Below are 68,081 nucleotides of genomic sequence, written 5' to 3' on the forward strand. Positions count from 1 at the left end.
TAGAGAAATTTGTTTTGGAGGTACATTTTTAGAATGTGATCTACACCCAGATTTAGGATATTATATGCATTTTTTTTAATAATATGAAATATTACTGAATTGTATGAGCGTTTGTTGAATTGATGCTAAAGAAGTAGAGGGATTAGTTAGCATTAAAATGATGTCATCCTCAAAGAGTGTTATTTTGATGATGGTTTTTACCTATATAGAAGCCATGTATATCTGGATTGTTTCTCATAGTTTAAGCAAGAGGTTCAATTATTAGGTTAAAGATTAGTGGCGACAGTGGACATCTTTGTCTGTTACCATTCGTAATTAAGAATGGTTTGGATAACATGTTAGACTTGGGCGGAAGGATTTGAATAAAGTGCTGAAATAGCATTAATAATTGTTCCTGAAAATCCAAATTTAAAGAGTACTTGGGACATGTATGTCCAGTATATCCTATCAAAAGCCTTTTCAGCATCCAGAGCAAGTAATAAGGAGGAAGTCTGCATAATGAATTATGTTGATTAGTCTCCGGGTTGTGTTAGCTGTTTGTCTACCTTTAGCAAAGCCTAACTGATCAGGCTTGATCAAATCTGGGAGTATATTGGCCAGTCTGCATTCTATAATTTTAGCAAAGATCTTAACCTCCCTGGCAGTCTGATTATTTCAGATTTTTGGTGCTGAAAGCGGTATCATTATTTTGCATGGAAATTTGGCGTTTTATATTGTAGGCCTGTAATTCTTAGTAATAACTCACTGAAATCTGTCCGAACAAGAGTCTAGTAAACAGGATAAAATTTGAAACACAAAATCATAAATTATAATTTAATAAATAATCATAAAAAATAATATAATAATAAATTTAATTCAATAATATAATCAAACCAAAAACACTAAAATTTTAAATAGAGAGCCAAGTTCGCACATCGCTGAGCAAAGTCGCAAAATCGTTTTTAGTGTCTGATGATGAATTTCCCCACGAATCATTATCACTCAATTCTGCAAGTGGTTCTGATTTACTATCGCTGTTCTCTAGCTGGTCTAAAACCGATTTTGACATAAAAGGACGCTTTTTGGATGCATTGGACATTTCTCAGTTTCCAGGCAGAAAGAACGGTAAAAATGCAGGCAGGGCGCCGGACAAAGCACTCGGGACAAAATGTATGTGAAATGGTTTGATACAGTAATGTTTTACTATGTGATTTTAGTGTATTTAGTGAATGTCACTTTTTGTCATTTTCAAATTTCCCGCCAGTTCCGTCCCCCGTACGTCCCGACGTAGCAGGGAACGGAACCCAGAAGACAGATGCCGGCATCCGCCGGAGGACATTACAGGGGACACTGCAGGAGGGACATCGTGGGAGCGCAGGACAAGGTAAGTGATACTGGAATCCCGGAGCAACGCTGCATGGTAAGCCCGAGTGTAGCTCGGGGTTACCGCTTGTGGTAATGAAACTTTACCCCGAGCTACACTCGGGAATACCGCCAGGGAGGCTACTATCAGTATTTAATAAAGAAATAGGTCTGAAATTGTGTGGGTTGTCTGGATCTTTTCCTTATTTGGGGATTGTTATGATTAATGCTCGTAGCATTTCAGAAGGTAAGGAAACGGAAGAAAATGCGTCAGTAAATAGTTGATTTAGATGAGGTATTATTGAAAATTTTATAGTATTCGCTGGAAAATCCATCTGGTCCCAGACTTTTGCCATTGGGTAGTTTTTCTATTTTTCTGTTTATTTAATTTATTATGATAGGGGAGTTTAAGCTTTATTTTGCATTTCTACTTTGCGAATATTCTGTAGTAAGTCATTAAGCTGTTTATTTCTTTGCTTTTTAGCTTTAGCGTACATTTGTAATATTATACCACGTATATACAGTATGTTTAGTGAGCAGTCCAAAGGGTGCCAGAGTTTGATATAGATTGTGAATTTATATGGAAGAACTCCTCAATGTTTTTCAAGTATCAAGTTCTTGTTGGAGATTTTTATAATGGACGAATTTATGCGCCAGAGATTGTGTGGTTTCAATAAGTGGTTATCCGAAATAGTAATTGAAACAGGCTCATGTCATTGTATGCGAGGGGGAGGTTATTGTATTGGGGGGGGGTGATTGTATGTGAAGGGGCTCATTGTATTTGAGGGGGGTGTGACTGTTTATGGGGGAGTTATTGTATGTGTATGTGGGGAGGAGTCACTGTATGTGTGTGGGAGGAGTCATTGTGTATGGGGGGGTCATATGTGAAGGGTTATTGATTATGGGGGGGTCATTGTAAGTGAATGGGAGAAGTCATTGTATATGGGGGATCATTGTATGTGCGGTGGAGTCATTGTATGTGATGGGTATCCTCTCTATAGATGGGACAAATCTTGGCGGGCTGAGCAGGGAAGGGCGGAGATGGGATCTGTCTATGGACAGGCTGGTTGTAGTGTAGCTGATCCATTCATCCATCGATTTCAGTACAAACAGACTGTTGGATTTTTTTTTACATGCAATCACTGCCAATGGCCATTATATTCTGCTGGTGGGGAAGGCGGCGGAGGTAGTGTCCCAGCGGAGGTAGCATCTCGGCAGAGGTAGTGTCTCAGTAGGTTCTGCATTGGAGCTGGTTGACTCTCATGAAGATAGGGAGGTGGGCAGACGTTGGATCGGCTGTTCTTGCACCATCACATGCTGGTGTCCTCCTCGGACAAGATGGTTAGGAAGCTTTGTTGGTTCCCAGAGTTCCTGGGGTCATCTGGGGCAAAATCTCTGCTGTCACTGGGTGTAGGACATAATGGTGATGGCCAATTCTAAAACTAGTGATACACCAAAATTAAAAATTCCAATGCCGAAACTGAAAATTCAGGATTCACTTGGCCGAAAACCAAAACTGCCATTTTTTTTTGTTTAAAAATGTTTACATTTAATTAATGTGGCTAGCGTTTTTGCATTAAGGTAAATGGGACACATTTTTTGCATTGAAGTCTATGAGACGTGGTTTTTGCATTGAAGTCTTAGATGACGCTATTTTTGCAATGACGTCTAAGGGACACGAGTTTTGCATTAAAGTCTATAAGACGCAGCATGCCATTGTCATCACCTTTGTTTTTTATGTTGGCAAAATGCTGATAACCCTATTTTTGGACGATAATTTTTTTGGGGGCTGATATACCGGTGCATGCTTAGTAAAAACCCTTTCAACTTCAGAACCACTTGTCACTTTCAGGAGCAGATATTCAGGGACAGCTGGGTTATATTGCTGCATACAGGCAAGTCATACACTGGCAAACAAAAAAGTGTCAGTAAGGCAAGGTAACCCCTCCCACTCCTAGCATGCCTCAGTTTTTTGCTAGCGACTTGTTATCTCTTCTCCTTTGGAGCAAAGAATCACTATTGCACTTTATTATGAAGACATTTTTCTACTAGCAAGATTCTTTGTTTATTGCAGAGCCAAGAGTGTTCATGGATTTAGTTTCTGGATCGTCCGATCTTTGGCCTTCAAAGCTGTACCTGGACTCCTCTGTGAGTAAGACGCAGGCCTGACCTGTAATGTGCCCTGATCCTTGAACCTTTCTTTTGAAGGGTCACCCGGCCTGAAGCCAATCAGATTTTGGCTGAGGGGAGGAAATATCTTGTTCTTACCTCATGTGCCATACACCATCCAAGCGTGGTCAGTTGGCTGGAGATTTTCCTGGTTGTTAGTGTCTGGACTCCGGAGAGTGGTCTCTTCACCCAGAGGCATTTCAAGACCTCCATTGCAGGTGGGGAACTCCAGATGTTGCTCCTTATTTGTCAAAGTATAACAGCAAACTGAGAAAGTTTGTTTCCAGAGGCAGAGATAATCTGGCACTGGCAGTAGATTCTCCAGTAATTTCATGGGATTAATTCAACATGATCTGCGCTTTTTCTTCTTTGAAGTTCCTCCCTCAGTAGAATCGAGAGGGAGGGCATCCCAGTGGTCCTTGTTGCATCCGTCTGGCTCAGGAGACTGTATTACTTGGGCCTCATCATATTCCTGTCAGACTTTCCGTGAGCTCACCCAGATTGCCCTAACCTTCTGCCCCAAGGACTGGTTTACCAACCTACCTCACAGTCGCTGGTTTTGGTGGATTGGCTGTTCAGGGCTAAGGAAATGTGGATCTTTATACAATTCTATAGGCTAGGAAATTCCCCTCTAGCAAGGTGTACCATCATACATGGAAACTTTACATGGTGTGAGGCAAGGAGACCGAATCCTAAGAGGTACTCTATGGGATGTGGTTTGACGTTCTCCTAATCTGGTCCAAAATCTTAACTACTGTCGTAGGCCAGATCTCAGCCCTAGTGATCCCATCCAGCGGCTGGTTGCTTCTCATTCTTTGATGAAGGCATTTGTTTAGGGAGTTGCTCACATAGTTCCCCCTGTATGCACACCTGTGAGACCTCAACCTGGTACTGTTGGCAACCTAAAGACTGCCATTTGAACCAATCAAGGGTTCCCCCTTTCTACTCTTGCCCACCCAGTGATCTTCCTCATTGCGGTCACTTCTGTGAGGGATGCCTCTGGGTTGGAAGCCTTCTCCTATAAGGAACTTTTCTTGTTCTACATAAGGGTAGGGTTGTCTTAAGGTCTAGGGCATCCCTTATTCCAAGTTCGCTGTCACTCCAAACAACCACTCTCGTCGCACACAAATCCCTCAATGGGTCAGCACTCCACTATTGGCTCCTCTCCAGGTAAGATCAAGTAACGTTAGTGACGCACTTCCGGCGTAGCGGCCATCTTGGTACACCTGTTGTACACCCATACATATTCACCTCATCCGAAAGCATGGGGTTGGAGCTATGACTGCTACTATTCAAATGTGAGTGCGCATTTTTTTACTGTTACTGTCCCTTTATCAGTAATAAATATACTACACCATGGGAGCATGTGTTTTATGTTCCAAATGAGATACTGGCGCTATACTTGATCTTACCTGGAGAGGAGCCAATAGTGGAGTGCTGACCCATTGAGGGATTTGTGTGCGATGAGAGTGGTTGTTTGGAGTGACAGCGAACTTGGAGGATCTGTGAGGAGGATCCCGTAAAGGGTCGAAGTTATAAGGTGAGAGGCTTATCCAGCCGGTGGTCGGATTGTCTTCTGTCAGCTACCATATCCACGTGCACACAAATACCAGCACGAGTGCTTTTCATCTTAGGGTTATCATCAGCATATATTGGACTTTAAGAGCACTGATTAGTTTTGTGGTTGCACTGTATTATGTTCACTATATGCACATTTGATTTTATATATTTTTTTCACTGAATGGGGTATCTATAGAGATATATATGTGTGTATCTTTACACAGTTTGGTCTGTATTTTTATGTATCCTTTTTTGAGGGTTGCATTTATTAAGCATTAGTAGTAATTAATATTTATCACCATCACGGTTGGAGTGTTTATGATTGAGTTCACATTCAATAATGTCCTAAAGATTTTTGCATGATATCACTTTGTTATTACTTTTACCCCCTTCCTGCCCAGGCCATTTTTCAGGTTTCAGCGCTCTCACACTTTGAATGACAATTGCGCAGTCATACAACACTGTAGCCAAACTAAAATTTTATCATTTTCTTCACACAACTAGAGCTTTCTTTTGGTGGTATTTAATCACCACTGGGGTTTTTATTTTTTGCTAAATTAACATAAAAAGACAGAAAGTTTTGAAAAAAACCCACGTTTTTCTTTGTTTCTGTTATAAAAGTTTGCAAATAAATAAATGTTCTTCATAAATTTAGGTCAAGATGTATTCTACTACATGTCTTTGGTGAAAATAACCCAAATTAGGATGTATTTTTTAGTTTGTAGGAAAGTTATATAGTTCACAAATTATGGTATAGATCTGAATATTGATCAATCCTGAAGTACTGACGGCCAATCTAATTTCTTGAGGTCCAAAAATGTCAGAACAGTACAGATATCCCCCAAATGACCCCTTTTTGCAGAGTAGACAGTCCAACGTACTTCATAAGAGGCATGGCGAGTTTTTGAAGTTGTAATTTTTTTAATTTTTCGGAAAATGAAAGAATTAAAAAAATTATTTTCACTATTTTTTTTTTACATACTGTCACCAGTGCAGTACAGCGTCATCATATAACTGGCATGGCGGTGACTGGTGACAGTATGAAAAAAAATATATATATATAATTTTTTTTTTATTTTTTGTATTATGTTTTATTTTTTATTACATTTCTTTCTTTTTTTAAGATTTTTTTTTCATATTTCACTATGACCAAAGTAGTACAATGTTACCATAGTAACATTGTACTACTTTGGGGAAGTGATCAGTATTTTTATTTTTTTTACACAATTTGCTTATAGCAAAGAATTACTTTGCTAAAAGCAAGCATTTACCTGAATGACATCGGTTCATTCAGGTTTTTTTTTTGTGCTTAGCTGTGATTTGGCCACAGCTAATCACATGACATGTGCATGTGATCGCTGTGACCATTCACAGCTAGACACTAGTATACAATGGATGGCATGAATGAAGCCATCCATTGTATACAACTGTCATGTGACCTGCTGTGATTGGTCACAACAGGTCACATGGTACCGGCAACGGCGCCGGTACTCAGATCTGTCATTGGCCGTGTCCGAGGTACACAGCTGGTGACAGATCGTGCCGCTGCATGGCTCTGCAGGCGCGCAAACTGCGCATGCCTGGGAGGACGCCATATGGCGTCCACCCGGAATGCTAAGGGGTTTTGCTGGCCGCCATTCGGCCATTGGCCGGGCAGCTAATGGTTAATGACTGGCATTATACCACTGGATTGGTATAAGGCCAATGAGGTGCCTATATTTAAAAAGGGGTCAAAATCTTTACCAAGTAATTATAGACTTGTTAGTTTTACTTCTACAGTTGGGGAGATACTGGAGAGTTTAATAAAAGACCACATAGATGAGTTCTCGCTGGAAAAAAATATTTTAAGCAACAGACAGCATGGATTCATGAAAGACAGAAGTTGTCAAACAAATTTTATTTCTTTTTATGAGGAGGTGAGCAAAACCTTGGACAGAGGGGTGGCGGTGGACGTGGTACACTTGGACAGAGGGGTGGTTGTGGACGTGGTATACTTGGAATTTGCAAAAGCGGTTGACTCAGTTTCCCACACACTGCTTATGTATAAGGTAAAGTCTACAGGCTTGGAAAAATCTGTATGTAAATGGATAGAAAACTGGCTAAAAGATCATATTCAGAGAGTAGTGGTTAATGATTCATACTCTGAATGGTCTGGGGTCATCAGTGGTGTACCCCAAGGTTCAGTGTTGGGACCCTTACTTTTTAATATATTTATAAACGATATAGGGTCTGAGATTAAAAATCCAATTTCAGTCTTTGCAGATGACACCAAGCTAAGAATATGCATGCATCATACATACTAGGGGATGGGGGTACAACTGGGGGAATCTATGGTGGAGAAGGATTTGGGGGTTCTGGTAGATCACAAGCTTAATAAAAATAAAAGAGGTATAGACTCCAGAGAGAGAGATATCATATTACCCCGGTACAAATCATTAGTAAAACCTCATCTGGAATATGCAATTCAGTTTTGGGCACCAATTCACAAAAAGAACATTGGGGAACTTGGGAAAGTACAGAGAAGGGCAACCAAACCAAACTGATAAGAGGCATGGAGGAGCTCAGCTATGAGGAAAGATTAGAGTAACTGAATTTATTCTCTCTTGAAAAGAGGAGATTACGGGGGGATATGATCAACATGTATAAATACATCAGTGGTTCATATAGTGAACTCGGTGTAAAGCTATTCACCCTGAGGTCATCACAGAGGACAAGGGGGCACTCTTTACGCCTGGAGGAAAAGAAATGTAATCTCCAAATATGGAAAGGTTTCTTCATAGTAAGAGCTGTCAAAATGTGGAATAGACTCCCTCAAGAGTTGTTTCTGGCCAGCTCAGTGGATTGCTTTTAAAAAGGGCCTGGATTCTTTCTTGGATACACATAATATAACTGGATACTAACATTTATAGGTAAAGTTGATCCAGGGAATATCCAATTACCTCTCGGGGTATCAAGAAGGATTTTTTTCCCCTGCAGGAGCAAAAATGGTTCATCCTTTGCTGGGGTTTTTTTGCCTTCCTGTGGATCAACTGTTCCTCTGGATCAATTTTCATGTGCACAACTAGGCCCCAATGCTAGCCAGTTACGGTTGCTACACAGAGACCTTCACCAATTGCTTCTGCAAAGAGGTGCATCTCAGGGGACATTGCATAATATCCTAGCCACTCTCGCAAAGTGCACTCTAGACTAGTTATAATACTATTATTCATATCGCAATTATGGGTTAAATGCATTGTTTATTGCTGACTTTGCCGATTATTGAGTTAATTCCAATCTAGTGGTACAGAACTCTATTCTGAGTTACCTTGGCGTAGTGATTATACTGTCCAGCGCAGCTGTTGTGAAACTACAAGTCCCATCATACCCCAGCCTTTGGGAGTCATGCTTGTAACTTTCAGTCTTGCAATGCCTCATGGGACTTGTAGTTTGGCAACAGCTGGAGGGCCGCCAGTTTGACACCCGTGGTCTAGCAGATTGTGCCTGAACCTACCTACAGTATGTGCTCATTTATGCTCAAACCACCATTTTTTCTAACCCGTACCAATGCATTGAGTTCATTTACCACTAAACAATCTTGTGTCTATTTCCTGGTGCTAATTCACAGCCAAGTTAAAGGTACCTGTACTTGTGTTCTTATAAGTGCTTGCAGTAACTTTCAATCAAAAAGTGTGTCAGAGGGGCTGAGGTTGTTCTTGGAATCAAGGTGCACAACAGACAACCCAAATTACCAAGCGGCACCTGTGGGAGTAGCGCTACACATGCGAGGAATTTTCTCACACAGACTTAAGTCTTAATGGAATGCTCACGTAAAGTAATGTCATTGTATATACCGCATGTGGTTAAGAAGAATGACGAATGTTTTCTCTACCAGATTTTATTTAGCATATTAATAATAATATTGAATGCATATATTTCAATTTGCTAAGTTGAAACTTTATAATGCATCCATTTTTTTTTCATGCAAAGAATTCTGTTCTTCTTGGTGTGTTTAAAAACTGAACACCTATTTATTGTTTTCAAGATTATTATTATTATACAGGATTTATGGAGCACCAAAAGTTTGCTCAGTGCTAAAGGAAGGGGGAGATGATACAAAAGTTGATTGCTGCGTGGGATGATCAGTGGTAGTTGATTCATAACAATCAGAAGTATATGAGCTCAAGTTTTGTCCTTTGCAATGTTTAGTCCAGCCATACCTGCAAGTCAGAAATACATATAAATTATGGACGTATCCAACATTCTTTAATCATTCTAGATTTTGTTACCATCTCATTTACATTTCTTTTCTTATTGCCAGAATCTGTTTAAAGAGAACCAGTCACCAATGGGTATTGGTAATACTTTTAATTTTCACTCTTGAGGTGCTACAGAAATCCAGGCCTATCTATATAAGGACTTGGAAAAAAAATTAATAACAACACACAAACCGTACCAGAAAGGTAAAAATTATTGTAACTTATACGAAAAATAATATAAAAGGCTGATTCTGATTTTAAAAAATCTGACTATGTTTGATTAAAAAATGAGTTTTGTATATTGGATTTTGTAATCCCTCCTTTAGTTATTATTCCAATATTGTCCCTGCCTTCTGGTTCCAGTGACATGTCTTCTATGGATTTCGCAGACAACAAAAATTAATCAAAATAACTCTGATGGGGGTCACAGACAGAATATACACCGATCAACCATAATATTATAACCACCCACCATAACATCATATCTAGAGATGAGCGAATCGAAGTAGGCGAAGTGGAATTCGTTTCGAATATTAGGAAAATTTCGATTCGCGTCGAATCCGAAAATAAGCAGACTTCGGATGCGCGAATCAAAATTTTTCCTAAAATGGTGGCGACATGTGCGGTGACGGAGCGGGGATGTCTGGGAAGGCGCGCAGACAAGGCGCGCTGACCCATAATGCATTCATTCATGACATGTGATCGCATTAGCCAATCAGCAGCCAGCCAGCCAGCACAGTGTAATGGTCGAGCTATAAATGGCGGCCATTTTAGAATTCTCCATTTGCCTCCAGTCATTCAACAGAGGCAGACCTGGCTGTATGCAGGGAGAGAGTTAGGGACAGAGAAGCGTTACTTAGGGACAAAGAAACGTTAGTTAGGGCCACAGAATCGTTACTTAGGGCCATAGAAACGTTACATAGGGCCACAGAAACGTTTACTTAGGGCCACAGAATCGTTAGTTAGGGCCACAGAAACGTTACTTAGGGACACCGAATTGTTACTCAGGGACAGACAGAATTGTTACTGAGGGATACAGAATTGTTACTGAGGGCCACAGAATCGTTACTTAGGGCCACAGAAACGTTACTTAGGGCCACAGAATTGTTACTTAGGGACAGACACAGAATTGTTACTGAGGGACACAGATTTGTTACTGAGGGCCACAGAATCGTTACTTAGGGCCACAGAAACGTTACTTAGGGCCACAGAATTGTTACTTAGGGACAGACACAGAATTGTTATTGAGGGACACAGAATTGTTAGTGAGGGCCACAGAACCGTTACTTAGGGCCACAGAAACATTACTTAGGGCCACAGAATTGTTACTTAGGGACAGACACAGAATTGTTACTGAGGGACACAGATTTGTTACTGAGGGCCACAGAAACGTTAATTAGGGCCACAGAAACGTTACTTAGGGCCACAGAATCGTTAGTTAGGGCCACAGAAACGTTACTTAGGGCCACAGAAACATTACTTAGGGCCACAGAATCGTTACTTAGGGCCACAGAAACGTTACTTAGGGCCACAGAAACGTTACTTAGGGCCACAGAATTGTTACTTAGGGACAGACACAGAATTGTTACTGAGGGATACAGAATTGTTACTGAGGGACACAGAACCGTTACTTAGGGCCACAGAAACGTTACTTAGGGCCACAGAAACGTTACTTAGGGCCACAGAATTGTTACTCAGGGACAGACACAGAATTCTTACTCAGGGACAGACACAGAATTGTTACTGAGGGACACAGAATTGTTACTGAGGGACACAGAATTGTTACTGAGGGACACAGAATTGTTACTGAGGGACACAGAATTGTTACTCAGGGACACAGAATTGTTACTGAGGGACACAGAATTGTTACTCAGGGACAGACACAGAATTTTTACTCAGGGACAGACACAGAATTGTTACTGAGGGACACAGAATTGTTACTGAGGGCCACAGAACTGTTACTTAGGGCCACAGAAACGTTACTCAGGGACACAGAATTGTTACTCAGGGACAGACACAGAATTGTTACTCAGGAACAGACACAGAATTGTTACTGAGGGACACAGAATTGTTACTGAGGGACACAGAATTGTTACTGAGGGACACAGAACTGTTACTTAGGGCCACAGAAACGTTACTCAGGGACACAGAATTGTTAATCAGGAACAGACACAGAATTCTTACTCAGGGACAGACACAGAATTGTTACTCAGGGACACAGAATTGTTACTGAGGGACACAGAATTGTTACTGAGGGCCACAGAATCGTTACTTAGGGCCACAGAAACGTTACTTAGGGCCACAGAAACGTTACTTAGGGCAACAGAAACGTTACTTAGGGACACAGAATTGTTACTCAGGGACAGACACAGAATTCTTACTCAGGGACAGACACAGAATTGTTACTCAGGGACACAGAATTGTTACTCAGGGACACAGAATTGTTACTGAGGGACACAGAATTGTTACTGAGGGACACAGAATTGTTACTGAGGGACACAGAATTGTTACTCAGGGACAGACACAGAATTGTTACTGAGGGACACAGAATTGTTACTGAGGGACACAGAATTATTACTGAGGGCCACAGAACTGTTACTTAGGGCCACAGAAACGTTACTCAGGGACACAGAATTGTTACTCAGGGACAGACACAGAATTGTTACTCAGGGACACAGAATCGTTGAATTAAAGAGTATGTCAGACAACATGCAGAGGAGTGGCAGAGGAGGCAATGTTTTAGGAGCGAGCAGACGTGGCAGCAGAGGAAGGGGTCGAGGCAGCACTATTCGCAGCCAGAGGCCAGTGCTCCCGGTGTCATCCAGTACAGTGAGGAAGAGCTAACAGAGGGCGGTCAGGAACGGGGGGAGACATCCGCCTCTTCAGCAGCCAGGCGAAGAAGTAGTGGCGAGGAGAGTGGCGAGGTAGCCGGTCTAGAGACAGGTCTGTCTCCTGACCCACACGCAGCCGAGGGGGCTAGTAGTGAGGCAGAGACCCTAATTGATGATGATGAGGCTGATCGCACTTGGCAGCCTCGTCGTCATCAGGCTATTGCTTCCGCATCATCAGGAGAAGAGGGTGGCAGCTTGGCAGCGAGCAAAACAGTCGGTGGGTTGTCTCCATCGCCACACTCTGCCATGTGCCACTTTCAGGTCTCCTCACACACTGCTGGTGTGTTCCATTTTTTGTCATAGGGTGCTGGCAGATTACGGGCCTCCCATAGCTGCTGCCAGGCCCCTAATCTGCCATGGGCCCCTGTACCGCCTCCTCATGCTGCTGCCAGGTCCACAGTGTCTCATGCCATGTGCCACTTTCAGGTCTCCTCACACTGCTGGTGTGTTCAATTTTTTGTCATAGGGTGCTGGCAGATTACGGGCCTCCCATAGCTGCTGCCAGGCCCCTAATCTGCCACGGGCCCCTATACCGCCTCCTCATGCTGCTGCGAAGTCCAGAGTCTCTCATGGGTCCCTGTACGGCCTCCCATTGCTGCTGTCTCCATCGCCACACTCTGCCATGTGCCACTTTCAGGTCTCCTCACACACTGCTGGTGTGTTCCATTTTTTGACATAGGGTGCTGGCAGATTACGGGCCTCCCATTGCTGCTGCCAGGCCCCTAATCTGCCATGGGCCCCAGTACCGCCTCCTCATGCTGCTGCCAGGTCCAGAGTGTCTCATGGGTCCTGTACGGCCTCCCATTGCTGCTGTCTCCATCGCCACACTCTGCCATGTGCCACTTTCAGGTCTCCTCACACACTGCTGGTGTGTTCCATTTTTTGACATAGGGTGCTGGCAGATTACGGGCCTCCCATTGCTGCTGCCAGGCCCATAATCTGCCATGGGCCCCTATAGCGCCTCCTCATGCTGCTGCCAGGTCCAGAGTGTCTCATGGGTCCTGTACGGCCTCCCATTGCTGCTGTCTTCATCGCCACACTCTGCCATGTGCCACTTTCAGGTCTCCTCACACTGCTGGTGTGTTCCATTTTTTGTCATAGGGTGCTGGCAGATTACGGGCCTCCCATAGCTGCTGCCAGGCCCCTAATCTGCCATGGGCCCCAGTACCGCCTCCTCATGCTGCTGCCAGGTCCAGAGTCTCTCATGGGTCCCTGTACAGCCTCCCATTGCTGCTGTCTCCATCGCCACACTCTGCCATTTGCCACTTTCAGGTCTCCTCACACACTGCTGGTGTGTTCCATTTTTTGTCATAGGGTGCTGGCAGATTACGGGCCTCCCATTGCTGCTGCCAGGCCCGTAATCTGCCATGGGCCCCAGTACCGCCTCCTCATGCTGCTGCCAGGTCCACAGTGTCTCATGGGTCCCTGTACGGCCTCCCATTGCTGCTGTCTCCATTGCCACACTCTGCCATGTGCCACTTTCAGGTCTCCTCACACTGCTGGTGTGTTCCATTTTTTGTCATAGGGTGCTGGCAGATTACGGGCCTCCCATAGCTGCTGCCAGGCCCCTAATCTGCCATGGGCCCCTATACCGCCTCCTCATGCTGCTGCCAGGTACAGAGTGTCTCATGGGTCCCTGTACGGCCTCCCATTGCTGCTGTCTCCATCGCCACACTCTGCCATGTGCCACTTTCAGGTCTCCTCACACTGCTGGTGTGTTCCATTTTTTGTCATAGGGTGCTGGCAGATTACGGGCCTCCCATAGCTGCTGCCAGGCCCCTAATCTGCCATGGGCCCCTGTACCGCCTCCTCATGCTGCTGCCAGGTCCACAGTGTCTCATGCCATGTGCCACTTTCAGGTCTCCTAACACTGCTGGTGTGTTCCATTTTTTTTCATAGGGTGCTGGCAGATTACGGGCCTCCCATAGCTGCTGCCAGGCCCCTAATCTGCCATGGGCCCCTATACCGCCTCCTCATGCTGCTGCGAAGTCCAGAGTCTCTCATGGGTCCCTGTACGGCCTCCCATTGCTGCTGTCTCCATCGCCACACTCTGCCATGTGCCACTTTCAGGTCTCCTCACACACTGCTGGTGTGTTCCATTTTTTGACATAGGGTGCTGGCAGATTACGGGCCTCCCATTGCTGCTGCCAGGCCCCTAATCTGCCATGGGCCCCAGTACCACCTCCTCATGCTGCTGCCAGGTCCACAGTGTCTCATGGGTCCCTGTACGGCCTCCCATTGCTGCTGTCTCCATCGCCACACTCTGCCATGTGCCACTTTCAGGTCTCCTCACACACTGCTGGTGTGTTCCATTTTTTGTCATAGGGTGCTGGCAGATTACGGGCCTCCCATTGCTGCTGCCAGGCCCCTAATCTGCCATGGGCCCCAGTACCGCCTCCTCATGCTGCTGCCAGGTCCACAGTGTCTCATGGGTCCCTGTACGGCCTCCCATTGCTGCTGTCTCCATCGCCACACTCTGCCATGTGCCACTTTCAGGTCTCCTCACACTGCTGGTGTGTTCCATTTTTTGTCATAGGGTGCTGGCAGATTACGGGCCTCCCATAGCTGCTGCCAGGCCCCTAATCTGCCATGGGCCCCTATACCGCCTCCTCATGCTGCTGCCAGGTACAGAGTGTCTCATGGGTCCCTGTACGGCCTCCCATTGCTGCTGTCTCCATCGCCACACTCTGCCATGTGCCACTTTCAGGTCTCCTCACACTGCTGGTGTGTTCCATTTTTTGTCATAGGGTGCTGGCAGATTACGGGCCTCCCATAGCTGCTGCCAGGCCCCTAATCTGCCATGGGCCCCTGTACCGCCTCCTCATGCTGCTGCCAGGTCCACAGTGTCTCATGCCATGTGCCACTTTCAGGTCTCCTCACACTGCTGGTGTGTTCCATTTTTTTTCATAGGGTGCTGGCAGATTACGGGCCTCCCATAGCTGCTGCCAGGCCCCTAATCTGCCATGGGCCCCTATACCGCCTCCTCATGCTGCTGCGAAGTCCAGAGTCTCTCATGGGTCCCTGTACGGCCTCCCATTGCTGCTGTCTCCATCGCCACACTCTGCCATGTGCCACTTTCAGGTCTCCTCACACACTGCTGGTGTGTTCAATTTTTTTGACATAGGGTGCTGGCAGATTACGGGCCTCCCATAGCTGCTGCCAGGCCCCTAATCTGCCATGGGCCCCTATACCGCCTCCTCATGCTGCTGCGAAGTCCAGAGTCTCTCATGGGTCCCTGTACGGCCTCCCATTGCTGCTGTCTCCATCGCCACACTCTGCCATGTGCCACTTTCAGGTCTCCTCACACACTGCTGGTGTGTTCCATTTTTTGACATAGGGTGCTGGCAGATTACGGGCCTCCCGTAGCTGCTGCCAGGCCCCTAATCTGCCATGGGCCCCTATAGCGCCTCCTCATGCTGCTGCCAGGTCCAGAGTGTCTCATGGGTCCCTGTACGGCCTCCCATTGCTGCTGTCTCCATCGCCACACTCTGCCATGTGCCACTTTCAGGTCTCCTCACACACTGCTGGTGTGTTCCATTTTTTGTCATAGGGTGCTGGCAGATTACGGGCCTCCCATTGCTGCTGCCAGGCCCCTAATCTGCCATGGGCCCCAGTACCGCCTCCTCATGCTGCTGCCAGGTCCACAGTGTCTCATGGGTCCCTGTACGGCCTCCCATTGCTGCTGTCTCCATCGCCACACTCTGCCATGTGCCACTTTCAGGTCTCCTCACACTGCTGGTGTGTTCCATTTTTTGTCATAGGGTGCTGGCAGATTACGGGCCTCCTATAGCTGCTGCCAGGCCCCTAATCTGCCATGGGCCCCTATACTGCCTCCTCATGCTGCTGCCAGGTACAGAGTGTCTCATGGGTCCCTGTACGGCCTCCCATTGCTGCTGTCTCCATCGCCACACTCTGCCATGTGCCACTTTCAGGTCTCCTCACACTGCTGGTGTGTTCCATTTTTTGTCATAGGGTGCTGGCAGATTACGGGCCTCCCATAGCTGCTGCCAGGCCCCTAATCTGCCATGGGCCCCTGTACCGCCTCCTCATGCTGCTGCCAGGTCCACAGTGTCTCATGCCATGTGCCACTTTCAGGTCTCCTCACACTGCTGGTGTGTTCCATTTTTTGTCATAGGGTGCTAGCAGATTACGGGCCTCCCATAGCTGCTGCCAGGCCCCTAATCTGCCATGGGCCCCTATACCGCCTCCTCATGCTGCTGCAAAGTCCAGAGTCTCTCATGGGTCCCTGTACGGCCTCCCATTGCTGCTGTCTTCATCGCCACACTCTGCCATGTGCCACTTTCAGGTCTCCTCACACACTGCTGGTGTGTTCAATTTTTTTGACATAGGGTGCTGGCAGATTACGGGCCTCCCATAGCTGCTGCCAGGCCCCTAATCTGCCATGGGCCCCTATACCGCCTCCTCATGCTGCTGCGAAGTCCAGAGTCTCTCATGGGTCCCTGTACGGCCTCCCATTGCTGCTTTCTCCATCGCCACACTCTGCCATGTGCCACTTTCAGGTCTCCTCACACACTGCTGGTGTGTTCCATTTTTTGACATAGGGTGCTGGCAGATTACAGGCCTCCCATAGCTGCTGCCAGGCCCCTAATCTGCCATGGGCCCCTATAGCGCCTCCTCATGCTGCTGCCAGGTCCAGAGTGTCTCATGGGTCCCTGTACGGCCTCCCATTGCTGCTGTCTCCATCGCCACACTCTGCCATGTGCCACTTTCAGGTCTCCTCACACTGCTGGTGTGTTCCATTTTTTGTCATAGGGTGCTGGCAGATTACGGGCCTCCCATAGCTGCTGCCAGGCCCCTAATCTGCCATGGGCCCCTGTACCGCCTCCTCATGCTGCTGCCAGGTCCACAGTGTCTCATGCCATGTGCCACTTTCAGGTCTCCTCACACACTGCTGGTGTGTTCCATTTTTTGTCATAGGGTGCTGGCAGATTACGGGCCTCCCATAGCTGCTGCCAGGCCCCTAATCTGCCATGGGCCCCTATACCGCCTCCTCATGCTGCTGCGAAGTCCAGAGTCTCTCATGGGTCCCTGTACGGCCTCCCATTGCTGCTGTCTCCATCGCCACACTCTGCCATGTGCCACTTTCAGGTCTCCTCACACACTGCTGGTGTGTTCCATTTTTTGTCATAGGGTGCTGGCAGATTACGGGCCTCCCATTGCTGCTGCCAGGCCCCTAATCTGCCATAGGCCCCAGTACCGCCTCCTCATGCTGCTGCCAGGTCCACAGTGTCTCATGGCTCCTTGTACGGCCTCCCATTGCTGCTGTCTCCATCGCCACACTCTGCCATGTGCCACTTTCAGGTCTCCTCACACTGCTGGTGTGTTCCATTTTTTGTCATAGGGTGCTGGCAGATTACGGGCCTCCCATAGCTGCTGCCAGGCCCCTAATCTGCCATGGGCCCCTGTACCGCCTCCTCATGCTGCTGCCAGGTCCACAGTGTCTCATGCCATGTGCCACTTTCAGGTCTCCTCACACTGCTGGTGTGTTCAATTTTTTGTCATAGGGTGCTGGCAGATTACGGGCCTCCCATAGCTGCTGCCAGGCCCCTAATCTGCCACGGGCCCCTATACCGCCTCCTCATGCTGCTGCGAAGTCCAGAGTCTCTCATGGGTCCCTGTACGGCCTCCCATTGCTGCTGTCTCCATCGCCACACTCTGCCATGTGCCACTTTCAGGTCTCCTCACACACTGCTGGTGTGTTCAATTTTTTTGACATAGGGTGCTGGCAGATTACGGGCCTCCCTTAGCTGCTGCCAGGCCCCTAATCTGCCATGGGCCCCTATACCGCCTCCTCATGCTGCTGCGAAGTCCAGAGTCTCTCATGGGTCCCTGTACGGCCTCCCATTGCTGCTGTCTCCATCGCCACACTCTGCCATGTGCCACTTTCAGGTCTCCTCACACACTGCTGGTGTGTTCCATTTTTTGTCATAGGGTGCTGGCAGATTACGGGCCTCCCATTGCTGCTGCCAGGCCCCTAATCTGCCATGGGCCCCAGTACCGCCTCCTCATGCTGCTGCCAGGTCCACAGTGTCTCATGGGTCCCTGTACGGCCTCCCATTGCTGCTGTCTCCATCGCCACACTCTGCCATGTGCCACTTTCAGGTCTCCTCACACACTGCTGGTGTGTTCCATTTTTTGTCAAAGGGTGCTGGCAGATTACGGGCCTCCCATTGCTGCTGCCAGGCCCATAATCTGCCATGGGCCCCTATAGCGCCTCCTCATGCTGCTGCCAGGTCCAGAGTGTCTCATGGGTCCTGTACGGCCTCCCATTGCTGCTGTCTTCATCGCCACACTCTGCCATGTGCCACTTTCAGGTCTCCTCACACTGCTGGTGTGTTCCATTTTTTGTCATAGGGTGCTGGCAGATTACGGGCCTCCCATAGCTGCTGCCAGGCCCCTAATCTGCCATGGGCCCCTGTACCGCCTCCTCATGCTGCTGCCAGGTCCAGAGTCTCTCATGGGTCCCTGTACAGCCTCCCATTGCTGCTGTCTCCATCGCCACACTCTGCCATTTGCCACTTTCAGGTCTCCTCACACACTGCTGGTGTGTTCCATTTTTTGTCATAGGGTGCTGGCAGATTACGGGCCTCCCATTGCTGCTGCCAGGCCCGTAATCTGCCATGGGCCCCCGTACCGACTCCTCATGCTGCTGCCAGGCCCGTAATCTGTCATGGGCCCCTGTTGTCGCTTGTTGGCATATTCCGCTCGTTCAGATGCTCCTTCTCCTGCTACTCCTCTTCACGGATTCCGTCAGCAGTCTTTCTTGGAATCCGTTTCCAAGAGACAACAGTTTGCGAGCACACACCCGACGGTGCAGAAGCTGAACGTCCTCCTGTCCAAGTTGCTGCTGCCAGGCTCGTAATCTGTCATGCGCCCCTGTACCGCCTCCTCATGCTGCTGCCAGGTCCAGAGTGTGTCATGGGTCCCTGTACGGCCTCCCATTGCTGCTGCCAGGCCCGTAATCTGCCATGGGCCCCCGTACCAACTCCTCATGCTGCTGCCAGGCCCGTAATCTGTCATGGGCCCCTGTACCGCCTCCTCATGCTGCTGCCAGGTCCAGAGTGTGTCATGGGTCCCTGTACGGCCTCCCATTGCTGCTGTCTCCATCGCTACACTCTGCCATGTGCCACTTTCAGGTCTCCTCACACTGCTGGTGGTTTCCATTTTTGTCATAGGGTGCTGTATGGCCTCCCATTGCTGCTGCCTCCACCGCCATACTGTGGCTCCACACTCTGGTTTTGGCCCCGTGACTGCCCAAATGAGTGAAGTGTGCGGTGATTCTAAGATCGACGGCACTCATCTGCATGTCATACTGACTGTCAGTATTATTTCTCTTCCCCAGCAGACTCCAAGGGCATTTAAATTAAAGGTACAGTGTTCAGCACTAATATAAAGGCTCTCTGAAGCCTAGAAACACCCTTTTATAAGTTAAATTCGCAGCGAATATATTCGACTCGAATCAAAATTTTTCCACGAATTCGCCGAATCAGTCGAATCGAATTTTTGAATACTTCGCTCATCTCTAATCATATCATAACACCCACCTAATATTGAGTAAGTCCCCTTTTGCCACCAAAACATCCCTGACCTTGTCAAGGTATGGACTCTACTAGACCTCTGAAGGTATGCTGTGATTTCTGCCTCCATCAACTTGCCTTCTCTCCATTGTTCATCCTGATGCCATCTCTTCCCCAGGTAAACAATGCACATGCACCCGACCAGCCACATGAGGTAAAAGAAAACATGATTTATCACACCAGGCCATCTTCTTTCATTGCTCTGTTGTCCAGTTCTGATGCTCACCTGCCCATTGTAGTGCATTCTGTATTCTTTCTATATAAACCAGCATTAACGTTTTCAGTAATTTGAGCTCCAGTTACTCTTTTATTGGATCGGACCACAAGGGCAGCCTTAATTTTTAACGTGCATCAATAAGAATTGGCCTTGCTGCTGGTTTGCAGTTTTTCCTTCCTTGGACCACTTATAGTAGGTCTTGGCCATTGCGGACCAGGAACAAACCACAAGAGCTGCTGTTTTGTTGTTATTCTGACCCAGTCTTCTACCTGTTACAATTTGGCCCTTGTCAAAGTTCTCAAAGTCACTCAAATCCTTACGCTTGTCATTTTATTCTTCTTTCAACACATCAACTTCAAGGACAACATGTTCACTTGCCTAATTTATCCCACCCACTTTCAGATGCCATGTAATGAGATAATCAATGTTATTCACTTTACCTGTCAGTCGTCATAATGTTATAGCTGATTGCTGTATATTTGCAATTGGGTGTATCTGAGACCTTGTAAGGTGGTCTGAATTGTGTGCATCCCCATCAGAGAGATATTTCCTCTCACCAAGAAGAAACCTGCTATCTAACTAAAAGAAAGTTCTGAGTTCCACTTTAAGGGACATATTTATTAAGCAGTCAACCTGCTATTCACAAGTCAATGCATGCTAATCTTCTGGGTACCTCTGTTTTAAATTAGTGATTTTTTGCCACTAGTGAATGCTTGGTGAAAGTCTCATTCACTGTTCTCTGAATATGTCCCGAAATGTTAGACATGTTTCAATAAATCATTTTGCTGCCTATCAGGGTAGAGATATGGGAAAATGTACTTTTGTAACCTGTACATAATGAACCTTTGGTGCCCTCTTTTGTTCAATCACTACACAGAGTTACATGAAAGGGCAAAGCTATTCATCACTTCCGGACCATACATTCCTGGACTTTGGGTGGTTGTACTGGGATGATGCCTGCAGCTACATCAGGCATTACCTCGTTACCGGTTTTTAGAGTCAACAGTCGGCTCTTTTCTAATAGCAATCAAAGCGGCTAACTTTCCCCTCGATTGCTATTACAAGCAGTGGGAAGAGATGCACCACCACCGCCGACTTCTGCAGTTTGCTCAGGCTCTCCCATCCCACCAGAAGCACCAGCTGGCTGGAGAGCCAAACAAATCTAGGATCGGCTTTGATCGTTTCTCTGCTATGGTAATCCGGAAGCAATAGCCTGACATCACTTCTGATTTACTTGGATGTCAATAGCACCGTTTTTTGAAAAATCAGCAGCATTCAAAAACACCAATCTTGGGGCTTTAAATGCTTTTAATGGCAGAGGAGGGATTTGGGGTCTCATAAACCCCAGATCACTCCATAAAGAGTACCTGTCACATGCCTATTGCTGTCACAAGGATGTTTACATTCCTTGTGACAGCAATAAAACTGATCGAAAAAAATTAAAGCAACAGTGTAATAATATAAAATCAATGTTCCCCTGCCCCCCCGTGCTTGCCCGCAAATGTGAAAGTACGCTCCTGTCATGCACGCAAACAGGCATTGTCCTACACGTGAGGTAGAGTGCCTTGAAAAACTATTCATACCCCTTGGAATTTTCCACATTTTGTCATGTTGCAACCAAAAACATAAATGTATTTTATTGGGATTTTATATGATAGACCACCACAAAGTGACACATAAATTGTGAAATGGAAGGAAAATGATTTTCAACATTTTGTACAAATAAATCTGTGAAAAGTGTGGCGTGCATTTGTATTCAGCTCCCCTCCCGGTGTAAATACTTTGTAGAACCACCTTTCACTGCAATTACAGCTGCAAGTCTTTTTGGGGATGTCTCTACCAACTTTGCACATCTACAGAGTGAAATATTTGCCAATTCTTCTTTGCAAAATAGCTTAAGCTCTGTCAGATTGGATGGAGAGCGTCTGTAAACAGCAATTGTCAAGTCTTGTCACGGATTCTCAATTGAATTTAGGTCTGGACTTTGACTGGGTCATTCTAACACATGAATATACTTTGATTTAAACCATTCCATTGTAGCTCTGGCTGTATGTTTAGGGTCGTTGTCCTGCTGGAAGGTGAACCTCCACAACAGTCTCAAGTATTTTGTAGACTCTAACAGGTTTTCTTTTAAGATTGCCCTGTGTTTGGCTCCATCCATCTTCCCATCAACTCTGACCAGCTTCCCTGTCCTGGCTGAAGAAAAGCTTCACCACAACATGATGCTGCCACCACCATGTTTCACAGTGGAGATGGTGTGTTCAGGGTGATGTGCAGTGTTAGTTTTCCACCACACATAGCATTTAGTTTTTAGGTCAAAAAGTTAAATTTTGGTCTCATCTGACCAGAGCACCTTCTTCCACATATTTGCTGTGTCCCCCACATGGCTTCTCGCAAACTGCAAATGGGACTTTTTATGGATTTCTTTCAGCAATGGCTTCCTTCTTGCCACTCTTCCATAAAGGCCAGATTTGTGGCGTGCACAACTAATAGTTGTCCTGTGGACAGATTCTCGCACCTGAGCTGTGGATCTCTGCAGCTCCTCCAGAGTTCCCATGGGCCTCTTGGCTGCTTTTCTGATTAATGCTCTCCTTGCCCAGCCTGTCATTTTAGGTGGACGGCCATGTCCTGGTAGGTTTGCAGTTGTGCCATACTCTTTCCATTTTTGGATGATGGATTGAACAGTGCTCTGTGAGATCTTCAAAGCTTTTTTATAACTTAATCCTGCTCTAAACTTCTACACAACTTTATCTCTGGTGTGTTCCTTGGCCTTCATGATGCTATTTGTTCACTAATGTTCTCTAACAAACTTCTGAGGGCTTCACAGAACAGCTGTATTTATACTGAGATTAAATTACACTCAGGTGGTCTCTATTTACTAATTAGGCGACTTCTGAAGGCAATTGGTTCCACTAGATTTTAGTTAGGGGTATCAGAGTAAAGGGGGCTGAATACAAATGAACGCCAGACTTTTCAGATATTTATTTGTAAGAAAACCATTTATCATTTTCCTTCCACTTCACAATTATGTGCCACTTTGTGTTGGTCTATCACATAAAATCCCAATAAATTACATTTATGTTTTCAGTTGTAACATGACAAAACGTGGAAAATTTCAAGGGGTATGAATACTTTTTCAAGGCACTGTATCACCGTGAATGTCAGGTCATGAGCAGTAATTATAGTACCAGACCTCCTCTGTAAATCTAAAGTGGTAACCTATAAAAGCTTTTAAAACTTCACCTATGGATAGTAATTTGTATGTTGTTTGTTGGCGTTGCACGGGAGTGCACAATTTTAAAGTGTGACATGTTTGGTATCTATTTACTCAGCATAACATATTTTACAATAAAATTGGGTTATATATTGTGTTTTTTTGCATTAATATTCAAAGAAGCATATTTCTTCCCAATACATTGTGTTGGAAAAACTGCTGTGCAAATACCGTGCGACATAAAAAATTACAAAACCCAATTTATTCTCTAGGGCCCCTGCTTTTAAAAAAATTATATACTGTTTGGGGATTCTAAGTAATTTTCTGGAAAAAAAAAACATGATTTGATTTGTAAACAAAAAGTGCCAGAAAAGGCCTGGTCTGGAAGTGTGCATTATCTGGCAGGCATGCCTAACAGCTGCTGTTGATGTCACTGTGAGCTTCCTTCTGCAGTTAAATCTCTAGACAAGCAAATACGGGTAATAATAGCAAGAAGGAATGAATTCTGAGATTTTTAAAGCTACTGTATGTGTCTTTCCAAACCCTCTCCACAGTAACATTTATAATAAGTATTGCCAATGTTTTTTCTCTTCCATTGTAACCAGCACTCCGTCACTTACCAAGGTGTAAGACCCTTAGCTTGTTCAGCAATTTTCTTTGCACATTCAATATCATCATCTAAGTTGTCATCCAGAAGTTCTAAGGAATAAAAAAAAATGATGTCAGAATTAAACTGTCTTCTCCCATCTATAAATTGGGAAATAGTACCCCCGTAGAGGTTCTTCAGAAATAATACCCTACAACTCATGAACAAAACCACCTGGTCAGCTACAGCATGTTTTATTGGTGCTGATATCAATATAATATTTAATCTTCATAAAATGTCCTTATGCACAGTAAAAGTATATCTGCCTCTGCGCAACAGAAATGTTGTAAGTAACCTGAGCTTTATACTTTACCTGGCCAAGGGAGTGTAGACAATCCTTTATATTATCGAGTTCAGATGTTTCTAAAGGGTACAGTTAAGGCTAGAGCATAAAAAGACATTTTAGACATTTTTATGCTTCCAACTTTGTGGAGACAGTTTGAGAAATGTCCTTTTCCATTTTAACATGATTGTGCTCTGTGCACTAAGCTACCTACATAAAGAAATGGCTTGACTCAAATGGTATGCACAGAATCCTGACACTTTGCAGATGAATTGGGATGCTAAGGCCGGTTCACACTAGAGTGGGCCATTCATTTGAATGAGCTGCTGTGCCTGTGGTTCACACAAGGAAAAGGTGCATGCACCTTTTCTGAAACGCATCCACATGGAAACCACATGGTCTTTTGACTATACGGCTTCTGTGTGGTTCCTGCACCCTTGATCATGCCGCAATCATGCTGCAGGATGAGATGCATGGGGGTTCCCCCCGCATCATGCAAGAGAAGCGCAAGCTGGCTGAGGGTGGTTGAGGGTGCAGGAATTGCATCAATTCCCACACCCGAAACCAGCCCACAGAGTGCAGGCTAGTGTGAACGTAGCCTAATTGTGAGACAAGTCTTCCCGTCCAACATCAGCACCTGATCTCACAAATGTTCTCCTGCCTAGTGGAATGTCTAGCCACAAATAAGTGAGGGGGGGAATTCATTTTAATGTCTATGGTTTTAGAATGGTGGAATGGGATGACCAACAAGCAAATGTGATGGTCAGATTGCCTTTCGGCCATAAGTGTGATGGTCAAGCATCCCAGTAAAATTTTTTGAGCATGGGATAAGTTTGCCTACAATAGAAAAGGAGCTGCTTTCACATCTGCCCTAAAGTTAAATATGCCAGTTCTCCCCTGTACCTTGTATGTTGGAAACAAGTTCTCATAGGTTGGCCATAATCATAAAGAGACAGATGGACATTTGCGTGTGCAGGAGCCATTTAAAGACTTGCCTCCCTCATGAGTTAAGTGACATCGGAGTGTTCTCCATTGGAGACTATCCTCCAATTAGTTTTTTGAGGAAGCTGAAGCTGACAATAGAGATAGTTGCTCTGAAAAGATGTGACATCTTTTTTTTTGCATGTGAGAAAAATCCACTCTACTTCACTATGTAGAGACATGATCAGTACTCCCCTGGCCAGGTGGAACATTGTAATGACTTGCAATACCTCCTGACTGTTGTTAGAGCGAGAAAGAGTATCCAATTTATAGAACAGAATAAGAATTTATGAAACCTTTCTCTTGGTGCACTGATGACCTGTTCATAAGTGAATAGCATTATGGCAGTGCTAACATTGTCGCCTAATGATGCCCTGAGCAGGAATGAACCTTACTGTAGTGTAGTTAGGACTGTCTCCTGGAGACATCTTGTCTCTGGGTGAATAGCGGTGGACCAGTGTTTGAGCTGTCTTCTAGTGATGCCCTGTTCTTTGGTGAATAGTATTGGAGCAGTGTTGGGACTATCTCTAAGTGATGTCCTGTTCTTAGATGAATGGTATGGGACAACGTTAGGACTATCCCCTGCTGATGCCCTGTACTTAGGTAAACCGTACTGGAGCCTGCGTTCCACAGTGCTTCTCCTGGTTCGGTCATAGGGCAGTGTTACCAACAACAGGCTGTTACAGGACTTCCTTTCCATGGCCATCTCAGGTACATCCAGTAAACAGCCAATGGTCTCGTACACAATCTTAAAATAGAAGGGCCAACTTTAAAATGGAGAACCATCTAGAGCAGGGGTGGGCAACTGTGGCCCTCAGCTGTTGTAGAACTACAAGTCCCATGAGGCATTGCAAAACTGACAGTTACAAGCATGACTCCCAAAAGCAGAGGCATGATGGGACTTGTAGTTCACCAACAGCTGGATGCCACAGTTACCCACCCCTGATCTAGAGCCAATGTAAGTCACCATAAAGACAGCAGGGCAGTCAAAGTAGTCAAGGCACATATTTTCCAAAGAGGGGTCTCTTGGTACATACCTTAGGAACAAACTCAGTTTACAGTGGGGATCGAAAGTTTGGGCACCCCAGCTAAAAATTTGTATTAATGTGCATAAAGAAGCCAAGGAAAGATGGAAAAATCTCCAAAAGGCATCAAATTACAGATTAGACATTCTTATAATGTGTCAACAAAAGTTAGATTTTATTTCCATCATTTACACTTTCAAAATAACAGAAAACAAAAAAATGGCGTCTGCAAAAGTTTGGGCACCCTGCAGAGTTAATATCTTGTACTGCCCCCTTTGACAAGTATCACAGCTTGTAAACACTTTTTGTAGCCAGCCAAGAGTCTTTCAATTCTTGTTTGAGGTGTCTTTGCCCATTCTTCCTTACAAAAGTCTTCCAGTTCTTTGAGATTTCTGGGCTGTCTGTCACGCACTGCTCTTTTAAGGTCTATCCATAGATTTTCAATTATGTTGAGGTCAGGAGATTGTGAAGGCCATGGCAAAACCTTCAGTTTACGCCTCTTGATGTAATCCCCCGTGGATTTCGAGGTGTGTTTAGGATCATTATCCATTTGTAGAAGCCATCCTCTCTTTAACTTCAGCTTTTTCACAGATGGCATCAAGTTACCATCCAAAATTTGCTGAAATTTTATTGAATCCATTTTTCTTTCTACTAGTGAGATGTTCCCTGTGCCACTGGCTGCAACACAACCCCAAAGCATGATTGATCCAACCCCATGCTTAACAGTTGGACAGAGGTTCTTTTCATTAAATTCTGTGCCCCTTCTTCTCCAAACGTACCTTTGCTCATTCCGGCCAAAAAGTTACATTTTAACCTCATCGGTCCACAGAACTTGTTTCCAAAATGCATCAGGATTGTCTATATGTTCATTTGCAAAGTTCAAACGATGATTTTTGTGGTGAGGACGTAGAAGAGGTTTTCTTCTGATGACTCTTCCATGAAGACCATATTTGTACAAGTATCTCTTTATAGTGGAATAGTGTACCACAACTCCAGTGTCTGCCAGATCTTTCTGGAGGGATCGTGCAGTCAAACGTGGGTTTTGAATTGTTGTTCTCACAATCCTGCGAGCTGTTCTGTCTGATATTTTTCTTGGTCTTCCAGATGTTGCTTTAACTTCCACTGTTCCTGATGACTGCCATTTCTTAATTACATTCCGAACAGAGGATATTGACATCTGAAAACGCTTTGCTATCTTCTTATAGCCTTCTCCAGTTTTGTGAGAGTCAACTATTTTCAGTTTCAGTTTTCTAGACAACTGCTTAGAAGAACCCATGGTGCTGATTGTTGGGGCAAGGTCAGATTAGTCTGGGCATTTAAAACCTTTGAGATTGACATAACCTGGTCTTCCCAGACGATGATTGAGAACAATCCATGACACTGGCAGGTCTCAGCTTTGCCAAGGGGGCAGTGCATGCTATAAATTCTGCAGGGTGCCCAAACTTTTGCAGACGCCATTTTTTTGTTTTCTGTTATTTTGAAAGTGTAAATGGTGGAAATAAAATCTAACTTTTGTTGACATATTATAAGAATGTCTAATCTGTAATTTGATGCCTTTTGGAGATTTTTCCATCTTTCCTTGGCTTCTTTATGCACATTAATACAAATTTTTAGCTGGGGTGCCCAAACTTTCGATCCCCACTGTACATCAATCCAGCCTGTATGTCTTACATTGGGTCTGGATGGTTCCCCATTGGTAAGTTGGTCCTTCTATTTTAAGATCATGTATACCAATGGCTGTTTACTGAATGTACCTGAATTTCCCACCTGAGAGGCAGTGACTTCGCCTTGTCTAGGCATTTGCAGCTCTATGGGCAACATGCACATGCTATGAATTGCAATCTACCCTACTGACTGATATTACTCTATTAACTGGTTGCTGTCCAGCCGCAGTGTTTATACTGCGGCAGTGGGGCACCGCTGCACAGAATCACGTTTTTAAACGTCATTCTACAAAACAGGTAGGGGGCGCGCGCGACCGCCCTACCCGCACCGCCGATCGCAGCCGCGGGTGTCAATAACTGGGTCCCGGACGGTCATTACCCGCCGTGTCCTGGCGATTGCCGGCAATCACTGACAGGGAGCACGGCTGCAGTGTTTACACTGCAGCTCTGCTCCCTGTCAGTTCCAAGCACACTGATCCTGAGAGCAGAGTTTATCTCTTGGGATCAGTGTGTTCCTGTGAAGCACACCCCCCCGCCCCCTAGTAAAACACTCCCCTCACACAGTTAATCCTTTCAGTACCTAAAAAAAGTTAACCCTTTCCTCCCCAGTGCCATTAGTACAGTGGGTTTTTTTTCACTGATCACTGTATTGGTGTCACTGGGGATGTCAGTGACCCCAAGTCAGTTCCCCCCCCAGTGTCAGAAAGTCGCTGATTGCCACCATAAGTCGCTGATCACCACCATAAGTCGCTGATCGCCGCCATAAGTCGCCGATTGCCGCCATTATTAGTATAAAAAAAATTTAAAATCCATTATCTATACCGCCATTTGTAAACACTATAACTTTCACGTAAACCAATAAATTTACATGTATTGGAATTTTTTTTTAGCAAAGACATGTCGTAGAATACATTTTGGCCAAAATGTATGACGAAATTTGATTTTTAAATTTTTTTACTGGACATGTTTTATAGCAAAAAGTCCAAAATATTGTTTTTTTCTCAAAATTGTCAGCCTTTTTTTTTATAGCGCAAAAAATAAAAAACGCACAGGCGATCAAATACCGCCGAAAGAAAGCTCAATTTGTGGGAAAAAAAGGATGTAAATTTAATTTGGGTGCAGTGTTGCATGACCACACAATTGTCAAAGTAACGCAGCAACGTAACATAAACCGCTTCTGTAACCGCTTCCTGACCGCCCTATAGCAGAAATACTGCTACGGGGCTGCATGGGTGCACAAAATCACACACATATATATATATATATATATATATATATATATACATACATGTGATTCGCGCTCCCGTGGTATTCACACCCCTCCCAGATAGCGTCAGATTGCCCGTCAGTACACCAGTCATCACATTTAATCCCTTGATTGCCAGGAACACGCTCATGCACAATAAACCTCCATTGCTAGTATAGTGTCTGAACGGGTCAATATCTTTGATCAGATCAGCACTATACCAGTGTTCACATTAGTATAGCGTCCCCAAAAACGCAGCGTTAGCGAGATCAGCCCCGGCACCTGCCAGCACCTGCGTTTAGCCCCTACGCTTACCCCCCCCCTTTCTCCCCCAGCAAGTGCAGTGTCAGTAGGTCACTGTCACTTGATACATTGCACACAAAGCCGCAGTGTTCGCAGAATCAGGCCTGATCTCTGTTAGCACTTGTAAGTGAATTTTGATGACTCTCATATGCAGCAGAGTGCCAGTACTAGTGCCGCTCTACCTTTTGGTGAACTGGCGAGTACTAGTCGCCTAGTACATCCTGGTCTTTCACATATCTCTTAGATTGTAAGCTCCCAGGATCAGGCCCTCCTAACCCTCTTGTATTGAACCGTATTGTTCTGTATTGTCTCCCATTATATTGTAGCGCTGAGCAAACTGATGGCACCATAAATCCTATATAATATTAATAATAATACCAGCACTACAGTATGACTTGGCGACGTGGCGAGTCCCATAAATGCAGTACAAGCTGGTGCTGTGGCGAGCACAAGTATTGTCCTGCAACCACAAAGAATTCGCACACAGGCCCGTAGAGCTCCTAGTATCCTTCCGGATGTGCTTGCAAATCCCGATTGACAGCCCACAAATTCTGCAGCATCCGTACTTCCCCCATTCACTGCCCAATCCGGAATTCAGGTGGAAATAGCAAATTTGACTACTCCCCTTATTTTTGGAGTTATTGTTCACAGAATATCTGTATGAGTTGATTGTGGATCAAAGCAGTTTATATGCACAACAATTTATCGCCGCCAATCCAAATTCAAACCTTGCCAGACCAATCACATGGAAACGCATTACGGTTTTCGAATTTAAATTTTTTTTGGGCCTAACCCTCAACATGGGCATTACTAAAAAAATTAATTGCGGTTGTATTGGTCCACAGACCCGATTCATCATATGCCCGTGTTCTCTGCTGCCATGGCCAGGCATAGATATGAGAGTATAATGTGTTTTATGCATTTCAGCGACAGTACACTCTGTCATCCTCGGGGTGACCCTGAATTTGACCGGCTACACAAAATTCAGCCCCTCGTAAATCACCTTAACCAAAAATTTGCAGAGGTCTATACTCCCCAGCAAAACATCTGCGTTGATGAGTCCCTCATTAATTTTTCTGGCCGCCTTGCATTCAAACAACTTCTCCCCAGCAAGCGTGCCAGATATGAGGTGAAGATGTAGAAGACCTGTGAGAGGACAACAGGCTATACTTATAGATTTACGAGGGAAAAGATAGTCACGAGGAGCCCCCCGGATGCCCAGACTACATGGGGAGCAGTGGCAAGATAGTTTGGGACTTGGTGTCATCATTTCTCCATATGGGGTACCACTTATACGTGGACAATTTTTATTCAAGCGTGCCACTATTTAAACATTTGTTCAATCTTGGAACTGGCGCATGTGGCACCGTGCGACCTAATGTGTGCCCACCATTAGAAGTGGGTGGATGCAGGGCGGTATATTCTAATGGTGGGCATACCACACAATTTTTTTGGAAGAGATTTGTATGCACAGGCTGCATACAAAAAAAAAGAACATATCATATATAACCAACATGGATCAGCGATGTACTGGTACATCACTGGACTTTGGTTATACCAGTATGATGTCTACAGCTGCAGGCATCACCCTGGTATCATTTTGTTCAGCCGGCAATCAGCTTTAATGTAAAACCAATCCTAGTGGCTAATTAGCTGCAGGATTGCTTTTACAAGCAGAGGGAGATGATGCCCCCCCTCCCCCGCTGCCTTCCACGGCCTTCTCGGGCAGTCCCGTGCCATCGAGGGAACCTGAGAATGCAGCCGGTGTTTCTGCCAGCTGACCATAGAGCTGATTGGAGACCAGAATGGTGCCAATCATCTCTATAGTCTAAGAAATCGCAAGCTACGAGCATTTCATCACTTCAGTTTCACAGGATATAAACAGCGCCATTTGTAAATTGGGAAAGCATCTGATCACACCGATTTTGGTTTAATTAGATTATGTAAGGGCAGAGGAGATATCTAGAGTCTGATAGACCCCAGATTTCTCAAAAAAGAATATATGACAATGCCCATTGAAGTTATAGGGGATATTTGCATTCCCTGTGATAGCATTAAAAGTGATTAAAAAAAATGAAAGGTACAATGTAAAAATAAAAAAATCAAAATAACTTAAAAAAAATAATAAAAAACTCGCCCCTCCCATGTGCACACACCTGTGTGCACAAGCCTTGACCCTGTACCGGTATGTAAACAGTGGTTGCACCATGCATGTGAAGTATCACCATGAACGTCAGATCAAGGGCAGTAATGCTAACACTAGACCTCCTCTGTAAATCTAAAATGGTAGCTTTTAAAGGCTTTTAAAGCGTTGCCTATGGATATTAAAAATGTATGCAGTTTGTCGCCATTACACGGGGCATGCGCAGTTTTAAAGCATGCCATGTTTGGTATCTATTTACTCGGCATACCATTATCTTTTATATTTTACCAAATAATTGGCCAATATATTGTGTTTTTGTGCATTAAAAGTAAAAAAAGTGTATTTTTTTAAAAAATTTCCTTTTGAAAAATCACTGCGTGAGTACTATGTGCCATACAAAATTGTAGTACCCACCATTTTATTCACTAGGGTGTCTGATTTTAAAAAATATATAATGTTTGGGGGTTTAAATTAATTTCCTAGCAAAAAATACAGATTTTTTTCATGTGAACAAAAAGTGTCAGAAAAGGCTTGATCTTCAGGTGGTTAGAAGGGTGAATGATGTGTGGCATAAACTTCTAATGCTAGGCATAAAATGCCCCCACCCCCCAAAACAACCCCTTTTTGGAAAGTAGACACCCCAACCTATTTGCTGAGAGGCATGTTGAATCAATAGAAGAATTTATTTTTTTTACCACAAGTGTTTGGAAAATGACAAAAAAAATTTTTTTTTTATTTTTACACAAAATTGTCACTTAAATGATTTACTGCTCACACATGCCATGGTTATATGTGGAATTACTCCCCAAAATACATTCTGCTGCTTCTCCCGAGTATGGGGGTACCACATGTGAGAGATGATTTGGCAGTCTAGCCAAGTACAGGACCCCAAAATCCAATAAGCACCTTCAGTCTTTTAAAGGGCTTTATTTCCTCATTACACTTCCAGACTACCTATCACAGTTTCAGAGGCCCTGAAATGCCAGGATAGAACCTAGCCCCCCCAAATGGCCCTTTTTGGGAAAGTAGACACCCCAAGGAATTTGATAAGAAACATGGTAAGTATTTTGCAGATCTCATTTGTTGCCACAAGTTTTTGGAAAATGAAGAAAAAAAACAAAAACATATTTTTATCTATTCTTTTTTTATATTTCAAAACCTTGTGAGAAAAAATGAGATCTGCAAAATACTCACCATGCCTCTTTTTAAATTTCTTGGGGTGTCTACTTTCCAGAGAGGGGTCATTTGGGGGGTGGTTGGTGCTATCCTGGCATGTCAGGGCCTTTGAAACTTTGATAGGTAGTGAGGAAGTGTAATGAGGAAGTTACGCACCTTCAGGCTTCCAAAGTCGTCATTGGATTTCAGGCTCCTGTATGTGGCTAAACTCCCAAAAAAGTCTCACATATGTGGTATCCCCATACTTGGTAGAAGTAGAAGAATATATTTTGGGATGTAATTCCACATATACCCATGGCTTGGGCAAGAAATAAATCATTTAAATGACAACTTTGTGTAAAAAAAAAAAAATGTTTTTGTCATTTTACAGAAACTTGTGAAAAAAAAATAAATCTTCCATGGACTCAATATGCCACTCAATAGATAGCTTAGGGTGTCTACTTTCCAAAAAGGGGTCATTTGAAGGTGTTTGTACTATCCTGGTATTTTAGCACCTCATGAAATGTGATGGGCAGTCAGAAAGTAAAAGCTGTGTAAATTCCATTATCTATACCAGCAATGGGCAAACTACGGCCCGCGGGCCGTATATGGCCCGGCGGACCTTTTAATCCGGCCCGCGGAGCTAGGCTCCCGCTAGGCTCCTCTCACAGTCCGCCCTGAAGACCGGTGTAGCATGAAAATCTGTCTCCTATGAGGATCTGTCCCCCTCGACGTATATGCGCATGTGCCGGAGATCGCTGATCGGCTGCTAATGCCTGAAACTGGCACATGCGCAGATACGTCGAGGGGGACAGATCCTCATAGGAGACAGATTTTCATGCTACACCGGAACGGCGCGGGAACACGGCGAGAGGAACGCGCGGAGCAAAGGTAAGTGAATTGACACAGGGGGGACTTAATATGGGGGATGAATTAATATGGGGAATGAATTACTATATGGGGGATGAATTACTATATGGGGGATGAATTACTATGGGGGATGAATTACTATATGGGGGATGAATTACTATGGGGGATGAATTACTATGGGGGATGAATTACTATATGGGGGATGAATTACTATAGGGGGGATGAATTACTATATGGGGGATGAATTACTATATGGGGGATGAATTACTATGGGAGATGAATTACTATGGGGGATGAATTACTATATGGGGGATGAATTACTATATGGGGGACGAAATTACTATATGGGGGATGAATTACTATGGGGAATGAATTACTATATGGTTGATGAATTACTATGGGGGATGAATTACTATATGGGGGATGAATTACTATGGGGGATGAATTACTATATGGGGGATGAATTACTATATGGGGGATTAATTACTATGCTTACTATGGGGGAATATTACTATACTTACTATGGATGACACATACACATCATTCATCTACTCTTGGTCCGGCCCCCGGGTCCAATATATGAACCCATTGCGGCCCTCAAATCAAAAAGTTTGCCCACCCCTGATCTATACCATAGTTTGTAGACGCTATAACTTTCACACAAAGCAATAAATATACACTTATTGGGATTTTTTTAACCAAAAACAGGTAGCAGAATACATTTTGGCCTAAATTTATTACAAAATTTTAGTTTATTTGGATATTTTTTATGACTGAAATGAGAAAATATAGTTTTTTTCAAAAATTTCTGTTTATAGCGCCAACAATAAAAAGTGCACAGGTGATCAAATACAACCAAAAGAAAGCTCTATTTGTGTGAAAAAAGTACATAAATTTAATTTATGTACTGTATTGCATGACCGCTCAATTCTCCATTAAACTAGCGCAGCGCTCTATAGCAAAAAAATGGCGTAAATTGCAGTATCTATACCATAGTTTGTAGACGCTATAACTTTCACACAAAACAATCAATATACACTTAGTGGGATTTTTTTACCATAAACATGTAGCAGAATACATTTTGGCCTAAATTTCTAACTAACTTTGAGTTTACTATATATTTTTTATAGCTGAAAGTAAAAAACATAGTTTTTCTTCAAAATTTTCAGTCTTTTTTGTTTATAGCATGAAAAATAAAACGCACAGGTGATCAAATACCACCGAAAGAAAGCTCTATTTGTGTGAAAAAAAGGACGTAAATTTTGTTTTGGTGCAACATTGCATGACCGCGCAATTATCAGTTGAATTAGTGCAGCGCTGAGTAGCAAAAATAGGCCTGGTCAGGAAGGGGGGTAAATCTTCTGGAGGGCAAGTGGTTAAAGTTTTTTTTTAATGTTACCTACAGGTAAGCTTATATTAAATCTTACCCATAGGTAATATGGGAATCTCCTAGACATGCACCTTTTAGGAGATATTCTCTCTTCATTTAATCCAGCGTATGCACTCTGAAGGAACCGCATATCCGTTCCGTTCCATCAGAGCTGTGTGCCGGGGCTTGGGACTCCTGCAGACACGTGCGGGATTGACATTGTTGTGGCCCGGCCTGTCAGAATGCCGGAGCTTGTGAACCTGGAAGGAAGACTCATGAAGATGGAAGTCTCTACAGCGATGACAGCGTGCCACTGGGGGGGCTTTGTTTTAAGGTACGTTTTACATAATGTGCTAGTATGTCATGCAAACTAGCACATTATGACATTACCTTGCAGGGGACTTTTTTTTTGTCAGTGGTTTACTACCGCTTTAAAGATTAGGAGTGGGTTCCAGTGTACAGATTATGTACCATGTGCCCTTGAAGAAGGATTCCTGAAATGTGTCAAGTCCACATGTGGATTGTAATCAGAATCTTTGCATGATGTGAACCCCTATGTGGAGAGTCATTTTTAATGTTGTGTATTATAGATTTCCACACAAAGTCCATGGCTGCATATCCTATCCATAGTTGTATATGATTTGTGTGGACATCCTAGTGAAGTCCTTTCCTTAGATGAAGCAGATGAAGGAATGTCTCTTGGAAATATACTGTTTTTGGGTGAATAGTATTGGGCTGTCATAGAACCGTCTTCTGGTGATGCCCTTTCCTTGGGTGAATAGTTTTGAGTAGTGTTAGGACTATCTTTTGGTAATACTCTGTCCTTGAGAGAATATTACTGGAGAAATGGTAGGACTACATCTTGTTGATTGCATGTTCTTTGGTGAATAATATTGAGCAGTGTTAGGACTGTCTATATTCTGTCTATGACTGAATAGTATTTTATCGGAGTTAGGACTATTGTATCTCCTCGCGATGTCCTGTTTGTGGGTGAATAGTATAGGGCAGTGCTAGGACCATGTCCTGGTGATGTCCTGCCCTTGGGTAAATAGTATTGTAGTGGTGTTGGCACTGTCTCCTGATGATGTGCTGTCCTTGGGTGAATGGTTTTGAGCCGTGTTCAGACTTTGTCCTGGCAGTGTCCTGCCCTTAGGTAAATGTTATTGAACAGTGTTAAAGTGGTTGATTTATACCTACAGGTAAGCCTATAATAAGGCACAGCACAGCCATCCAAAGCAGTATGCTCACAGTGAAGCACACAGACACAGCTCCCCAGTAAAACACACCCAGCACACAGTTAACCCTTTGATTGCCCCTCATGTTAACCCCTTCCTGCCAAGTGCCATTAGTATAGTGTCAGTGCTTTTTTTTTAAACACTGATCACTGTATTGCTGTCACTGGGGGATGTCAGTGACATCAAGTCAAATCCCCCCAGTGTTAGAATTCCCATCGCAGTCCCGCTATAAGTTGCTGATCGCCACCATTACAGTAAACATAAAAAGATAAAATAAATCCCAGTATATATACCGCCAGTTGTAAATGCTAAAACTTTCACGTAAACCAATTAATTTACATGTATTGGGATTTTTTTTAGCAAAGACATGTAGCAGAATACATTTTGGCCTAAATTTATGATGACATTTTTTTACTGGACATGTTTAATAGCAAAAAGTCCAAAATATTGTTTTTTTTTCTCAAAATTGTCCGTCTTTTTTTTATAGTGCAAAAAATAAAAAAAAGCATAGGCGATCAAATACCACTGAAAGAAAGCTCAATTCATGGGGAAAAAAAGGACATAAATTTTATTTAGGCGCAGCGTTGCATGACCGCGCAATTGTCAGTCAAAGTAACACAGTGGCATAAGGCAAAAAATGGCCTGGTCAGGAAGGGGGGTAAATGCTCAGGAAGGCAAGTGGTTAAGCAGTTTTGTTTTCAACTGTAATTAGTTCTTATCCTGGAGTATCCTACTAAATTCCCCATCCCTATCCAAGTTTTCCAATAATAAAACTACAAAACAACCCCTAGACTGATCATTGGAGAGAACGAGCGAAAGTGTGTGTGCACCTGGCTGTGAAACTACGTTGTGCCTGGCTGCGGGGCTAAATTAGGGAAGACCTGGACAATAATTACAGTGGCTCCTGCGGGGTTAAGCACTACATGCGGTTTACTACCACTTGAAGACTGTCTTGTGGTGTGGGAAATTTTGAGTTTTGGCATGTGTGATATCTATTATCTTGGCGCAACATCATCTTTTATATTTTATTTAAAATAAATGGGTATTATATTGTGTTTGTGTACACTAAACTTTATTTTTGTGTATTTGTCCTTCAAAATTTGATTTTATTCTCTAAGGTCTCTGTTGTCAGAAATTATATAATAATTGGGGGTTCTATGTTATTTTTTAACAAAAAAAAAGCTGATTTTAAAGTGTGTGAAAAATTAAAAAAAATCACCCTGAACAGCTAGCTGTTAGGTCAGCATAACATCCATCCAGCTATGTCAGAGGTAGGTCATGGAATCTTGATGCCCCCCTCCTGTATTTCTTTCAAAATAATTCTACTTACAAATTTGTACTTCATAGCTAGTGTTTCCTGTGATTATGTTTTTCTTTCTCTAGTGTACAAATATTTGTTAATAAAAATGCATTCTGGAAAGAGAGCATTTCCAAAATCAGTCAGTCAATCGATTATACTTACGATTACAGTCAATATTACATCCATTGGTAGCTCCTGCTGTCTTTCCATCATTGCACCAATATTTGCTGTTAATTTGAAATATTCCATAATCGCTGCTTCCGCCACTATTTTGGTTTATCGCTGCAGTATTAAAATCACTTTCATGTTTCACAAGACATACCCCTGTGTTAATTAAAGTAAATACATTATTCTGATAAAGTACAGATGTATATCAAGAAAACACAAAATGTAGGACTTTACTGGCATTGAAGGGGAACCCACACATTTCTTTGTATAAAAGTACACATTTTATTCATTACACCAGAACAACATCAACAATTTCTATAGTTAAAAATAAAAATTCTCAATGTCAATTCCAATGCTTCCTACTGCTGACTCACTACCACAAAAATAGTATTACATATGTCGAAACATTAATAGTATGGTATCTAAAGCAATCATTGTGGTGGTGAGTCCTCATGAGTCAACGAGTTTCTCTTCCTCAGGACGCATGAGATTACAGCAGAGGTTACTATATTAGAGAACAAGAAAACATTTGATATAAACAGCAAATGTCATACATATCTGAAGCATAGCTTTCTACATATAGCGCTCAAATGAAACAATAATATATATACACATACACACATACATATAATTATAGCTCCACCTTAATTGAGCATGTATTCGCAACATGGGTAGTCCTCTTGGGCGGGCACTGGAGCACATATAGTAATCGGCAACTGGTCAACCGCAGTCAATCTTACTCGATAATAAATATATACATATGAGCATGCCATATAGCCGTAATAAATGATGCTATCCAGTATAGCAACACCATCAATTTTACCTGTTAGATTTCAGTCAATGGTCAAGCCCACTTGTTAATAACTGGAAATATACTGCTGGAAATAATCATTGGCATATAAGTCTGTACCGCTGTTGAATAAGATGCGGTCTTTAACCACTTCCCGACCGGCCCATGTACATAAACGGCCGGATGGGAGCAGTGCAGGACCGGGTGGCCCCCGCATTCACTGCCTGTGCGCATTCCCAGGGAGCGTGCGGCACCACGATCCGGTGCCCGCTGTGTCCAGGGGACACAGCAAAACACTGGTTGCTGTACGGGACCTCTGTATGAGGTCTCGATTTATGTGATCACTGACTGTCCAGTCAGTGATCATATGAATAGTAGTAAGCAAGATGTCACTTCCTGACATCATTGCTTACTACGTGTGAAATCTGTGAATGATCACAGAGGTCACATGGTACAAGGCTATTTACAACAGCCTTGTACCATATGACAAGCTGTGACCAATCACAGCTCTCATAGTATTTCTCAATGGCCGCAAGAATGCAGCTAGAGAGAAGGAGAAATGATTGCTTTTACAGCCTTTATGGGTGTAAATGCAATCAGTGTAAAAAAAAAAATCATCACCCCCCACAAGTAGTACAGTGTCACCATGCTAGGGTGACTTTATGTTAATAAAAAAATTAATAATAATATATAAAAATAAAATAAAAATGTAAAAACATTTTTTGAAAAATTATAATTTTTGGTTATAAACTAATTTTTGTTTTTTTTACTAAAAGATAGATGAAGAGATTATGACCAAGATTTATGAAGAAAGATTATATATTTGCAAAATTTTATAAGAAAAACACTTTTTTCTTCAAAATGTTTGGACTTTTTCATTTATATAGTAAAAAAATAAAAATTCCAGTGGTGAATAAATACCACCAAAATAAAGTTTTATCTGTCTCAAAAAAATACTAAAATTCATATGTGTACAGTATTGCATACCCGCACAATTATAATTCAAAGCGTGATAGCACTGAAAGCTGAAAATTGGCCTGGACGGGAAGGGAGTGAAAGTGTCCGGACTTGAAGTGGTTAAGAAGGAAATACAGGTAAGCCCTTTGCCCCAGCATGCACTCTCTGCCCAGCCCCCCTGCCCAGCCCAGTACTGCCCCTCCATCCCCACCCTGCTCAACTGTGCACACAAGGTGGGGGTAGACAGGCCACACTCTGCGCTTGTAGGTGGGATTGTATGTGAATTTGAAGGTCAGAGGGCCCACCCACGCAACACTAGAGTGTAACCTACCTGCCCCCACCTTGTGTGCACGTGCATGGCTGAGCAGGGCAGAACTTAGCCGGCAGGTGGTAGTGGGGGGCCCCAGATCAATTTTTGCATCAGGGCACACAAGCTTCAAGTCACAACTCTGCCTGTCAGGTTTTTTGCCATCTGTGTCCCATTGGGCAGATTTTCTTTCACTTCCTGTCCCATAGTCAAAGCAGGAAGTGAGAGGAAATCCCTGAAAAGTGAGGGAATCCCCGGTTATTCTGACTCAACTAAATGACGATAAACGTTATATCCCACGACGTATACAGCTATACCATGTGGTGTTGAATCTCTTGCATTGGGTCAGATAGTGTAACTCAATGAATGAACTCACATGTTGAGGAAGTCGGATGAGGAAACCCATTCGATGTTCTGTTTAATGGAGAATATTCATAGGTAGAAAAACGTTAATGTTGTAGCCTCATGAAAGATGCATTCAGGAGAAAGGTTACAGTGGAATGATCACAGAGAGAGGCAGGGGGGAGAATACACAAGTATGGTGAGAGAAAGAGCTCAGCTTAGACAGAAGGAGACAGCTTAAAGACAAGGTGCAATAATAAACAAGTGATGGTCACAGAGAAATAATAATAAATCAAGTAGTGTAACACTGGTTGTCACCAGAACTAGTGTCTCCTCTAAGTTTAGGCTTCTCTTCCTGTTTTGAGGACAACCCAAAATTTGAGATTTTCTTTCACCACACTTTCGGTGATGACAGTAAAAAGGACAAATAGAGATTCCCTAATGGGGGCACAGACAGCAATGATAACCTGACAAGGGATTCTAATCCCTCTTCACTCCATCCAAAACTAAAAAAAAGTTTTGCCTTCAGTTATACTTTAAGCTGCACTTCCTGCCAGGCAAACCACCGCCATCAAAACGGGAATTGAGAGTTAATCTCTCTAATGCAGTCCCAGACAGTAGTAAAACCCAACAGGGGTTCTAACAGACCCCCACTATATAAAAAAAAAAAAAAACAATAAAAAGTTTTGGCTGGACATACATGTAGTTTAATCAGGCTAGTCACATATAGGCATGTCTGGGGGATTGTATATCTGCATTTGATTGAGCAAAATTAATCATTTTTTTTCATAGCAGAGGAGAAGATTTAAAGCTAAACTTTAAAGGGTGTTTGTTAGTTAAAGGATTGTGGCGCACCTCTGCTCAGCTAAATCGAAACTTGCAATATTCTGTGTTATAGATCTCATGTGTTCGAAGCGTTATCTAGTGGCCAAAATGCAGTACTTGTTTTTGATTACCTTGATATTATAAAAAAAAGAATTGTGGCCTCTAGGTGGCACTCATCCATGTCTTTATGGACCTTGTTTTGTGCACTGGAGCACAGTCATATTGGAACAGGAAGGGGCCATTCACAAACTCTTCCCACAAAGTTGGGAGCATGAAATTGTCCAAAATGTCTTGGTATGCTGACGCCTTAAGAGTTCCCTTCACTGGAACTAACAGGCCAAGCCCAACCTCTGCAAAACATCCCCACACCATAATACCCCTCCGCAAACTTTACACTTGGCACAATGCAGTCAGGCAAGTACCGTTCTCCTGAAAAAAAGCATACAAGGGCACACTCTCATCGTGCATTACCGTGGTACACCATGTATTTATTGAGAAAACAAATAGATATATACTCAAAAACCAAAAGAGAGTAAAAACAGAACAGGTTGTCTGCAATGACAGTCCAATACAATGCTGCGCCCTAAATAGGGATAAGCTGACATGTTTCGGGAGACGAACCCCCTTCTCCTATCAACTTCCAAACCCAGACACATCCATCGGATTGCCAGACAGAGAAGCATGATTGGTCACTCCAGAGAACACGTCTCCACTGCTCTAGAGTCTAGTGGTGGCGTACTTTACACCACTGCATCCGACACTTTGCATTGCACTTGGTGATGTAAGGCTTGGATGCAGCTGCTCGGCCATGGAAACCCATTCCATGAAGCTCTCTACACACTGTTGTTGTGCTAATCTGAAGGCCACACAGTCTTTAGCTATTGACTCTGCAGATAATTGGCGACTTCTGCGCACTGTGAGCTTCAGCATGCACTGACCCCGCTCTGTCATTTTACGTGGCCTACCACTTCATGGCTGAGTTGCTGTTGTTCCCAGTTGCTTCCACTTTGTTATAATCCCACTAACAGTTGACCATGGAATATTTAGTAGCAAGGAAATTTCACAGATGGACTTATTGCACAGGTGGCAACCTATCACCACATCATGCTTGAAATCACTGAGCTCCTGAGAGCGACCCATTCTTTCACAAATGTTTGGAGAAGCCGTCTGCATGCCTAGGTGCTTGATTTTATACACCTGTGGCCATGGAGGCGATTGGAACACCTGAATCCAATGATTTGGAGGGCTGTCCCAATACTTTTGGCAATATAGTGTAGAATACAGCAAGAGGCTTGAAGCTGAGCAGATATGCATCACATCGATTCAGTGAACTGAGTATATATTTCTGTCCATCAACTCCTGAGATATACATAGCTCTGATATACACTCACCAGCCACTTTATTAGGTACACCTTGCTAGTGCCAAGAAAATCTCCCCCACACCATTACACCACCACCTCAACAAGGCATATTCCTCCACACAACTGCCACTCACTGGATATTTTCTCTTTTTCGGACCATTCTTTGTAAACCCTAGAGATGGTTGTGCATGAAAATCCCAGTAGATCAGCAGTTTTTGAAATATTCAGAACAGCCCGCCTGGCACCAACAACCATGTCACGTTCAAAATCACTCAAATCCCCTTTCTTCTCCATTCTGATTCTCAGTTTGAACTTCAGCAAGTGGTCTTCACCACATCTAGATGTCTATATGCATTGAGTTGCTGCCATGTGATTGGCTGATTTGTTACCAAGCAATTGAACAGGGGTACCTAATAAAGTGGCCGGTGAGTGTACAGCACAGCTCTTTTCTGTAGGGAAGCAGACCTGAATTTTCTTTGCTACAGCTCAGTAAAGCTTACAGGTCTTGTCCCTCCCCAAATGTTGACTGGACAGTGAAAAGAGAAGCAGCAGATTGAGCTAATCCCAGCTAATCTCTGTCATTCTGCTCTCTCCTCCTATCAGCATGTTTCTTGTTATCATAGGAGCACTGCGGCACACTTCAATAGCTCCTTGTGCTGCTTATTACTTCCCCAGTCTGAGCTTTGCTGCACAGGGACTGCAAGAGGCAGACACCAGGTTAATTCAGGTACTTACACAGCTTGCATTAAAAAAAAAAAGACATATTAAGGATTATAAAGCTGCTTTAGGGTCCATGTACACTAGCATTTTTTACGCTCCTAGAAGCTAAACAGTGTCATCCTATGTGTCCATGCACACTACTTTAGGATGTTAGCATTTTTTGAGCTTCAGCTTCTAGGAGCAGAAAAAAAAAAGTTTTTGTAGAGTTTTTTGAAACGTTTTTTTCAGCAGAAAAAAATGCAAAATGCTTCTAAATGCTACTAAAATGCTATCAACAGCTTTTTCTTTTTCTTTCCTACAACTCCATTCACACTAGCGTTTTTTTAAGCTCAAAAAATGCTGGTAATAGCATTTCTATTTTAGTAGCCTTTAGGAGTGTTAGCATGTTATTAGCGTTTTTTCAGTACATAGTTATATAGTTAGTCTGGCTGAAAAAGACAAAAGTCCATCCAGTTCAACCATAGAACAAAAAAAAAAAGAAGTTATAATCCTACACCCACAGTTGATCCAGAGGAAAGCAAAAAAAAACCCAGCAAAGCATGATCCAATTTGCTCCTGCAGGGGAAAAAATTCCTTCCTGATCCCCGACAGGCAATCGGATATTCCCTGGATCAACTTTAACTATAAATGTTAGTATCCAGTTATATTCTGTGTATCTGTGTACATGTAGAAAAAAAAAATGAAAATGCTAGAAGAAATTGTTAGGAGCATTTTAGTAGCGTTTAGAAGCATTTAGCATTTTTGTTCTGCTGGAAAAACACTCCAAACAACCCCAAAAACTATTTTTTTTCTGCTCCTAGATGCTGAAGCTCTAAGAACACTAATAGCCTAAAGTAGCGTGCATGGACACAGAGGATGACACTATTTAGCTTCTAGGAGCAGAAAAAAAAATGCTGATAACAGCTTCTAGGAGCTTAAAAAAACACTAGTGTGCATGGAGCCTATATGTACTGTAAAAACGCTAATAAAATGCTAACGCTCCTAACTGCTCCCAAACGCTACTAAAATGCTTCTAAAACGCTACTAAAAATCGCTATTATCAGTGTTTTGTATACAGCATTTTTACCAGCATTTTTTGAGTTTAAAAAAATGCTAATGTGCATGGAGCCTTAAAGTGTTACTAAACCCCGGACCCTGCATTCACCATATCTGGTCTCCCAGGACCCCGCATTCACTATATCTGGTCTCCCAGGACCCTGCATTCCCTATATCTGGTCTCCCAGGACCCTGCATTCACTATATCTGGTCTCCCCGGACCCTGCATTCACTATATCTGGTCTCCCTGGACCCTGCATTCACTATATCTGGTCTCCCCGGACCCTGCATTCACTATATCTGGTCTCCCAGGACCCTGCATTCACCATATCTGGTCTCCCAGGACCCTGCATTTACTATATCTGGTCTCCCAGAACCCTGCATTCACTATATCCGGTCTCCCCGGACCCTGCATTCACTATATCTGATGTCCCCGGACCCCGCATTCACTATATCTGGTCTCCCAGGACCCTGTATTCACTATATCTGGTCTCCCTGGACCCTGCATTCCCTATATCTGGTCTCCAGGACCCTGCATTCCCTATATCTGGTCTCCAGGACCCTGCATTCACTATATCTGGTCTCCCAGGACCCTGCATTCCCTATATCTGGTCTCACAGGACCCTGCATTCACTATATCTGGTCTCCCACAGTACACAGAACATGGAAATGCAATTATTTTAGTAATTATAAACTGCTAAATACCTTTTCTCATTAGCAGTATATAACGGGCTTAAGCAGAGCACTGGTTAAAGCTTATAGGAGTTTTCTTTCTGCTCTAGGACAGGGGTTTCAAACTGGCGGCCCTCCAGCTGTTGTGAAACTACAAGTCCTATCATGCCTCTGCCTTTGGGACTCTTGCTTGTAACAGTCAGTCTTGCAATGCCTCATGGGATCTGTAGTTTGGCAACAGCTGGAGGGCCACCAGTTTGACACCCATGCTCTAGAAGAACACAAAACCCCTGAACTCTGTCTGACCAGTGCTGATTGGCCCTGTGCTGATCACATGCACTCTCTCAAGAAAAAAAAAAAAAACCTCTCTAGCACTACACACCAAACTGAGCATGTGCATGCCTACGGTTCAGTCTGGAGATAAGAGGTGGTGGCTTGAAAAAGGGGAGAAATAGAGAAGAAAGGATCAAATGGCCTTTTTACACAATGCAGAGGATTAACCCCTTAGGTTCCACAGTGAGTATAACAAGCATGCTTTACTGCATATACTGACTGATTTTACTGTTGTGGGTTTAGTGATGCTTTAATGGTAGTAATCTGTGTGCTAAGATCTTAGTGAAGAGTTTTAGGTCAAGATTCAATATCGAAATGATGACAGTGAAAACAGTGTGTAAGATCGTTGATATCTTTCGTCAGTACCTGCAACGGTTTTTAAAATGTCGCATATGAAAAATTTGAAATACTGTAATTTGTCTCAATTTCTCCGGTACAAGCAGTTTTGAATATTAAGACCAATATCCCACGCTAGGAGCTCCACCTTTTTATTTTAACCTCTTCTATACCGGGCACCTTTACCCCCTTCTTGCCCAGTTGTCGCATTTTGAATGACAATTGTGCGTTCATGCAACGCTGTATTCATAAAAAAAATTATCATTTTTTTCACACAAATAGAGCTTTCTTTTGGTGGTATTTAATCACCACTGAGTTTATTTTTTGCTAAATAAATGAAAAAAAAAACCTTTTGCACAAAAACCCTGCTTTTTTGTTAATTTATGTTTGCAAATAAATACCATTTTTTCATAAATTTAGGCTAAATTGTATTCTGCTACATTTCTTAGGTGAAAATACCCCAAATTAGTGTATAGGAAAGTTATAGAGTCCACAAACCATGTATACCGTATATCGATCAATCCTGATGTACTGATGGACAATCTCATTTCTTATGGCCCGAAAACGCCAGGATAGTACAGATATCTCTCAAATTATCCATTTGTGGAAAATAGACAGTCCAAGGTATTTGGTAAGAGGCATGGCGAGTTTTTTGAAGTTGTAATTTTTTGTCACAATTTTTTGGAAAATGAAGAATTTTTTTTACATATTGTCATCAGTCCAGTCCAGTGTTATCATATAACTGGTGTGGTGGTGATCAGGGACACAGACTGGTAACAGTAAATAAATAAATATTTTTTTTCTATTATTTTTTATTCATTATATTTTTTTGTCAATTTTTTTTACTGTGACCAGAGCTATAAAATGTTACCATAGTAACATTGTACTACTCTGGGAAAGTGATATATTTTTTTTTACACATTATGATTGCTAATACCAATGTATTTTATTGATATTAGCAACCATTTTACTGAATGAAACTGATTCATTCAGTCTTTTGTTGTGATTATCTGTGATTGGACAAAGCTCATCACATGGTACGATTGGGCTGTGATTGGCCCTGTCTGTACCGTGTGACCGCTGTGACCAATCACAGCTAACAACACAATTGTATACAATGGATGGCATGAAAGGAAGCCATCCATTGTATTTTTATTTATTTATTTCAGGTACTTATATAGCGCTGTCAATTTACACGCGCTTTACATATATATTGTACATTCACATCAGTCCCTAACCCTCAAGGGGTGTACAATCCCTAACTCACATTCATACATACTGTACACATACTACGGCCAATTTAGACAGGAGCCAAATAACCTACCAGTATGTCTTTGGAGTGTGGGAGGAAACCAGAGTACTTGGAGGAAACTCCCGCAAGCACAGGGAGAACATGCAAACTCCAGGCAGGCAGGTGGTGCAGTGGTTGGGATGTAAAAAATTGTCATGTGATCTGCTGTGTCATGCGATCTGTCATGTGATCGGTCACAGTAGTCAAATGACACTGGCAGCGGGCTGGTGTAGTGATCTGTCATGGGCTGTGTCCAGTGGACACAGCTGGTGACAGATTGCGCCGCTGCGTAGCCCTGCGAGAAGCACCTTCTGATAGGCTGTCATATGACGTCCACTCAGAAGGAGGAGCATCCCGCCCGGCCTACAGCAGATTTTTATAAATGCTTTTATATTACAGTGAATAGAATGTGCTAACTAATATGTTAATGGCTCTGCTTCTATTTAAGGTACTGACCCTCCGAAATATTGAAATGTTTTAGGAGTAAATAAACACTATAACAACGCATATCAATCTTAAATTATGCTGTGCAAAAAACAAATATGTTGTTCTTCATAATAAAGTGCAAGTATTTTTGCTGTGCTCCCCGCCAAGGATTCAACCCTTATATTATCTTGTGCAAAAATTGAAGTCTCTTATTGTACCAGTGTGCTGTTCTTAATCAAGTGCGAATATTCTTGCCTTTAAAAAGCGATATCCAAGCATTAAATGCTGGTCCAGAAATGACGCACTGACGTGCGTTCCAACGGCCGGATGTGATGTCCCCAAAGGCGTCCATTGACGCGTTTCACCTCTCCAGTGTTTTATGGATGGATACTGCTTTTTAAATGTGAGCGCAATCTATATTGTCTCATTTCTTATAATAAACGGGAATTCACTATGTGGGTCCCCTTCTTTATACCTCTATGTATTTATGTGAAACCACATTCCTGTGAAAGCTGTTTTGATATACAGTTGCAAGAAAAAGTATGTGAACCCCTTGGGATTACATGGAGTTTTGCATGAATTGGGCATAAAATGTGCCCTGAACGTCATGTAAGTCACAACAATAGAAGAACACAGTCTGCTGAACATAATACTACACAAACATTAGATGTTGCCATGGTTTAATTGCACATAACATGTAAACATTCACAGTGCAGGGAGGAAAAAGTATGTGAACCTTTGGACTTAATAACTGGTTGACCCTCCTTTGGCAGCAATAACCTCAACCAAACGTTTCCTGTAGTTGCAGATCAGACCTGCACAACGATCTGGAGTAATTTTGGACCACTCCTCTTCACAAAACTGTTTCAGTGTAGCAATATTCTTGGGATGTCTGGTGTGAATCGTTCCCGTAAGGTCATGACACAGCATTTCAATCGGGTTGAGGTCAGGACTCTGACTGGGCCACTCCAGAAGGCGTATTCTGTGCTGTTGCAGCCATTGTTTTGTTGAATTACTTGTATGCTTTGGGTCATTGTCCTGTGGCATCACTCATCCTCTGCGGAGCTTCAGTTGGCGGACAGATGGTCGTACGTCTTCCTGCAAAATGTCTTGATAAACTCTGGAATTCATTTTCCCATCAATGACAACAATCCGTCCAGGCCCTGAGGCAGCAAAGCAGCCCCAAACCATGATGCTCCCTCCACCATGTTTTACAGTGGGGATGAGGTTTTGATGTTGGTGTGCTGTGCCTTTTTTTCTCCACACATAGTGTTGTGTGTTCTTCCCAAACAACTCAATCTTGGTTCCATCTGTCCACAGTATATTTTGCCAGTAGTGCTGTGGAACATCCAGGTGCTCTTTTGCAAACTTCAAACGTGCTGCAATATTCTTTTTGGACAGCAATGGCTTCCTCCGTGGTGTCCTCCCATGTACTCCATTCTTGTTTAATGTTTTCCTTATTGTAGATGTGTCAACAAAAATGTTAGCATGTGCCAGAGATTTCTGTAGGTCTTTAGCTGACACTCTGGGATTCTTCTTTACCTCATGCAGCATTCTGCGCTGTGCTCTTGCAGTCATTTTGACAGGACGACCATGCAAAGGGAGAGTAGCAACAGTGCTAAACTTTCTCCATTTGTAGACAGTCTGTCTTACCATGGACACATGAACATCAAGGCTTTTGGAGATACTTTTGTAAACCCTTTCCAGCTTCATGCAAGCCAACAATTCTTGATCGTAGGTCTTCTGAGAGCTCTTTTCTGCGAGGCATGGTTCAAATCAGACAGTGCTTCTTGAAACCAGTAAACCCAAAACAGGTGTGTGTTTTTTAAGGGCAGGACAGCAGTCAGCAACACATCCAATATCATCACACTGATTGGAGTCAAGGTTGGCTCACTCCTGGCTCCAATTAGCTCTGGGAGAAGTCATTAAGCTAGGGCCTCACATACTTTTTCCTCCCTGCACTGTGAATGTTTACATGTTATGTGCAATTAAACCATGGCAACATCTAACGTTTGTGTAGTATTATGTTCAGCAGACTGTGTTCTTCTATTGTTGTGACTTAGATGACGTTCAGAGCACATTTTATGCCCAATTCATGCAAAACTCCACGTAATCCCAAGGGGTTCACATACTTTTTCTTGCAACTGTACATCTCTATTGGAAGAGGATATCATTGCAGAGGAGGACCACAAGTCCCTGCCGAATTGGAAACTTTTCACAAGTGCACTACACTCTTATACATTATTAAGAGTCCATGAAAGTTGGTGAGTGGGATCACTGTTGTGGAGCACACGAATATTAGCACTTGATTAAGAAGAACGGCACACTAGCACAATAAGACAAGATCATTTAAAGTGGTTCTAAAGGCTGGTGGTTTGTGAAGGGGATCAAATACTTATTTCCTTCATGAACATGCAAATCGGTGCATAATTTGTTAGACATGCATTTCTTTTGAATTTTTTGTTGCTATTCTCTGTGTTACAATACACCTACCATTCGATTTTTAGACTGATCATTTCTTTGTCAGTGGGCAAACATTCAAAATCAGCAGGGGATCAAATACTTATTTCGTTCACTGTGTGTATATATATATATATATATATATATATATATATATATACACACATACATACACATGATTTTGCACTTCTGGGTAGGAGACGCCACCCTACCCACGCCGCTATTGGCTGCTGGATATGTCACTTACAGGGTCCCAGCCGTCGATTCCAGGACAGGACTCGGTGATTGCCGGCAGGGCTGAGAGGGGAGAGATCTGAGTATAAACCACACAGGTCTGTCTCCTGCCAGCAAGGACATGCTGCTTTGTATTTCTCTGCACAGCATGTCTCCCAAGTAACACACACACAGCAGACAGTTAACCCTTTGATCGCCCCAGATGTTAACCCCTTCCTGCCCAGTGTCATTAGTACAGTGTCAGTGCTTTTTATTAGCACTGATCACTTTATTAGTGTCACTGGAGATGTCAGTGGACGTTAGTCCGTTCCCACTGAGTGTCAGAATGCCTGCCACAGTCCCGCTATAAGTCACTGATCGCCGCCATTGCTAGTATTAATAAGGAAAAAAAATTCCAATATATACTGTGTATACTGCCATTTGTAGACGCTATAACTTTCACGTAAACCAATTAATATATGTATTGTAATCCCATGTTTTGGGATTTTTTTTTAGCAAAGATATGTAGCAAAGTACATTTTGGCCTAAATGTATGAAGAATTTTTTTTTCATTGGATATGTTTTATAGCAAAAATTCAAAATGTAAATTTCAAAATTGTCGGTCTGTTTTTGTTTATAGCGCAAAAAAATTAAAAATGCAGAGATTATCAAATACCACCAAAAGAAAACTATTTGTGGGGAAAAAAAGGACATACATTTCATTTATGTACAGTGTTGTATGGCCTGGTGAAGAAGCGGGGTGAATCCTCTGGAGGGCACATGGTTAAAATAGGCAGCACTTACTTGTAAAACATTTAAACATGCTCAAAGCAACTTCACCCTTTATATTTTACCAAAACAATTTGCATTATAAAGACTTTTAAAGAAATGTATCCTAAATATAATAAATAACATTATATGCCAATTGAACCCCTATTCTATTAAACAGACTATAGGATGCGGGAGTGTGAACTCTACATGCATATACTCTACATCAGAGGTGTCAAACTGGCGGCCCTCCAGCTGTTGTGAAACTACAAGTCCCATCATGCCTCTGCCTCTGGGAGTCATGCTTGTAACTGTCAATCTTGCAATGACTCATGGGACTTGCAGTTTGGAAACAGCTGGAGGGCCGTTAGTTTGACACCCGTGCTCTACATTGATGCAGATAATGATCGTGATTTTTTTGGTGTGTTCTACTTACAGTCAGCAGTACTGGCTCCGGCAACTCCATTCAATTTTGATTCCGCGATTTTTACAAACTCACACCTGCTTATCTGCTTACCATCTGAGAAATAGCTTAAGTACAGACAAAGCGCAAGGAACAGAATGACCTTCATATCGATTCACCAAGTTTCTTGAAAAGAGATCTAAAAAAAAAAAAACCAAGATACCTATGTATAAAAGAGTGACCCAAAGCAAAACAGACATGTTATAGATGGAAATATAAGTCTTTCAATTAGATTGACTACAATATTTCTTACTAGGCACCCGAATATTGTTTCATCAATTTAACCCTTTCATGACGAAGGGTATTTACGCCTGAACACAATTTTGCAACTTCGACATGTTAAAACTGTACATATCATCACAACTACTTGGTGTATCCAGGTTTTTTCAGGACGTATTGGCCTGTCATTTGTCAGTGAATGGTAATGGATTCCTCAACCACATACCTGTGTGCCCATAGTAACAGAAACAATAGTGTGCAGTTTGCTTCTTTCATCTTCCTAAAACACACTGACAATGACTCACACTGATACGAATTTAAATTTTTATTTTAAATCCTGCCTAAAATACACTGATCCTGACCATGACCTTTGACCCCACTCTTCACTTTAACCTCCCTAGCGGTCTGATTATGTCAATATGTCTGTGCTCAAAGCGGTACATTTTTTTCTATGGAAATATGTAGTTTTTTTATTGCAGGCCTGTAATTTTTAGGAATAACTCACTGAAACAAGAGTCTAGTAAACATCCCGGGTATGATAAAATTTGAAACTAGAAATCATAAATTATAATATAATAAATAATCCTAAAAAATAATATTATAATAATAATAATAATACATTTAATTCAATAATATAATCAAACCAAAAACAATGAAATCTGAAATAGAGCACCGAGTTCACACATCACTGAGCAAAGTCGCAAAATCGTTTTCAGTGTCTGATGATGAATTTCCCCACGAATCATTATCACTCAATTCTGCAAGTGGTTCTGATTTACTATCGCTGTTCTCTAGCTGGTCTAAAACCGATTTTGACCTAAAGGGACGCTTTTTGGACGCCATGGACATTTGACAGTTTCCAGGCAGAAAGAACAGTAAAAATGCAGGCAGGGCACAGGACAAAGCACTCGGGACAAAATGTATGTGAAATGGTTTGATACAGTAATGTTTTACTATGTGATTTTAGTGTAATTAGTGAATGTTACTTTTTAACATTTTAAAATTTCTCACCGGTTCCGTCCCCTGTACATCCCGACACTCGCAGGGAACGGAACCCAGAAGACATATGTAGGCATCGACTGGAGGAGATGGCCGGGGACGCTGCAGGAGGGACATTGTGGGAGTGCAGGACAAGGTAAGTGCTGAAGGGATCCCGGAGCAATGCTGCAATGTAATCCCGAGTGTAGCTTGGGGTTAACGCTTTTGGTACTGAGAATTAACCCCGAGCTACACTCAGGAAGACCGCCAGGGGGGTTAATTCTTAGGCCCCTTCCACATGGGGTGGGATCTATTGGTGTCTACCTGCACAGCGGGAAATCTCTGAGCAGGCGGATGGCTGGTCCGTGTCCGCTCCGCTTACGTAGCGCAGACACAGCCAGCTCTTTTCTATGGGAGGTCGGATGTAAACAAGCCACCTGTCCATTTACACCAGACTGCTATCCAATCCGATCTGCCAAATAGATAGGGAAGGGACCCCCATCCATCTGTTTTTAATGGAAAGGATTGGATGTCAGCATGTCCGTTGACACCTGCTGCTCCATAGAGGAGACTGGAGGGTCCGTACTGGTCCACCTGAAAAACTGACAGGCAGACCTGATTGGTCTGCTGGTCTGACACTGACCTAGATAAAACCTTGATCTAGCGATTTTAGATCTTTAGATAAGTGAACTTCTGAGCCTACTATACAATATAAATAAACAAACGAATAGGTGCTGCTGCTGATATCAATTGTGTTCCCACAACAACAGCAAAATAAACTAGAAAAGCTACAATTTCTGGGGAAAGTGTGTGAAGTGTTCTTGCCTCCACCAGTAGTCTACAACTGGAGTGGGCGGAGTAACTGGGTGGAGTGGCTTGAGTAACTGTTGTGTGATTGGAGTGGCTTGAGTAACTGTTGTGTGATTGGAGTGGCTAGAGTAAAATGGGCGGCTTAAGTTGCAAACAAATGGTCATATTATGAAAACTATCAGGACTATGGCTTAGCCGTGGACATTTTTAGTGGCAGCAGGGATAGCTGAACGTTTTGATACAACGCATGTAAAACTTGCATGTATGTAATAAGACATCTCCATAAATCCGGACCTCGCAATATCTTATTTAGCCACTAGAGGGCTATCCACTCCTCTTTTCCCAGTAAATTTCCCCTCCAGATCAATCTGCCCCCAGTAAAATCCCTCCCCAGGTTTGTCTGTCCCCAGTAAACCTCCCCTCCCCCCAAGTCAGTCTGTCTCCAGTAAAATCCCCCCCAGGTCAGTCTTTTCCCAGTAAATCCCCCTCCAGGTTCATCTGTCCATAGTAAATTTCCTTCCCCCCCCCGCAGGTCAGTCTGTCCCCAGTAAACCCCCCCCCCACTGCAGGTCAGTCTGTCCCCAGTAAAATCCCCCCTAGGTCAGCCTTTTCCCAGTAAATCCCCCTGGTTAATCTGTCCATAGTACATTTCCTCCCACCCCCCGCAGGTCAGTCTGTCCCCAGTAAAACCCCCCCACAGGTCAATCTGTCCCCGGTAAAATCCCCCTGCAGGTCAGTCTTTTCCCAGTAAAATCACCCCCAGGTCAGTCTTTTCCCAGTTAATCTGTCCATAGTAAATTTCCTCCCCCCCCCCGCAAGTCAGTCTGTCCCCAGTAACCCCCCCAGCAGGTCAGTCTTTTCCCAGTAAAATCCCCCCTAGTTCAGTCTTTTTTCCAGTAAAATCCCCCCCAGATCAGTCTTTTTTCCAGTAAAATCCCCCCCAGATCAGTCTTTTTTCCAGTAAAATCCCCCCCAGATCAGTCTCTTCCAAGTAAACTCCCCCAGGTCAGTCTTTTCCCAGTAAATCTCCTTAATCCCCCATCCAGGTCAAACTGTCCCCAGTAAAATACCACTCCCCCCCCCCCGGCCAGTCTGTCCCCAGTAAAATTCTCCCCAGGTCAGTCTTTTCTCAGTAAAATCACCCTTCCAGGTCAATCTGTTCCCAGTAAATCCCCCCCAAGGTCAGTCTGACCTCAGTAAAATCCCCCCAGGTCAGTCTTTTTTCCAGTAAAAACACCCCCAGGTCAGTCTTTTCCCAGTAACTTCCCCCTCCAGGTCAATCTGTCCCTAGTAAAATCCCCCCCCCTCCAAGGTCAGTCTGTCTGCAGTGAAATTCCCCTCCCCCCAGGTCAGCCTGCCCCCAGTACATTCCCCTCAGTACATTAACCTCCCCCCCCAGTTAGTCTGTCCTCCAGACCTGGGAGGGAAGATTGCACTGGGGGACAGACTGACTTGGGGGGGATGACCCTACATCCTCCTCAACTATGGTGACCTCCTTCCCCAATTCACGCAACGTGATGCAGAGCCTCTAGCAGCAGCCAATGTCCAATCTAGACATCCTACCTGACCCATGCATGTTCAACTCAATCATCTCCCCTCCCGGTGTCATCCTCATGCCTCATGTGATGCAGCACACCTTGTCATTGTCATCCTTACACTTAAGTGCAAAAAACATGACTCCTAGAATCATCCAGGAAGAAGCAGGGGGTAGAGGGCTCTGCAATGTCAGATGTGACAGCTGCCACCACCAGGTCATGCATTCCCAGCAGGCTGATCACAAGGTACACACACAATGACTACAGAGAGCCTGTCAGCCTATAGAGCGGTTCTGCACACATGGTGCCACCTACAAGCCTTGCATGTTTCGGCACGTGTTGTGCTCCCTCCTTCCTGCCTTATTTCTAGGGTCTATTCTAGCTCAGAGTTAGCTTCCTGATGAAGCGATTCCACGAATTGCATTGAGGCCTGGCCATTATTGTCACTTCAGGTCCCCATTGAACGTCACTTCCGGTGGTCTGGAGTCTGCTCATGGAATGCACACCCACCTGTCCTGTTAGACGAAGTGGTGGTGTTGCGGTTCTTTCACATTTTGCGAATATCCAGTACCTGGAGTGGCACTTTTTATCTTGTCATGCACAATTTTTAATAAAACTTACTACGCTATGGGTGGAATGTTTTCTCTTTTTATGTGTGTATTGTCATACATGCTATGAGTATGAGGAGATCCTGGAGATATTGGTCTTCTTTTCAACATCTCCTGGTCTGTATATTCTATATGGTATGCCTGAACTAGATCTGGAGATCCTGTTGGTGCCTTTTCCCTTTAGCATTTGATTATATGAGAAACGTGGCTTGTGATTGGATCTGGTAAGCCTCTAATTCTACCGCACGTTGGTGGTGAAGAATTATAGTTTATCACATCGGACACCAATGTTGGGTGCATGGTTGGTTGGATCATTGATATCTTGAAAGGACAATAGTACATTTATGGACACTTTACAACGTTTTGGATTGTAGCAATTATCTATGTGTGTCTACATTTCTGCATTAATATTTTTTATAATATGCACTACTAGCCTCAAGAGTTTAGCACTTTTATATTAATATTTTGATGTATACAATGCATTATTTAATATATCCTGTATGTATACAATGTATTATATAATATGTCCTGTATGTATATAATGTATTATATAATATATCCTGCATGTAGACAATGTATCCTGTATGTATACAATGTATCGTATCATGTATGTAGACAATGTATCATATAATGGATCCTGTATGTATGCAATGTATTATATAATATATCCTGTATGTAGATTATGTATCATATAATATATTCTGTATGTTTACAATGTATTATATATTTTTTATGTATACAATGTATTATATAATGGATTCTGTATGTATACAGTACAATGTAGCATATAATATATCCTGCATGTATACAATGTATTATATATTTTGTATGTATACAGTGTATTATATAATATATCCTGTATGTTTACAATGTATTATATAATATATCCTGTATGTATACAATGTATTATATAATATATCCTGTATGTATACAATGTATTATATATTTTGTATGTATATAATGGATCATGTATGTATGTATACAAGGTATTATATAATGGATCCTGTATGTATACAATGTATTATATATTTTGTATGTATATAATGTATTATATAATGGATCCTGTATGTATACAATGTATCATATAATATATCCTGTATGTATACAATGTATCATATAATATATCCTATATGTATACAATGTATTATATAATGGATCCTGTATGTATACAATGTATTATATATTTTGTATGTATACAATGTATTATATAATGGATCCTGTATGTATACAATGTATTATATATTTTGTATGTATACAATGTATTATATAATGGATCCTGTATGTATACAATGTATTATATAATAGATCCTGTATGTATACAATGTATTATATAATGGATCCTGTATGTATACAATGTATCATATAATATATCCTGAATGTATACAATGTGTTATATAATGGATCTTATATGTATGCAATGGGGTTGACTTACTAAAGGCAAATAGACTATGTACTTTTCAAGTGCAGTTGTATTTTTTTCCCCAGAGCTTAGTGAATGTGGTGAAGCTCTGCTGATTTCCATCATCTAATCATGTGCAAACAAAAATGCTGTTATTTTTTTATTTTCTTTGCCCGGATTGGGTATCCTTTACAAAGTGACGCTTTAATATTTTCACTAAGCTCTGGGGAAAATGAGTGCAATGGCACTTGCAAAGCACACAGTCTATTCTCCTTTAGTCAATGAACTCATATGTATCTATTTCTCCAATTAAGATGTGAAAACATAGAGTGGACTTTACAGCAACTGATCTCTATGAGAGCCAGTCAGAGGCTATACCAGTAATCAGGCTTCCTGGTTCCCAATTGTTAGTATGAGAGCAGGACTGTCACTGACAGCTCAGTCTCTGATCTGGGAACGTGTTGTGCAGAGCGTGATCAAATATATAGAACGGCTCATGTACGCACCATCACGGATAAGGACCTACTTCTGTGAGGTTGCCTATACAGTATACATGTGGCTTAAGAAAAGGGTTTACTAAATTTTACAAAGCATCATCAAATCTTAAAGTGGAGCTCCAGCCACAGTATGAAAAAAAAATAAGAGTCAGCAGCTCTAAAAACTGTAGCTGCTGACTATTAAAAAACACACTTACCTGTCCCTCGATCCTGCAGTGTCCTCAACACAGCCAGTTTCTCCAGCCGTCCTCTCTTCTCAGCACTGGCATCTTCAGTGTGGGCTGTGACAGCTTGCAGCTTCACAGTTGGGTGCCCACTGCGCATGTGCAAGAAGCGCTGCGCTTTGTGAATGGCCCCGTAGTCTTCTGTGACCTGTCATGTGTCCCAGAAGACTACGGGGAGGAATTTCCGCTTCCGATCGCCTAGGAGATCGCAGCGGAAGTGGGAGCAGGTACCTGTCAAAATTGGGTACCCGCTCCCCCGAGGTGCCAATCCTTAAAGGGGTGCGGGGGAAAAAGCCTTAAAGCGAAACTTCCCCTTTTGGGTGGAGCTCCACTTTAATATACAAAGAATATGTGTAATAACAATAGATCTGTCACATTATTCCTGGTAATCTTTTAGCAGATATTTTAAAAATCCAGTTTTTAGGAAATCACTAAAGGGTCTATGTTTTCACCTAGAAAACATGTGAATATTTGGTGAAAAAAAAAGTGTGAATCTGGAGTAAAAACATACACCCGTTAATCTTTTTTTGCTGTCAGAGCTGTTTTTGCATTTTTTTGCACACATGTTTAGAAAATCGATTTCGGCCTGAAGATTACACAAAACCCCCAAAACAATATATATTTTCTGAAAGCAGACACGCTAGAGAATAAAATAGTGGTAGTTGTAATTTTTTATGTCACACAATATTACTGAAAAGTAAAAAAGAATTTTAGGGCACGCAAGCACAATAAATTATCACTTTTTTTGGTAAAATATAAAGATGAGGTTGTACGGAGTAAATAGATACCCAACATGTCAAACCTTAAATTTGTGTGTGCCTGTAAAAAGGCAAAAAACGTCCATCGCCTACGCTTTAAGAGCTTATTCACACATGTGCGGTGCTGATTGAAGCTCGGGTTTCACATCTAATTGATACAGTAGCTGTTCGCAGGTTTACATCAGGTTCAGGACAGGATTAGCTCAAGATCTTATCCTGTTCACACATATGCAGTTTAAGAATGGGCATCACAGTGGCTAAATGGTTAGCACTTCCACCTGGTGGTACTAGGGTCATTGGATCAAATCCCAACAACGGCACCACCTGCCTGGAGTTTGCACATTCTCCCTGTGCCTGTGTGGGTTCCTCCAGGTACTCCAGTTTCCTCCCACACTCCAAAGCCATGCTGGTAGGTTAATTGGATCCTAACTAAATTGGCCCTAGTGTATGAATGTATGTTAGGGACTTTAGATTGTACACCCCTTGAGGATTAGGGACTGATGTGAATGTACAATATATATGTAAAGTGCTACAGAAATTGATGGCACTATACAAGTACCTGTAATAAATAGTGAGAATGGTTCCCATAGAAGTCAATAGCCTATAGTCAGCACCTGAATCTGAAGCCACTGCTCAGAAATCGAACATTATTCCTTTTAAAACCGCACTGAATCTGCACCGGCCATGCACCGGACATATGTGAACATGCACCATAGGAAGCAATGCTATTTCACATGTCATATGGATTGGATGCAGTTCAAACCACATCCAGTCGGCATATATGTGAACCAGCCCTTCAGGTGCAGAAGCTCCATTGGCTGTACTTCTGTGGATCACAGGAATGCAGTTCGTTCTCCAATCCTGTGACCCGTTCTCAGCTGAGAGAGGGCTGAAGTCCACTGTCAGCTGACGTCACTCAGCCTGTCCAGGCTGGAAAAAGATCCCGACTTCACAGTTGGGATCCGCCCCAGAATCTGGAATGGCACCTGGCTCAGCCTCTTAGTGCAGTGCTTAGAGCCTGAGCTAGCCGCTCCCTCCCCCTCCACAGCCCAGCGCTCCAATGCGCTAAGTTCTCTACCTTAGAGCAGGCGGGGGACAGATGCAGCATCAGACCGATGCTACATCCACCTAGGGGAAAGTATAATTGGGGGAAAAAAAGCCCTACTTCTCTTTTAAAAGCCCCTTTTAGGTCATTTATTCCGGACTGCGTGGCAATACGTAACATGTGTATCACAATCTACGTTTTCATGAGTAGGCACCCCCAACATGTGCGTTTACAGTCATACGTTCATATATGTGGGGGTGGGGGGGCCTAGAAAAAAATTGGGGGGGGATTTTATGTGCTTAGGTGTAACTTTAATTTGTTTACAATTAAAAAAGAGATTTTTAAGTATCACCACAATTTTCACAAATTCCACAATTTTAAAATGTGATATGTTATGTATCTATTTATTCGGCGTAAAATTATTTTTTAGATTTTACAAAAATACTACGTTATCTATTGTGTTTTCTTGGATTAAAATTCATTAAATTGTGTTTGAAAAACTGCTCCGCAAATACTGTGTGACATAAAGCATTGCCATTTTATTCTATAGGGTCTCTGCAAAAAAAAAATAATGTTTGGTGGTTCTAAGTAATTTTCTAGCAAAAAATTCTGATTTAAACTTGTAAACAAACGTACCAGTAAAAGTTTGGTCTTCCAGTGGTTAGGGAAGGGAAGTTTATAAAGTAAATTTTACTGAACAATCCAAATTACACTTCAGGGAGAGATCTTCAGGGACCTGCTTTCGTGGGGCTAGAAAACATTTTTTTCGATGTGCTTAGGTAGAACTTTAATTTATTTACAATTAAAAAAAAGAGATTTTTAAGTATCAAAGTTTGTCACCATTCCACAATTTTAAAATGTGACATGTTATGTATCTATTTACTCGGCGTAAAATTATTTTTTATATTTTACAAAAAAAACTAGGTTTTCTATTGTGTTTTCTTGCATTAAAATTCTTTAAAGTTTATTTTTTTCAAACAAATTGTGTTTGAAAAATTGTTGCACAAATCCTGTGTGACATAAACTATGCCATTTTATTCTATAGGGTCTCTGCAAAAAAAAAAATATAATGTTTAGTGGTTCTAAGTAATTTTCTAGCAAAAAAATCTGATTTAAACTTGTAAAGAAAAGTGCCAGTAAAGGTTTGGTCTTCCAGTGGTTAGGGTAGGGAAGGGAAGTTTATAAAGTCAATTTTACTGAACAATCCAAATTACACTTCAGGGAGAGATCTTCAGGGACCTATTTTCGTAGGTTACAGTTCACAGAGGTGTCTTGGCTTGGCAGGTGGCACCTATAAATTGCAGATATTGCTAGGGGTCTCTCTCACTTGAATAATGAACACTTCTAAGCCAAGGTTACCGTTTAGTATTGTTTTTTCTTTGAGCTTGTACTACAAAAAAAAAATCAAGCATGCCTAGAAAAATACTGTAAAAAGTCATTTTGCTTACCTTGTCTTGTGTAGAGCAGCCTGTACACTTGGTAAAATGAGTCCCTTTTATACCATATAATAAACTTCCACCCTACAAATTGGACATCCCCCTGAATTAATCTAGAATTTACATTTTAGGTGTGTACAGCCGTACAACCAGTTCAAGGAGCTTACGCAAACATAAGCAATGTTGGTAATTATCTAATTTTTTTTGTTTACAAACCATTTTATTTTTCAAGGAATAGACTGTAAAATGACATTACAGCTTCAAACAGTGTGTAATACAGTAACAAGGCACAACTAAAGTGTACATTTCAAAAAGGCATAGTCATATAGAGTAAAGAAAGGGTTAAGAGAAGAAGAGAGAATAGAGTTTAAGTACATGAGCTATATAGATATAGAGGTAGGCAGAGTTATACATCTACCAACAGAGTAAGTCAATCCACCCAAATGAGGAATGTCCTTACACCCTGTTCCAAATTATTATGCAGAGGATATTTTTCTCATTTACCTAAATAATTGATGTAAATAACATTCAGCATAATTCTCATGTTATCAACTATTAAGAGTACAATTCAAATTTTATTGAACAAACCTCCTAATGATAACAGGATTTTTTTTAAACATAAAAAGTTTACAATGCGCTGTTCCAAATTATTACGCACAGTAAGTTTCAAAACACTTTATAGGTTGTAAAGAACTGAAAATTGTCATTTGTTGTGTTTGCAGCATATTTACTGAAATCAAAAGCTATTTCAATCAAACTTTTAACAACATTTTAATTTTTTAAACATTTTAACAAGTCACGTTACATTTTAACATAGGACCCCTTATTTGATAGCAGCTTCAAAAGTCTTGCATCCATTGAACTTGTGAGTTTTTGGACAGTTTCTGCTTGAATTTGTTTGCAAGATGTCAGAATAGCCTCCCAGAGCTGCTGTTTGGATGTAAACTGCCTCCCACCCTCATAGATCTTTTGCTTGAGGATGCTCCAAAGGTTCTCAATAGGATTGAGGTCAGGGGAGGATGGAGGCCACACCATGACTTTCTCTCCTTTTATCCCCATAGCAGCCATTGATGCAGAGGTATTCTTTGCAGCATGAGATGGTGCATTGTCATGCATGAAGATGATTTTATTACGGAAAGCATAGTTCTTCCTTCTGTACCAGGGAAGAAAGTGGTCAGTCATAAACTCCACATACTTTGCAGAGGTCATCTTTACACCTTCGGGGACCCTAAAGGGGCCGACCAGCTCTGTTCCCATGATTCCGGCCCAAAACATGACTCCACCACCGCCTTGCTAATGTTGCAGCCTTGTTGGAACAGGGTGGCCGTCCACCAACCATCTACTACTCCATCCATTTGGACCATCCAGGGTTGCACGGCACTCATCAGTAAACAGGACGGTTTGAAAATTAGTCTTCATGTATTTTTCTGCCCAATGCAGCCATTTCTGCTTGTGAGCATTGGTTAGTGGTGGCCAAATAGAAGGTTTATGCACAGTTGCAAGACTCTGAAGGACTCTACACCGTGGGACTCCAGAGGCACCAGCAGCTTCAAATATCTGTTTGCTGCTATGTAATGGTATTTTAGCAGCTGCTCTCTTGATCCGATGCATGGATCTGGCAGAAATCTTCCTCAATGTGCCTTTATCTGCACGAACCCGTCTGTGCTCTGAATCAGCCACAAATCTCTTAGTAGTGCGATGATCACGCTTAAGTTTTCGTGAAATATCTAATGTTTTCATACCTCGTCCAAGGCATTGAACTATTTCACTCTTTTCGGCAGCAGAGAGATCCTTTTTCTTCCCCATATTGCTTGAAAATGGTGCTCTGCTTAATAATGTGGAACACCCTCCTTTAGTAGTCTTTCCTTAAATTGGGCTCACCTGCCAATCTAATTATCACAGGTGTCCAAGATTGTTTTCAGTGATCAAAAGGGCCCTGAGACACAATGGCATCCATGAGTTAAACTGAAAAACAAAATATTTAATCTTTGTGACACTTAAATAGAATTTGCAAAATAATTTGTAACAGTGTGTAGTTATGTAGTAAATGTCTATGAGTTTTCTAAACTTCCTATTTTTTATCAAATAAGTGCATCTTGTCCAGTAATGTATAATAAATTCTTTCCATGGGCATCACAGCATCAACTCTATGTAGAACAGAGGTCAATGGTACTGTGATAGATTTCTAGGTACTGTGTAGGGCGGTAGCCCATAGGGTGGATATGCAAACGGTATGGATCAGCCTCATAACTTCAGTCTGAACCACCAGGATACGGGCTCCCAATAGGCAGGACTGCATGGTCAGATGTACCGGGGGCACCCACCAGTGCAGAAGCTACCTCAGAGATCTTGTTCCACACCAAGGAGAGAACTGGGTAAGTCCAAAATGTATGCACCAGAGTACCGGCAAGGGCACAGCCCCGGAAGCATAGGTGGGACGTCCCTAGATATAGGGCATGTAGTCTAGATGGCGTATAATACCATCTAGTTATAAAGAAAAATCCTCCTGCGCTTGAAATAGAGCCCTAACCCTAAAAGCTGCTGACACTAACCTTATTACCTATTAGGTGAAGTGACTAATTATTACAAAAAAGTTGTAGCGTTAAATAAATATACAATATATATAAATAATAAACAGTGTAGTGACACACTCAATCCCCTTAAAAATACTAAAAAAAGGGGATAACACACAAAATTGTTCAACACGTGACTTCCCACTAAGGGAATATAGCAAGTGCAAGTGATAAAATGCTCCAATCGTGATTCACAAAAAATGCAACAGTGACTTTCAAAATTAATATAAACTCAAAAACAGTCCACACACAGTGCACTTTATATACACTATATAAATTCTGATGAAAGTGCTTCCATTCGATAATCATGCAAGTGACTGTGTGTAATTCGTGATCAATCCTCCAGTGACCTGAGTGGCCCCTCACCTCATTAACTCGACCCTACAGGGTCAGCACGCTCAAAGGATCACAGCAATCCTGATAAGGGCAGATTCCTCACAGGCTCCCCTCAAGGAAGTGAACGCTCCTTATTCCAAGCCTCCATGTAGTACAGTAATACTCTCCCCGGATCATAGACAAAGAAAGCTACCATAGTGTAATCCGTTTTAATAAACCACATATAATAAAGATTGCCCACTCACATGTGGTTCCTTCTTGTGTACAGCTTCGTATCACCTCATGTTAGAGGTGTACTCCATGGGTATCCAAAAGGTGGGAACACCTATCGGCATTATAGTATACATTTGAAAGGTGGCGATAGAGTATGCCAAATAGGGGACACCCGAGGAGTGAATGGTAGACGTTAAGGTGAGGGAGCGTCCACCAGGCCGAATTTAACCAGGATTTCTCGGCCTTCAGGAAGAGATGTAGCTACATATGTGCTACCATTGTGTGGGATTATCAACGTAAAGGGGAAGCCCCATTTGTAGCGGATATGAGCCGAAAAAAGGGTAGATGTAATTTCCTTCATTTTTCTGCGTCTCTCCAACGTGGCCGGAGAGACATCCGGAAATATTTGCAAAGTTGAACCTTCAAAAGTGATCGTTGAAGTATTGCGGGCAGCCCTGAGTATATCTTCTTTGGTCAGGAAATCTTTCATACACAGGACAATGTTGTGAGGCGGTTTATCATTAGGGGTTTTTGGGCGTAGAGCTCTATGAATGTGATCACAAAAAAAGGATCCAGCATCGTAGTCCAGGAGGAGGGACTTAAATAACTTGATTGTGGCCTGTGAAAGATTAGTCACAGTCTCTGGGATTCCCCGAATTCGTAGATTATGCCTGCGATTACGATTGTCCAGATCCTCAACCTGTGCCTGAAAATGCGTAAAGGCGGTTTGCAAATGATCGTGATCTCTGGAGAGCTCGCCATAAGCTAGGTTGAGCTCATTGTGTTTTGTTTCTAAATGGTCAGTTCTGGAGCCTGAAAGGATCTAGATAACCTCCATTTTGTTAATGTACGCCATTTTAAGTATTAAGTTAGCTTTTTGCAGATATATTAGAAGTTTAATGAAACTGTTTTAGTTGTTCAAGGATGTATCAACAGAAGCTAACATGACCCTGACAATGTCTTTGTCTGGCTGTTTTTCAGAAAGTTAGCCAAAGTTTGTACAAAGAAATGTATATGTTATGTTTCATGTAGTTAGCTCATGATGGAAATTTACAAGTTACAGTTTTGAAACTCGCTCCCCCCTCCCTTATTTTATCTGTAGTCTATATAATCTTTTTAATGCCTAATAAACTTTGAACATCTCTGAACATAAGCTGCCGTTATTTCCGTGTTCAAGGGGTGTTCCCAGAATTCTGCTGATAAACCAGGAATCTCTCCACAGACCAGGGGTCTCTGAGGGGAAAAGAAAATCATTCCTTTCAGCCCTCAGATCTTGTACAAACCTGTAAGAGCCATCCGGATTCTTAACAGGATTGATAGGTGTGTTGTAAGGAGAAACAGTTTCTTCTTACAGAGCCTAACGCAGCTATTTCCTGAGAGAGAACGTTTGTGCTGTTGTGGAGATCTGATTGGAATTTAGTGGCTAACTTGGTGTACATAGTTTCCAGGCAAGATTCTAAATCCCCCTTTGCAAGTTGCTGTGCGTTCTCACTGTCCTGAGCTGAAAGGTGGGCCGTGGTATCCTGTAAGAAACCGGAAGGAGATGCTCGTTCTGTGGTATCTTGAGACATGCTGCAAATCTTGTGCGTTTTCATTAAATATGTTGTAAGGGACTTTGGGCAATACCCCTACTTTTCTTTTTGGTGGACGGCATGCAGGAAGTCTCCTGGGGGTGATCAATTGAAATTCTGTATAGCCAGGGATGATAATGACCCCAAGGGACCTATAGCGCCCGATACTGATGCGAGAGTATAGTTACATAGATGCAATCAGGCCTCTAAGCACAGCTTCCATATTGTAAAAATGAGATTCAGCATATGGGTTTATGTGGATTTCAGTCATGTGGTTTTATGCAGTAGAGCGCAGGGGATTGCCTGGCTCAGGATCTCAAGGGCTCCAGAATCCAGAGCTGGCCAAAAGGGGTGCACGGAGCCCAGACACCTGACTCCTAGGCAGCCGCAGGCCCCCACAAGCCTCTAGGCCCAGCAGGGGCCACGATCACTATGTTATAGGCCCCAGACACCTGGTACAGGCTCTGGGGTCCTGGTGGGGGATCTAATGGGTATTAGCTGCACTCCCCCCGCTGGCTGTACTCACATTTAAGGATGGATGGTACTCAGAACAGAGGCCTGGTGCTGCTAAGGTAGGCAGCGGTAGGCCTCAACAGGCCGGATATGCCAACCGCTGCGGAGAGGGGCCAAAAGCGATTCCTTCCCCTCTTCCAGGTGCGGGGAGTATAGGGGAGACCTTGGATGCCCACTAGAGGCTCCCCACCGCTTGGATGGCAGTGGATACCGCGAGGAGGAGAGATCGGAGGCCGCAATGATCCACGAGTGCCCACCGCCATTGAGGGGGGCCAAAATCACACTGCTCCCCTCTTTCAGGTACGGGCAGGGTCGGGGAGAACTCTGGTGCCGCCGATGGCTCTCTGCTGTCCGGATGTCAGCAGATTAGGATACAGGGCGCCGGAGCTTGCGATTATGCGGCCGCTCTGGTCGCCATCTTGGACGCGCCCCCATTATCTAATTTTTTGATCAGATGTTTTCAGTGAAGGGAAAGCAATAATGTTACAACATGCCAAGATATTGTAGACAATTGTGCACTCCCAACTTTGTGGTAACAGTTTGTGGAAAACCCTTTTATTTTATAATAGCAAACCTACTTTTGGGCTTATTCTGTAAGGCTGTTATTCAAAAAACTATTATGCCGTTTTACTGAAGCCACATGAGGACAAAGATTATTGCTGACTTTTTGCTATCAGCCATTGGTTATTGTACAGTATCATTGCTAATTTTCTCTGTCAGCATCTCATATCAGTCGTGTCTACTGCTTGTAAAGTCCCATCCGTTAAGAGGAGACATTTGATAAAGCTACTACAGCACTTAATGTGAACCTTAACTCAAAAACCAAAGTTTTGAAATTGTAGCCCTACCCCTGTAGGAGCCACTTGATAAGATGTTCTTTGCCTCAACCCCCCTCAAACACACCAGGTTGAGCGTACAATCATACAATATCTCAGGAATTCACTGAAAGTAATACTCAGTACTTGTATATCATAAACGTGCAGCACTGTAAACTCACAAAACATAAATATCTTATATCATACTCGAATATATAAAGTGCAAACAAGTGTGTGAATAGTGCAATCAAATAAATCACTATAATTTTTTAGAACTTTCTTTTATACCCTCTTTTTATGTGAATTTATGAATATATAAATTATTACCTATACCCTACAGTACTAACGACTACTAGGTATAACACTAACTATAAGATCTCATTATATGCGCTCGCTAATATTTCCTTTTAATACTCAGTTCTCAATAGCAGTGCTATATCAAAGAAAACAAGCACCAAATTAGGTTGTAAAGGCAAACTTAAGGCGGAACTTCACCCAGAAGGTAAAGGTAAAGTTGACCAAGGGAATATCCAATTGCTTCTCAGGGGATCAGGAAGGATTTTTTTTCCCTGCAGGAGCAAATTGTATCATGCTTTGTTGGGTTTGTTTCCTTCCTATGGAGCAACTGTGGATATAGGAATATAACTTTTTATTTTTTTTTTATGGTTGAACTGGATGGACTTTTGTCTTTTTTCAGCCAGACTAACTATGTAATGACAGGTCCCAGGAGTAGCTTGGCTTGCACCTGTGCAGTGGGCAGCCAGCTGTGAAGCTGCAAGGAGTCACAGTTGGCAATCCACAGTTAAGATGTTGGTACCGGGAACCGAAGACTGGAAAAGAGCCGTGTTGGGTAAGGATATCACTAGATCTTGGGACAGGTAAGTGTGTGTAATTTTAAAAGTCAGCAGCTACAGAATTTGTAGCTGCTGACTTTTACATTTTTGTTTATAGGGTGAAGATCCTCTTTATTATATGGTTGATAACTAGGCAAGCATAAAATGGATCAACAATGGTAATAACACAATTTAGCATACAAAAGTGATTGACAGTAGGGACTAGGCATGAGATGAAAATTGGCCTACAGGTCAGCACAAACAGTAGCAAGGCCACCTCAAGTGCAGCAGTGAGTAGTAGTAAAGTTTACCCTACTGAATACTGGAACTATACTGCCAGAGCTCATTTATGCTTGTGATGCTAGTCCCTAAACCAACTGGATAAGAACTGTCCAAAACAAAAGGAGGATGGTAGGATGGGTAGGGCAGGGTAACAAAGGGGGCTTGCAGAATAATTATTATAAGAGGAGATGTTCTTTGAGATGTTCTTTTGCCGGCTATAGTTGGGGCTCTTTAAGAGCATCCGTGCACTTAATGACAATCCCAGTGAACCTGCATGCAGTACAGGTACGGTATACTCTCAGCACAGATGCAAAGTAGATGTGGTTCAGATGCGGTAAAGGTTTGGTGAAATGCAGTACAGGATTGGTATAGGTGCAGTCTGGGTTTGGAAGAAAAATGCAGTATAGACTGCTGTATGGGTAAGGTATGGATTAGGTACATCTGCTCTCAGTGGCTCAGTTCCTGCTAACAGTATCAGCATTGGGCGCAAAGCCCTCTCACCAATCCCCAGTATGCTCGTGGTC

At 42.8% G+C, this 68,081-nt stretch overlaps 1 protein-coding gene across 1 annotated transcript; it reads right to left on the reverse strand.

Annotated features, from left to right (window-relative positions):
• Positions 1-8,928: 8,928 nt before the first annotated feature.
• Positions 8,929-60,519, reverse strand: LOC149455795 (lysozyme C-like). The gene is made up of 5 exons (XM_089685881.1): positions 60,434-60,519; positions 50,886-51,051; positions 37,608-37,769; positions 23,846-23,924; positions 8,929-9,266 (listed from the first exon to the last, which is right to left on the reverse strand). Exons 2-5 carry the CDS (start codon positions 51,019-51,021, stop codon positions 9,113-9,115), a joined length of 531 nt encoding a protein of 176 aa, XP_089542007.1. The 5' UTR covers positions 51,022-51,051; positions 60,434-60,519; the 3' UTR covers positions 8,929-9,112.
• Between the last annotated feature and the right edge of the window lie 7,562 nt (positions 60,520-68,081).

The sequence above is a fragment of the Staurois parvus genome, unplaced genomic scaffold (assembly GCF_062004578.1).
Source record: "Staurois parvus isolate SC_StPar_1 unplaced genomic scaffold, SC_StPar_1.0 ptg000388l, whole genome shotgun sequence".
Classification (NCBI taxonomy): domain Eukaryota; kingdom Metazoa; phylum Chordata; class Amphibia; order Anura; family Ranidae; genus Staurois; species Staurois parvus.

Excerpts from the sequence above, each read along its gene's own strand:
- LOC149455795 (XM_089685881.1), bottom strand. The coding sequence starts at position 51,021 with ATGAAGGTCATTCTGTTCCTTGCGCTTTGTCTGTACTTAAGCTATTTC. Across the intron at positions 37,770-50,885 it reads CGGAGCCAGTACTGCTGACT|GGGTATGTCTTGTGAAACAT; the intron begins GTAAGTAGAACA and ends TAATTAACACAG. Across the intron at positions 23,925-37,607 it reads ATGTAATATTGACTGTAATC|AACTTCTGGATGACAACTTA; the intron begins GTAAGTATAATC and ends TTTATTCCTTAG.